The sequence below is a fragment of the Salvelinus namaycush genome, unplaced genomic scaffold (genome assembly GCF_016432855.1).
Source record: "Salvelinus namaycush isolate Seneca unplaced genomic scaffold, SaNama_1.0 Scaffold34, whole genome shotgun sequence".
Lineage (NCBI taxonomy): Eukaryota > Metazoa > Chordata > Actinopteri > Salmoniformes > Salmonidae > Salvelinus > Salvelinus namaycush.
Genome location: NW_024060341.1, coordinates 79,275 through 151,363, shown reverse-complemented (window position 1 = coordinate 151,363; position 72,089 = coordinate 79,275). Strand labels below are relative to the sequence as shown.

The 72,089-nt window shown below is 44.8% G+C and overlaps 1 protein-coding gene and 1 pseudogene across 1 annotated transcript; both read left to right on the top strand.

Annotated features, from left to right (window-relative positions):
* Positions 1-5,055: 5,055 nt before the first annotated feature.
* LOC120040285 (polysialoglycoprotein-like) lies at positions 5,056-6,758 on the top strand. Its single transcript, XM_038985481.1, has 4 exons — positions 5,056-5,116; positions 5,295-5,360; positions 5,524-5,607; positions 5,746-6,758. Exons 1-4 carry the CDS (start codon positions 5,056-5,058, stop codon positions 6,756-6,758), a joined length of 1,224 nt encoding a protein of 407 aa, XP_038841409.1.
* Positions 6,759-15,486: 8,728 nt separating this feature from the next.
* On the top strand, positions 15,487-70,284 carry LOC120040284 (annotated as a pseudogene).
* The last annotated feature ends 1,805 nt before the right edge of the window (positions 70,285-72,089 follow it).

The following is a 72,089-nucleotide window of genomic DNA, read 5'->3' as shown; positions in this document are numbered from 1 at the left end:
TATTGTATTGTTACTAACATAAATCATAATATATGATATTTTCCTCATTTGCTCTGTAGGAGGTTCGTCATATGAAGGACATTCAAGTGGATGTGACCCCTAACCTGCAATAGGGGCTCAGTGGGGTGACAGACATCCTGTAACGGATCTCCAAGCTAGTGTCTGAGGACCTGGAGGAGGCTGTGTCTACAGCTGTGGTTCAGGACAAGCATGGTAACCTACCCTAACCTCACTGTATGAAGGATTTCATTGTTATGGATAGTCATCTCCAATCTGTTCAAATGTCACTGTTGTTATTCACACTTGTCTTCCTATTTCTACATAATCTGTCATGGTTCCCCACCTTAACAGGGCATAAAACCAACCTCTCTTTATTGCTCTCTTTATTGCTAATACAACCAAATACAACAGCGTTCGAGTATCTTAATGCTTTTCTTCTAACCCTGAATGGCAACTTTTTATCCTAGTACACAAGCATGTCATTTTATCCATCCACACCCACTCTACTGCCGCATGTCCACTGCGGCTGAGACTTTCACCCACTCGTTACAGGTATTAGCAGGTAACCAACCCCACCCGGGTCTTACCCCCTAAGACTACGACCGGTCATAATTACAATGGGACTACTGAATAAGCTCAGGCTTTCTAGGTCCGTACCCTATAATTGGTTCAGCGTACGACTCTCATCTCCCCAAGATGTCAGAATTAGTGATAACAGGTGTAGGAACTGTGCCTACCTTGTTTCTGTTTCACTGATTCAGAATCTCTAGTTCGACTGCAAATCGTGGTGAACCCTGCTCGCAGTGCCAACTGTTAGGTTCTAATTCTCAGAGTAAAAACTCGACGGACACTATGAAAGCTTAAACCAAGTTTATTCTTCCCAGAGGGTCAAGACAGCTGCATTAGACAAAAAACATATTCACACAAGCACTGATATTTAATCCTTTCTCCTATGCTGAGTCTACTCCTACACCTCTGAACAGCCAATGCATCTCTGTTGCTAGACAGAACCTTTGTGATATCTGTTCTTCCTCACTTCATCTGACCTGACCGCTACCCCAAAGTGCTCACTCCTCCCCAACTCAAGGCTGTCATGTTGATTGGTACCAGACTGTGTCTGGTAGATTTTTCAACCAGAAATTTGCACAGTGTAGCTCTAACTCCAAAAAGTTTTGGGACACTGTAAAGTCCATGGAGAACAAGAGCACCTCCTCCCAGCTGCCCACTGCATTGAGGCTAGGTAACACGGTCACCAATGATAAATCCATGATAATCGAACATTTCAATAAGCATTTCTCTACGGCTGGCCATGTTTTCTTCCTGGCTACCCCAACTCCGGCCAACAGCTCCGCACACCCTGCAGCTACTTGCCCGAGCCTCCCCAGCTTCTCCTTCACCCAAATCCAGGTAGCAGATGTTCTGAAAGAGCTGCAAAAACTGGACCCGTACAAATCAGCTGGGCTAGACAATCTGGACCCTCTCTTTCTAAAATTATCCGCCGCCATTGTTGCAACCCCTATTACCAGTCTGTTCAACCTCTCTTTCGTATCGTCCGAGATCCCTAAAGATTGGAAAGCTGCCGCGGTCATCCCCCTCTTCAAAGGGGGTGACACTCTAGACCCAAACTGTTATAGACCTATATCCATCCTGCCCTGCCTTTCTAAAGTCTTCGAAAGCCAAGTTAATAAACAGATCACTGACCATTTCGAATCCCACCGTACCTTCTCCGCTGTGCAATCCAGTTTCCGAGCTGGTCATGGGTGCACCTCAGCCACGCTCAAGGTACTAAACGATATCATAACCGCCATCGATAAAAGACAGTACTGTGCAGCCGTCTTCATCGACCTGGCCAAGGCTTTCGACTCTGTCAATCACCGTATTCTTATCGGCAGACTCAACAGCCTTGGTTTCTCAAATGACTGTCTCGCCTGGTTCACCAACTACTTCGCAGACAGAGTTCAGTGTGTCAAATTGGAAGGCCTGTTGTCCGGACCTCTGGCAGTCTCTATGGGGGTACCACAGGGTTCAATTCTCAAGCCGACTCTTTTCTCTGTATACATCAATGATGTCGCTCTTGCTGCTGGTGAGTCTCTGATCCACCTCTACGCAGACGACACTATTCTGTATACTTCTGGCCCTTCTTTTGACACTGTGTTAACAACCCTCCAGGCGAGCTTCAATGCCATACAACTCTACTTCCGTGGTCTCCAACTGCTCTTAAATACAAGTAAAACTAAATGCATGCTCTTCAACCGATCGCTGCCTGCACCTGCCCGCCTGTCCAACATCACTACTCTGGACGGCTCTGACTTAGAATATGTGGACAACTACAAATACCTAGGTGTCTGGTTAGACTGTAAACTCTCCTTCCAGACTCACATCAAACATCTCCAATCCAAAGTTAAATCTAGAATTGGCTTCCTATTCCGCAAGAAAGCATCCTTCACTCATGCTGCCAAACATACCCTTGTAAAACTGACCATCCTACCAATCCTCGACTTCAGTGATGTCATTTACAAAATAGCCTCCAAAACCCTACTCAATAAATTGGATGCAGTCTATCACAGTGCCATCCGTTTTGTCACCAAAGCCCCATATACTACCCACCACTGCGACCTGTACACTCTCGTTGGCTGGCCCTCGCTTCATACTCGTCGCCAAACCCACTGGCTCCAGGTCATCTACAAGACCCTGCTAGGTAAAGTCCCCCCTTATCTCAGCTCGCTGGTCACCATAGCAGCACCCACCTGTAGCACGCGCTCCAGCAGGTATATCTCTCTGGTCACCCCCAAAACCAATTCTTCCTTTGGCCGCCTCTCCTTCCAGTTCTCTGCTGCCAATGACTGGAACGAACTACAAAAATCTCTGAAACTGGAAACACTTATCTCCCTCACTAGCTTTAAGCACCAGCTGTCAGAGCAGCTCATAGATTACTGCACCTGTACATAGCCCATCTATAATTTAGCCCAAACAACTACCTCTTTACCTACTGTATTTATTTATTTATTTTGCTCCTTTGCACCCCATTATTTCTATCTCTACTTTGCACTTTCTTCCACTGCAAACCAACCATTCCAGTGTTTTTTTTACTTGCTATATTGTATTTACTTCGCCACCATGGCCTTTTTTATATTTTTATTTATTTATATATATATTTTGTTTGCCTTCACCTCCCTTATCTCACCTCACTTGCTCACATTGTATATAGACTTATTTTTCACTGTATTATTGACTGTATGTTTGTTTTACTCCATGTGTAACTATGTGTTGTTGTATGTGTCGAACTGCTTTGCTTTATCTTGGCCAGGTCGCAATTGTAAATGAGAACGTGTTCTCAATTTGCCTACCTGGTTAAATAAAGGTGAAATAAAATAAATAAATAAAATATACAATGATACGATGTCTATCTAAGTATATGGTTACGGAGAATAGTCCCATATGAGATGGTTAGGTCACGTCATCCCCTTTCGTGTTGTCGTCGTGGCAACAGGTCGGGAACAGCTCCTGAGTGAAGGCGAGGCATGCAGCCGTGTCTGCCCGTCTCGGTAGTTCGTCAGTTTTCCAGCCTCGTAGTCCAGCAGCATTCTAATGCGGGAGTGTTGACAGTGGCCAGCCACCGCTTCCAGGTGTAACAGTATAACTTTAGTCCGTCCCCTCGCCCCGACCCGGGCGCGAACCAGGGACCCTCTGCACACATCAACAACAGTCACCCACGAAGCATCGTTACCCATCGCTCCACAAAAGCCTCGGCCCTTGCAGAGCAAGGGGAACCACTACTTCAACGTTTCAGAGCAAGTGACGTCACCGACTGAAAGGCTGCTAGCGCGCACCACCGCTACCTAGCTAGCCATTTCACATCGGTTACACAGGCACCCATTGTGCCAGGTGCTCAGCTGGCGCTCATCCAGCGGGAGGCTCTAGGGAAGATCGTTCATTCCCACCATACACCGTTTCCCCTTTTCCTTCCTGGGGATGCCCTCGTACGTTCTCCTGGGAGAGGAGCAGGTGATCGTTGGCCGTGCAAGGGTCAAAGGTCAGGGTGCAGCGGTCTGAGGAGGAGGGCGAAGGGAACATGTGAGAAGACAATTAGGTGTACATAATATCTATGATAGTTTTATGTTAAAGTAAGGAACAACCACATACATTCGCTGAGGTCCTGCTTCCCAGCTAGGTTACATGGAGCAGCTGGACTGGGGATCACAGCCAGGATGGTGCACTTATCCTGGGCTGAACCTACTGAAGTGGGTTGGGGGAGGGGAAGAGAAGAGAAGAGAAGGGAGATTGGTGGAGAGACACAGAGACATATTTTAAAAGATTGGAGGTTACTATCCCTAACAATAAAATCCTTCATACATTGAGGTTAGGATACCATGCTTGTCCTGCCCCACAGCTGTAGACACAGCCTCCTACAGGTCCTCAGACAATAGCTGGAGATCCCTTACAGGATGTCTGTCACCCCACTGAGCCCCTCCTACAGTTTAGGGGTCACACCCACTTGAATGTCCTTCATATGACGAACCTCCTACAGAGCAAATGAGGAAAATATGATATATTATGACTTATGTTAGTAACAATACAATATGGGAATTTTATCCCAAAGCTACCTACAGCTAACATATATATTTATGTATGTGATCTATGTAAATAAAGGAATATAACACAGCTGTAAAACTGTGAGGACTATATGGTGGAGGCCTACCCATTTCCCAGGAGCATTGTAAAAAGTGGATTTGGGTACAGTGTTTATTTCCCCCTAATATCTTTGAAGATTACACCTAAAATAATTAGATCTACTTCTTTTTACTGCTGATCTGAGACCATTAGGGTTAAACATTACAGATATAAATGCAATATATGGAGTAGAAAAGATTGCCTGCCCACCAAAGAATCAACATACGTTCTACATGGTCTATTTCTATCAGAATGTAACACCTCAATCAAGCATGTTAATTGATCGTTAAGTCATGTTTGTCAGGTAAAAGGTCATTAGTGGCCTATATAAGCCTCATACAGGCCATGTGAAGACATTACCTGTTGATAACACAGACTATTTTCATGATCATGGGAGGTGTGAGAGAATTGCTGCTCTTTGTGTTGACTGTGGGGGTTGTCAAAGGTTGGTTCACTAATTTGGGTTGAATGGATTTGTTTGGGAAATATGCCTAACTTTATAAGTTGGAGATTCAAATTTGACTTTCTGTTTCTTCTGCATTGGTCATCTTGTATTCTTCACCACTAATAATATATGTAGCTATTTTGTGTCAACTCAACTTCTGTCAACACTTTCTCCTCAGTTTCTTGTTACCCTGTTGGAAAGTCCCAGAAGCAAGATCAAGTCTCTCTGCAGAGGAGACTTGGAGGTAAGTGTTTCTTTCCACAACCCTTCTAGCTTTGTACTGTGTCTATGGTGCTGCTGTGTTTGACACTCATTCAACACCATAGAGTAACTCAGTTGTCTAAATAATGTTGTCAAACCCTTTGATTTGGTCATTTTGCTTGTGTACCTTAACCTACGTTTTTCAGAGCTGTCATCAAATGACGTCTCCATTGTGCATGCCCTGGCCTTGCTCCGATCCATAGGGTCTGACGCTAAACAAGACAGAGAAGGTACGGCCTGAAACATATACTTTTAAATCTGTTTTAGGTTCATGTTGCTCAACATTCGAATGGCAATTTGGCCTAGACTGTGTAGAACAGCTGTGTTGCTGTAGAATACCCAACTGTTCCTTTTTGTTTCCTCTCTAGAGTATTTTGAGACTAATGAAGTAGAATCCCAAGCTTCTCCAAACCATGGTAGCTCTCCGGCAAATGATGCCCTGTCCTCTGACGACGCTACCTCTGAAGCTGCCACTGGCCCGTCTGACGACGCTACCTCTGAAGCTGCCACTGGCCCGTCTGACGACGCTACCTCTGAAGCTGCCACTGGCCCGTCTGACGACGCTACCTCTGAAGCTGCCACTGGCCCGTCTGACGACGCTACCTCTGAAGCTGCCACTGGCCCGTCTGACGACGCTACCTCTGAAGCTGCCACTGGCCCGTCTGACGACGCTACCTCTGAAGCTGCCACTGGCCCGTCTGACGACGCTACCTCTGAAGCTGCCACTGGCCCGTCTGACGACGCTACCTCTGAAGCTGCCACTGGCCCGTCTGACGACGCTGCCACTGGCCCGTCTGACGACGCTACCTCTGAAGCTGCCACTGGCCCGTCTGACGACGCTACCTCTGAAGCTGCCACTGGCCCGTCTGACGACGCTACCTCTGAAGCTGCCACTGGCCCGTCTGACGACGCTACCTCTGAAGCTGCCACTGGCCCGTCTGACGACGCTACCTCTGAAGCTGCCACTGGCCCGTCTGACGACGCTACCTCTGAAGCTGCCACTGGCCCGTCTGACGACGCTACCTCTGAAGCTGCCACTGGCCCGTCTGACGACGCTACCTCTGAAGCTGCCACTGGCCCGTCTGACGACGCTACCTCTGAAGCTGCCACTGGCCCGTCTGACGACGCTGCCACTGGCCCGTCTGACGACGCTACCTCTGAAGCTGCCACTGGCCCGTCTGACGACGCTGCCACTGGCCCGTCTGACGACGCTGCCACTGGCCCGTCTGACGACGCTGCCACTGGCCCGTCTGACGACGCTGCCACTGGCCCGTCTGACGACGCTACCTCGGCAGCTGCTACCGGCCAGTCTGACCATGCCATTGAGGAACTGTTCACTTCTGCATCTGAGCCCCCTTTGACCACAATCATGGATATCTGATGTGGGACATGGTGCTCGGAGTCCATGCAAGAGTTCATGGGTATTCTAGTCCAGGTTGTGTGTGTAACTGCATTTTCATGTTTTGGCTCAATTAAACGCTAACTGTAATACTTGTGTCCTCAGTATTGTTTTGACGGTTCCTACTTGGAGTTGAGGTCTATGACCTGACATGAGTAACTGTGGTGATGGCAACATTTACATTTCCATTTCCAATCAGCAGACGCAAACACTCCGAATGACCGTTGGTAGCTAGAGGAAGATAAACAAAGAGGATATAGGAACGTGAGATTGACATTCAATAGCTAGAGCAGGTTAAATGGCGAAGATATAAGAATGTGATATGATTGACCGTTGGTAGCTAGAGGAGGATAAACGGAGAGGATATGAGCTGGATGACTATAACCTTCACATGAACAGACATATTTGTAGAACAATGGTGTTGGTAGATGACATCCTCATGATAACACAGCAGATAAATAATTCTGGGCCTGAGGCCATCGACGCCTGTCACCTGCTAGCTGTGTACCTGGCTCTGGATAGAAGTCTCCCCTGTGCCCTGATCTAGGATCAGCTTACCCTCCCTAGATCATCAATCATTAGTGGAGAACATGACAAATGTTCTTAGATCAGTGTCTAGTGGGCATTTTCACTATACCATGTAACATCCCTAGAGTGGATATTGTCGTCCTAGCAACATGACCAAACAAATGGTTATCTTGGTCAGGAAAACGTTTTAATTACAGAATCTATGTGATATCCTATGTGTACCTGCAGCGTGGATGTGGGTCCTCTTCATGGACCCCCTCTTCAGAAGTCTTTAACCAGGATGGAGGCTCCCTGGTTGATGAGGACGTCAACACACTCCACATGGCCTTTAAAGGCAGACAGGTCCAGAGGGTGCGCCCCTGGCTGTCCCTCACGTCTAGATCCAGCAGAGACTGAACCAGGACCTCCATAGCATGGTGGTGGCCGTGGTATGCCTGAATAGAAACACAAACACAGTCTCAAGCAAAGTCCAGTGGTACACCTGAATAGATACACTCTTAATATAATCAATGTTCTATAGGAGACCAGTGGTACGCCTGAACATAATTTTTTTTCACCTTTATTTAACAAGTTCTCATTTGCAACTGCGACCTGGCCAAGATAAAGCATAGCAATTTGACACATACAACAACACAGAGTTACACATGGAATAAACAAAACATACAGTCAATAATACAGTAAAAAAGAAAGAAAAAAAGTCTATATACAGTGAGTGCAAATTAGGTAAGATAAGGGAGTTAAGGAAATAGGCCATGGTGGCGAAGTAATTACAATATAGCAATTAAACACTGGAATGGTAGATGTGCAGAAGATGAATGTGCAAGTAGAGATACTGGGGTGCAAAGGAGCAAGATAAATAAATAAATACAGTATGGGAATGAGGTAGATAGATGGGCTGTTTACAGATGGGCTATGTACAGGTGCAGTGATCTGTGAGCTGCTCTGACAGCTGGTGCTTAAAGCTAGTGAGGGAGATATGAGTCTCCAGCTTCAGTGATTTTTGCAGTTCGTTCCAGTCATTGGCAGCAGAGAACTGGAAGGAAAGGCGACCAAAGTAGGAATTGGCTTTGCGGGTGACCAGTGAGATATACCTGCGCATGCTACGAGTGGGTGCTGCTATGGTGACCAGTGAACTGAGATAAGGCGGGGCTTTACCTAGCAGAGACTTGTAGATAACCTGTAGCCAGTGGGTTTGGCGACGAGTATGAAGCGAGGGCCAACCAACGAGAGCATACAGGTCGCAGTGGTGGGTAGTGTATGGGGCTTTATTGACAAAACGGATGGCACTGTGATAGACTGCATCCAATTTGTTGAGTAGAGTGTTGGAGGCTATTTTATAGATGACATCGCCGAAGTCGAGGATTGGTAGGATAGTCAGTTTTACAAGGGTACGTTTGGCAGCATGAGTAAAGGATGCTTTGTTGCGATATAGGAAGCCGATTCTAGATTTAATTTTGGATTGGAGATGCTTAATGTGAGTCTGGATGGAGAGTTTACAGTCTAACCAGACACCTAGGTATTTGTAGTTGTCCACGTATTCTAAGTCAGAGCCGTCCAGAGTAGTGATGCTGGACAGGCGGGCAGGTGCGGGCAGTGATCGATTGAATAGCATGCATTTAGTTTTACTTTCATTTAAGAGCAGTTGGGGGCCACGGAAGGAGAGTTGTATGGCATTGAAGCTCGTCTTGAGGTTAGTTAACACAATGTCCAAAGAGGAGCCAGAAGTATACAGAATGTTGTCGTCTGCGTAGAGGTGTATCAGAGAATCACCAGCAGCAAGAGCGACATCATTGACGTATACAGAGAAGAGAGTCGGCTCGAGAATTGAACCCTGTGGCACCCCCATAGAGACTGCCAGAGGTCCGGACAACAGGCCCTCCGATTTGACACACTGAACTCTATCAGAGAAGTAGTTGGTAAACCAGGCGAGGCAATCATTTGAGAAACCAAGGCTGTCGAGTCTGCCAATAAGAATGTGGTGATTGACAGAGTTGAAAGCCTTGGCTAGGTCGATGAATACGGCTGCACAGTAATGTCTCTTATCGATGGCGGTTATGATGTCGTGGCAGAGGTGCACTGAGGTGCACCCATGACCAGCTCTGAAACTAGATTGCATAGCGGAGAAGGTACGGTGGGATTCGAAATGGTCGGTAATCTGTTTGTTAACTTGGCTTTCAAAGACCTTAGAAAGACAGGGTAGGATAGATATAGGTCTGTAGCAGTTTGGGTCTAGAGTGTCACCCCCTTTGAAGAGGGGGATGACCGCGGCAGCTTTCCAATCTTTGGGAATCTCAGACGATACGAAAGAGAGGTTGAACAGGCTAGTAATAGGGGTTGCAACAATTTCGGCACATCATTTTAGAAAGAGAGGATCCAGATTGTCTAGCCCGGCTGATTTGTAGGGGTCCAGATTTTGCAGCTCTTTCAGAACATCAGCTATCTGGATTTGGGTGAAGGAGAAATGGTGGGGGCTTTGGTGGGTTGCTGTGGAGGGTGCCGGGCAGTTGACCGGGGTAGGGGTAGCCAGGTGGAAAGCATGGCCAGCCGTAGAGAAATGCTTATTGAAATTCTCAATTATAGTGGATTTATCGGTGGTAACAGTGTTTCCTAGCCTCAGAGCAGTGGGCAGCTGGGAGGAGGTGCTCTTATTCTCCATGGACTTTACAGTGTCCCAGAACTTTTGTCAGGTTTTTTTTGTCAGGGTTTTTGGTGGTTTTCCTAAGCCAGGATTCAGACACGGCTAAGACATCCGGGTTGGCAGAGTGTGCTAAAGTAGTGAGTAAAACAAACTTAGGGAGTAGGCTTCTAATGTTAACATGCATGAAACCAAGGCTTATACGGTTACAGAAGTCAACAAATGAGAGCACCTGGGGAGTGGGAGTGGAACTAGGCACTGCAGGACCTGGATTAACCTCTACATCACCAGAGGAACAGAGGAGACGTAGGATAAGGGTACGGCTAAAGGCTATACGAACTGGTCGTCTAGCACGTTCGGAACAGAGAGTAAAAGGAGCAGGTTTCTGGGCACGATAGCATAGATTCAAGGCATAGTGTACAGACAAAGGTAAGGTAGGATGTGAGTACATTGGAGGTAAACCTAGGCATTGAGTAATGATGAGAGAGATATAGTCTCTAGAGACGTTTAAACCAGGTGATGCCATCGCATATGTGGGAGGTGGAACAACATGGTTGGTTAAGGCATATTGAGCAGGGCTAGAGGCTCTACAGGGAAATAAGACAGTAATCACTAACCAGGACAGTAATGGATGAGGCATATTGATATTAGAAAGAGGCATGCGTAGCCAAGTGAACATATGGGTCCAGTGAGTGGTTGTCCTGGCTGGGGACACGGCGATTCAGACAGTTAGCAGGCCGGTGCTATCAAGCAAGCAGATAGTAGGTCGGGGCCAACAAGCTAGCAGTTAGCAGACCGGGGCTAGCAAGCTAGCAGTTAGCAGACCGGGGCTAGCAAGCTAGCAGTTAGCAGACCGGGGCTAGCAAGCTAGTAGTTAGCAGACCGGGGCTAGCAAGTTAGCAGAAGGGCCTTTGGGGGACGTCTGTTTTTGCCTCTTCGTGCGGTGACGTCGATAGACCAGTCGTGGAGTAGCAGGGTTCCAAGTAGCTCTAGGCAGCTAGCAGGCCGCGGTTAGCAGAATGGGCCTTCAGCGGACGTCACGCCTGAGGGGCCTGAGGGGCCTTTTGACCTAAAGTAGACCAGTGTCTTTCAATCGGGAGCCCATTTTTGCTCCCGCCCAGCATCAACATCGGAGGTCCCTGCCAAGCGTGGGATTGAGAAACAAACACTCTACTTCTCCTCTGAGGTTAATTAACTCAAATGGCAAAATAAGGAAATCATCCTCATCATCACTGTGTAGAATATGCATGTATTTTACACTAATCAGGAATAGATAGGAATTTGGTGTGTGAGTCTGTCTGGACAGTCAACTTCCTGTGGAAAATCAACACCATGCCTGCATCCCAGATAGCACCCTATTCCCTATTTAGTGAACTACTTTTGATCAGGGCCTATAAGGATCTGGTCAAAAGTAGTGTATTAAATAGGGAATAGGGTGGCATTTGTAATATGGAGACCACTACAGGAGCAGGTAGGCTTTACTCACAGCGAGGTGTAGAGGGCTGATGGGAGCTCTGACATCAAAGTCGTTTAGCATGTCTGTCCCTGAGGTTTCAATTAGTTGAGGAAAGACAAGGACGGCCAGTTCAGACTTGTAACATATTTACTTGGAAGGTTAGTCTAGTAGCATGTGAAACATGGTAAATCTCAGTGACCAGCCCCTGCAGACATACTGGGGTGTTGCATCCATACCTTAAACAAGCAAGTGTGAGAAAGTTACCAACTGGCACTTACATCTAAAGGTGTTTCACTTGCAATCTGGAAAAAGAACATCAAGAGTGACAATGCGTCCACGACAAACATGCAGCCACACCTTAAAACCTACTGTTGGGTTCTGAGAATATGAAATATACTAATTCATGTCACTGAGGGAGAGCGCTTAATGTATAACGTTTACATTATGTCAGGATATGTTATTGTTAGCCATCAGGCATCCTATGGGTGGGATCCTCTGGGATGAGAAGAGACACAGTCTGGTACCAATCACCATGACAGCCTTGAGTTGGGGAGGAGTGAGCACTTTGGGGTAGCGGTCAGGTCAGATGAAGTGAGGAAGAACAGATATCACAAAGGTTCTGTCTAGCAACAGAGATGCATTGGCTGTTTAGAGGTGTAGGAGGAGACTCAACATAGGAGAAAGGATTAAATATCAGTGCTTGTGTGAATATGTTTTTTGTCTAATGCAGCTGTCTTGACCCTCTGGGAAGAATAAACTTGGTTTAACTTCTACTTCATCACAATCCCGGATCCGGGAGCACCCCCATCAGTAAAAAAGCTGACTAGCATAGCCTAGCATAGCATCACAAGTAAATACTAGCATCTAAATATCATTAAATCACAAGTCCAAGACACCAGATGAAAGATACACATCTTGTGAATCCAGCCATCATTTCTGATTTTTAAAATGTTTTACAGGGAAGACACAATATGTATTTCTATTAGCTAACCACGATAGCAAAAGACACAACTTTTTTTTCCCACCATTTTTTTCCTGCATAGGTAGCTATCACAATTTCGACCAAATAAAGATATAAATAGTCACTAACCAAGAAACAACTTCATCAGATGACAGTCTGATAACATATTTATTGTATAGCATATGTTTTGTTAGAAAAATGTGCATATTTCAGGTATAAATCATAGTTTTACATTGCAGCCACCATCACAACTCTCACCAAAGCAACTAGAATAACTACAGAGACCAACGTGAATTACCTAAATACTCATCATAAAACATTTATGAAAAATACACAGCGTACAGCAAATGAAAGACAAAGATCTTGTGAATCCAGCCAATATTTCAGATTTTTTAAGTGTTTTACAGCGAAAACACAATATAGCATTATATTAGCTTACTACAATAGCCAACCACACAACAGCATTGATTCAAGCCAACAATAGCGATAACGAATAAACCAGCAAAAGATATTAATTTTTTCACTAACCTTCTCAAACGTCTTAAGATGACAGTCCTATAACATCATATTACACAATACATATAGAGTTTGTTCGAAAATGTGCATATTTAGCGGCACAAATCGTGGTTATACAATATGAATAGTAGCCAAAATGCAAACAAAATGCCGGGAGAAATCTTGGGAGAGGCACCTAATCTAATCAGTAACTAATCATAAACTTGACTAAAAAATACAGGTTGGACAGCAAATGAAAGATACATTAGTTCTTAATGCAACCGCTGTGTTAGATTTTTTAAATTAACGTTACTACGACATACAGCGTGCGTTAAAGCGAGACCGCACCGAAATTAATGGCGGAATAGTAGATTTACATTTTTCAACAGAACAACGAATTAACATCATAAATACTTCTTACTTTTTGATGAGCTCCCATCAGAATCTTGGGCAAGTTGTCCTTTGTCCAGAGGAATCGTTGCTCGGTTGTAGATTGTCGTCTTCAACTTTGGAATTAGCAGCAAACATTAGCCATGTGGCGAAGACGTGCCCAACTCACCATAACGCAGCACAAATAAAATACCGAAAATCGCAATATACTGATATAAACTGATATAACTCGGTTTAAAATAACTACATTATGATGTTTTTAACACCTATATCGAATAAAATCAGAGCCGGATATATCTAAGGCCTATAACGGCAGCTTTCCAGAACGCAATCCTGAGGTCTGTCTTGCGTCATGGCAAATGTTGAAAAGGCTGGACCCCCGGTTCCATGCCCATTTATATAGCCTCAGATCTGCCTAGCAACTCCATTCCAATTCTCATTGCTTGCTGACATCCAGGGGAAGGCGTATGCAGTGCATGTCGACCAATAGAATACATGCAAATTAATAAACCGACCCTGGAACAGATTGCCTGATTTCAGATTTCTCACTTGCTGACAGGAAGATTGCTCCAACTCGAGTTCTATTTTACTCAAAAATATAATTCAAACGGTTTTAGAAACTAGAGAGTGTTTTCTATCCAATAGTAATAATAATATGCATATTGTACGAGCAAGAATTGAGTACGAGGCAGTTTAATTTGGGAACGAATGTTTTACAAAGTGAAAACAGCACCCCCTATTGAGAAGCTTTCATAGTGTCCGTCGAGTTTTTACTCTGAGAATTAGAACCTAACAGTTGGCACTGCAAGCAGGGTTCACCACGATTTGCAGTCGAACTAGAGATTCTGAATCAGTGAAACAGAAACAAGGTAGGCACAGTTCCTACACCTGTTATCACTAATTCTGACATCTTGGGGAGATGAGAGTCGTAGGCTGAACCAATTATAGGGTACGGACCTAGAAAGCCTGAGCTTATTCAGTAGTCTCATTGTATTACGACCAGTCATAGCTTTGCGGTATTTGGTAAGTCCCGGAAGGTAAACCCGAACAGGTTGATACCTGTAGAGGGTAACTCCTAAGGGGTAAATCCCAAGTAGGTTGGTTCCTGCTAGTACTATAAGAATAGGGTGAGTCCCAGAAGGTAAGCCCGAGCAGGCGGGCACCTAGGGGGTAAGACCCGGGTGGGGTTGGTTACCTGCTATACCTGTAACGAGAGGGTGCAAGTCTCAGCCGCAGTGGACATGCGGCAGTAGAGTGGGTGTGGATGGATAAAGTGACATGCTTGTGTACTAGGATAAAAAGTTGCCATTCAGGGTTAGAAGAAAAGCAATAAGATACTCGAAAGCTGTTGGATTTGGGTGTATTAGCAGTAGCAATAAAGAGAGGTTGGTTTTATGCCCTGTTGGGGTGGGGAACCATGACAGATTATGTGGAAATAGGAAGACAAGTGTGAATAATTTTGGTAATGTGTGTTATCAACAACAGTGATATTTGAACAGATTGGAGATGACTATCCATAACAATGAAATCCTTCATACAGTGAGGTTAGGGTAGGTTACCATGCTTGTCCTGAACCACAGCTGTAGACACAGCCTCCTCCAGGTCCTCAGACACTAGCTTGGAGATCCGTTACAGGATGTCTGTCACCCCACTGAGCCCCTATTGCAGGTTAGGGGTCACATCCACTTGAATGTCCTTCATATGACGAACCTCCTACAGAGCAAATGAGGAAAATATGATATATTATGATTTATGTTAGTAACAATACAATACGGGAATTTTATCCCAAAGCTACCTACAGCTAACATATATATTTATGTATGTGATCTATGTAAATAAAGGAATATAACACAGCTGTAAAACTGTGAAGGACTATATGGTGGAGGCCTACCCATTTCCCAGGAGCATTGTAAAAAGTGGATTTGGGTACAGTGTTTATTTCCCCCTAATATCTTTGAATATTACACCTAAAATAATTAGGCCTACTTCTTTCTACTGCTGATCTGAGACCATTAGGGTTAAACATTACAGATATAAATGCAATATATGGAGTAGAAAAGATTTCCTGCCCACCAGAATCAACATATTTTCTACATGGTCTATTTCTATCTGAATGTAACACCTCAATCAAGCATGTTAATTGATCGTTAAGTCATGTTTGTCAGGGAAACGGTCATTAGTGGCCTATATAAGCCTCATACAGGCCATGTGGAGACACTACCTGTTGATAACACAGACTATTTTCATGATCATGGGAGGTGTGAGAGAATTGCTGCTCTTTGTGTTGACTGTGGGGGTTGCGAAAGGTTGGTTCACTAATGTTTTATTTGGATTGAATGGATTTGTTTGGGAAATATGCTCAACTTTATCAGTTGGAGATTAAAATTTGACTGTTTGTTCCGCATTGGTCATCTGCTATTATTAATATATGTAGCTATTTTGTGTCAACTCAACTTCTGTCAACACATTCTCCTCAGTTTCTTGTTACCCTGTTGGAAAGTCCCAGAAGCAAGAGCAAGTCTCTCTGCAGAGGAGACTTGGAGGTAAGTGTTTCTTTCCACAACCCTTCTAGCTTTGTACTGTGTCTATGGTGCTGCTGTGTTTGACACTCATTCAACACCATAGAGTAACTCAGTTGTCTAAATAATGTTGTCAAACCCTTTGATTTGGTCATTTTGCTTGTGTACCTTAACCTACGTTTTTCAGAGCTGTCATCAAATGACGTCTCCATTGTGCATGCCCTGGCCTTGCTCCGATCCATAGGGTCTGACGCTAAACAAGACAGAGAAGGTACGGCCTGAAACATATACTTTTAAATCTGTGTTGGGTTCATGTTGCTCAACATTCGAATGGCAATTTGGCCTAGACCATGTAGAACAGCTGTGTTGCTGTAGAATACTCAACTGTTCCTTTTTGTTTTCTCTCTAGAGTATTTTGAGACTAATGAAGTAGAATCCCAAGCTTCTCCAAACCATGGTAGCTCTCCGGCAAATGATGCCCTGTCCTCTGACGACGCTACCTCTGAAGCTGCCACTGGCCCGTCTGACGACGCTACCTCTGAAGCTGCCACTGGCCCGTCTGACGACGCTACCTCTGAAGCTGCCACTGGCCCGTCTGACGACGCTACCTCTGAAGCTGCCACTGGCCCGTCTGACGACGCTACCTCTGAAGCTGCCACTGGCCCGTCTGACGACGCTACCTCTGAAGCTGCCACTGGCCCGTCTGACGACGCTACCTCTGAAGCTGCCACTGGCCCGTCTGACGACGCTACCTCTGAAGCTGCCACTGGCCCGTCTGACGACGCTACCTCTTAAGCTGCCACTGGCCCGTCTGACGACGCTACCTCTGAAGCTGCCACTGGCCCGTCTGACGACGCTACCTCTGAAGCTGCCACTGGCCCGTCTGACGACGCTACCTCTGAAGCTGCCACTGGCCCGTCTGACGACGCTACCTCTGAAGCTGCCACTGGCCCGTCTGACGACGCTACCTCTGAAGCTGCCACTGGCCCGTCTGACGACGCTACCTCTGAAGCTGCCACTGGCCCGTCTGACGACGCTACCTCTGAAGCTGCCACTGGCCCGTCTGACGACGCTACCTCTGAAGCTGCGACCGGCCAGTCTGACCATGCCATTGAGCAACTGTTGACTTCTGCATCTCAGCCCCCGTTGACCACAAACATGGATATCTGATGTGGGACATGGTGCTCGGGGTCCATGCAAGAGTTCATGGGTATTCTAGTCCAGGTTGTGTGTGTAACTGCATTTTCTTGTTTTGGCTCAATTAAACGTTAACTGTAATACTTGTGTCCTCAGTATTGTTTTGACGGTTCCTACTTGGAGTTGAGGTCTATGACCTGACATGAGTAACTGTGGTTATGGCAACATTTATTTTGCATTATAACCATGCTTTGGCATCAGCAATATGTTTACTTTGACCCCTGTGCTTAAATCACCATTTGCCTTAAGCTACATTTGGTCAAATTATGCTAGTAGCATCACATGATGTGGAATGGGTTCTAGTTCATTTAAACTTGATGGTTTTGGAACTGAGTGTTTAGGGTTGGTACATATGAGGCTGCTAGAATTGGGGTTAATGGTGTCAGTGCTAACTAATATCACGGTTGTCAACTTGCATTTAAATGACTCTGCTGGGTGTCTTCTCTCGTAACTGACTTGGTTTCCTATTAGTGAATGCTTACATGTAAAACCAGCTCTCGTATCATTAGCCCATCGTTTTTGCAGTGTCTTCATATCCCAGTGCCAATCCAAACTTTCAGGTTTAAATAAGCTCACCTGTCTTAGCTGGCAGGTTGCTATCAGGTCCAGGCTCTCCCAGAGTTGCTTGTAGCGCCGCTAACCTAGGGTTTGAGGGCAGGAACAGTTTGACCAGGATTTCCCACCCACTCCGATTTACATGGGATAAACCATTGGAAGGAACCGGTAAATTTCTATGAGAAGCTTGAGGAAGTCTGTTCATACAGGCCTTCTCTAGCCGCATGATGAACGCTCAGGGTGTGCGTCGTAGCAAACCGCACTTAGTCACCATGAATTCAAAAAGCACGTACACGCAACCTTTAAATGCAGTTAATACAGCAACAAAATTGGCTCCAACGTTTGAGCTACCGGTAGGTATCTGCTGTAATTCAAACATTTCTGTGGCACTGCTTTACTCATTTATGCCAACCAAATCCAGATAGCAAATGTTCTGAAAGAGCTGCAAAACCTGGACCCATACAAATCAGCTGGGCTTGACAATCTAGACCCTCTATTTCTGAAACTATCCGCCGCCATTGTCGCAACCCCTATTACCAGCCTGTTTCACATCTCTTTCATATCGTCTGAGATCCCCAAGGATTGGAAAGCTGCCGCGGTCATCCCCCTCTTCAAAGGGGGAGACACCCTGGACCCAAACTGTTACAGACCTATATCCATCCTGCCCTGCCTATCTAAGGTCTTCGAAAGCCAAGTCAATTAACAGATCACTGACCATCTCGAATTCCACCGTACCTTCTCCACTGTGCAATCTGGTTTCCGAGCCGGTCACGGGTGCACCTCAGCCACGCTCAAGGTACTAAACGATATAACCGCCATCGATAAAAGACAGTACTGTGCAGCCGTCTTCATCGACCTGGCCAAGGCTTTCGACTGTCAATCACCATATTCTTATCGGCAGACTCGGTAGCCTCGGTTTTTCTGATGACTGCCTTGCCTGGTTCACCAACTACTTTGCAGACAGAGCTCAGTGTGTCAAATCGGAGGGCATGTTGTCTGGTCCTCTGGCAGTCTCTTTGGGGGTACCACAGGGTTCAATTCTCAGGCTGACTCTTTTCTCTGTATATATCAATGATGTTGCTCTTGCTGCGGGCGATTCCCTGATCCACCTCTACGCAGATGACACCATTCTGTATACTTCTGGCCCTTCCTTGGACACTGTGCTATCTAACCTCCAAACGAGCTTCAATGCCATACACCACACCTTCCGTGGCCTCCAACTGCTCTTAAATGCTAGTAAAACCAAATGCATGCTTTTCAACCGTTCGCTGCCTGCACCCGCCCGCCCGACTAGCATCACCACCCTGGACGGTTCAGACCTAGAATATGTGGACATCTATAAATACCTAGGTGTCTGGCTAGACTGTAAACTCTCCTTCCAGACTCATATTAAACATCTCCAATCCAAAATCAAATCAAGAATCGGCTTTCTATTTCGCAACAAAGCCTCCTTCACTCACGCCGCCAAACTTACCCTAGTAAAACTGACTATCCTACCGATCCTCGACTTCGGCAATGTCATCTACAAAATAGCTTCCAATACTCTACTCAGCAAACTAGATACAGTTTATTATAGTGCCATCCGTTTTGTTACTAAAACACCTTATACCACCCACCACTGCGACCTGTATGCTTTAGTCGGCTGGCCCTCGCTACATATTCGTCGCCAGACCCGCTGGCTCCAGGTCATCTATAAGTCCATGCTAGGTAAAGCTCCGCCTTATCTCAGTTCACTGGTCACGATAACAACACCCACCCGTAGCACGCACTCACTGATCATCCCAAAAGCCAACACCTCATTTGGCCGCCTTTCCTTCCAGTTCTCTGCTGCCTGTGACTGGAACGAATTGCAAAAATCGCTGAAACTGGAGACTTTTATTTCCCTCACCAACTTTAAACATCTGCTATCTGAGCAGCTAACCGATCGCTGCAGCTGTACATAGTCCATCTGTAAACAGCCCACCCAATTTACCTACCTCATCCCCTTACTGTTTTTATTTATTTACTTTTCTGCTCTTTTGCACACCAGTATCTCTACTTGCACATGATCATCTGATGATTTATCACTCCAGTGTTAATCTGCTAAATTGTAATTATTCGCTCCTATGGCCTATTTATTGCCTACCTCCTCATGCCTTTTGCACACAATGTATATAGACTCATTTTTTCCCCCTACTGTGTTATTGACTTGTTTATTGTTTACTCCATGTGTAACTCTGTGTTGTTGTCTGTTCACACTGCTATGCTTTCTCTTGGCCAGGTCGCAGTTGTAAATGAGAACTTGTTCTCAACTAGCCTACCTGGTTAAATAAAGGTGAAATAAATAAATAAATTCAGCGTGTTTTGAAGCAAGTTAAACCGTTATGGCCTATGCAAATTATTTTGTTTGCTACAGGGTAGGCCTTCCAGGTTATTTTATGTAGCCTAAGTTTGTGTATTGAATGTTATTCTACATTTGTTTGTCTGGGTCTCGAGAATCAGTTACCCTTTCTGACCAAGTCTGTAAAATAATGCGAGAACTGGGGGTATTTTGTCTTGAATAGAAGTAATAACGGAGAAGAATGGCAGGGTCTTGACAAGTTTATTTAATTTGATTCTGTAGTCCACGTTTGTGTAGGCTCACGTTTAGTTGATGCTGTGACTAAATGAATATTAACTTGATCATTTACTTTATTGCTGGAGAACAGATGCAATAGGTAGGATTGAGAAGATTTGATGTAAATATAGCCTACCTTAGAATGGCACATGATAAACTGCGGGTTTAGATTCACGTGCAATTGATCAACTGCGGCGCTATCCAGTGGGCTGAATCTCCGCTACAGCGTAACTGTTACATTATAGGAGATTCAGATTTGTTTCCTCTGACAAAATCATCACAATAACCGAAGTTTAAACAGCCACAACCTTCCCAAATTCCCTTGATAGCCAGGTGCAAGGGGAGAGGAAAGGACCGAAATGCATCTTTCAGTGAAGGGTAGGCTACTGTAATAACCTCATTTGACCCGTCGGCCAACAGTGGCTCATAGACCTGTTAAAACTAGGCTACATTAATGAAATAGTGTGGTGGCTTTGAGTTGGTTAATATGCAACAAATACAAGAACCCATTAGTGTATTTCTCCATGTAGAGTGGTATAATCATGTTGGATTTTATTTGCTGCTTAACACCCTGCATCCCACAGCTGGCTTGCTTCTGAAGCTAAGCAGGGTTGGTAATGGTCAGTCCCTAGATTGGAGACCAGTTGCTGCTGGAAGTGGTGTTGGAGGGCCAGTAGGAGTCACTCTTTCCTCTGGTCTAAAATAATATCCCAGGGCAGTGATTGGGGACAGGTGCTGTCTTTCGGGTGGGACGTTAAACATGTGTCCTGACTCTCTGTGGTCACTAAAGATCCCATGGCACTTATTGTTAGAGTAGGGGTGTTAACCCTGGTGTCCTGGCTAAATTCCCGATCTGGCCCTCATACCATCACGGTCATCTAATCATCCCAAGCTTACTATTGGCTCATTCACTCCCCTCTCCCCTGTAACTATTCCCCAGGTCATTGCTGTAAATGAGAATGTGTTCTCAGTCAACTTACCTGGTTAAATAAAACATATGCTTCTAAATAGCACTTTCGGTTTGAATGGGAAGCTCGGAAATTTCTTGCAATTTCCTCAGGAAGGAAAATTGGTAGATTCTCTGGAAAAGAATGACCGTCCTCCCTCAGCCATTGGGATGAACTTTGCGGGACCCCCACCCGAGTACTCCTACCAGGTACGGACGAGACATGGAGACAAGTGTTCCTTTAATGTTTTGTACTCGTCTCAATAAAAATGGTTTCATACTAAAGACTAGGTCAGAATACATTTGGACTCCCTCGCGCTTTGTCTTTCCCTCTCAAATCAACTCTTCACTGTGAAATGCTTGCTTACGAGACCACCCCAACGATGCAGAGTACAAAACTATAGAATATATGTATACATACAGTACCGATCAAAAGTTTGGACACACCTACTCATTCAAAGGTTTTTCTTTATTTTGACTATTTTCTACATTGTAAAATAATAGTGAAGAACTCAAAACTATGAAATAACACATATGGAATCATGTAGTACCCAAAAAAAATGTTAAACATATCAATATATATTTTATTTATATTTAGCCACCCTTTACCTTGTTGACAACTTTGCACACACTCGGCATTCTCTCGACCAGCTTCATCTGGATTGCTTTTCCAAAAGGACAGATTTCCAGCGGTCTAATGTCCATTGCTCGTGTTTCTTGGCCCAAGCAAGTCTCTTCTTCTTATTGGTGTACTTTAGTAGTGGTTTCTTTGCAGAAATTTGACCATGAAGGCCTAATTCACGCTGTCTCCTCTGAACAGTTGATGTTGAGATGTGTCTGTTACTTGAACTTTAGAGCAGAGGTAACTCTGGGTCTAGCGCTTGATGGATTTTGTGACTGCACTTGAAGAAACTTTCAAAGTTTTTGAAATTTTCCTGATTGACTGAACTTCATGTCTTAAAATAATATTAGACTTTCGTTTCTCTTTGCTTATTTGAGCTGTTCTTGCCATAATATGGACTTGGTATTTTACCAAATAGGGCTATCTTCTGTATACCACCCCTACCTTGTCACAAAACAAGTGATTGGCTCAAACGCACTAAGGAAATAAATTCCACAAATTAACTTTGAACAAGGCACACCTGTTAATTGAAATGCATTCCAGGTGAGTACCTCATGAAGCTGATTGAGAGAATGCCAAGAGTGTGCAAAGCTGTCATCAAGGCAAAGGGTGGCTACTTTGAAGAATCTCAAATATAAAATATATTTAGATTTTTTTGGTTACTACAGGATTCCTTATGTGGTATTTCATACTTTTGATGTTCTACAATGTAGAAAATTGTAAAAAATAAAATAAAGAAACCCTGGAATGAGTAGGTGTGTCCAAACTTTTGACTGGTACTGTATATATTGTAACAGTGTAATAAAATACCCAAGAATAAAGCTATATACAAGGAGTTCCAGTTCCAGATCAGTGTGCAGGGGTACGAGGTATTTGAGGTAGATATGTACAAGGCAGGGTAAAGTGACTAGGCATCAGGATAGATAATAATAAGAGCAAAATAAAGAACAGAGCAGCAGCAGCAAATGAGTGTCAAGGTGTGTGTTTGTTTGTGAGAGTGTGTAATGTGTACGCATGTGTGTTTGGGTTGTGTCGGTTTGTGTGTGTGTGGGTTTTGTGTGGGAGTGTGAATGTAGTGTGTGTGTGTGCATATGGTTTGTATACAGTCTAGTGATTGTGGGTAGGGTCAGAGCAAGACCCTTTAACAGCCCTGTTGATATGGATGGGAACGTGCTCTCCCCTCTTGCTCCTATAGTCCACGATCAGCTCCTTGGTCTTACTGACATTGAGGGAGAGGTTGTCCTCGCACCACAATGCCAAGTCTCTGACCTCTCATCGCCTTTGTGTCGTCAGCAAACTTGATGATGGTGTTGGAGTCGTGTGTGGCCACACAGTCATGGGTGAACAGGGAGTACAAGAGGGGACTAAGCACGCATCCCTGAGGGCCTCCCGTGTTGAAGGTCAGTGTGGCAGAGGTGTTCTTGCCTATCCTCACCACCTGGGGCCGGCCCGTCAGAAAGTCCAGCATCCAGTTGCAGAAGGAGGTCTTCAGTCCCAAGGTCCTGAGCTTGGAGCGGACTATGGTGTTGAACGCTGGGCTGTAGTCTATGAACAGCATTCTCACATAGTTATTTCCCCTCTTAATTGAGATTGCTTCATCTGTGGATCTGTTGGGGAGATATGCAAATTGGAGTGGGTACAGGGTGTCTGGGATGATTGTGTTGATGTGGTCATGACCAGACTTTCAAAGCACAGATGTGAGTGCTACAGACAGGTTACCTTGGAGTTCTTGGGAACACGGACAATGGTAGTCAGCTTGAAATATGTCGGGATTACAGACTGTCCTGTGAGGATCCAAATAGGTCAGATCAGGTTTGCAATGAATGACTTCAACAAGATCCCTTCTTTTTTTAACCTTTATTTAACTAGGCAAGTCAGTTAAGAACAAATTCTTCGTTTCATTGACGGCCTAGGAACAGTAGGTTAACTGCCTTGTTCAGGGGCAGAACGACAGATTTGTACCTTGTCAGCTCGGGGATTCGATCTTGCAACCTTTCGGTTACTAGTCCAACGCTCTAACCACTAGGCTACGCTGCCGCCCCCTCTCACCCGCAGAGGGGGGAGGAGGGAACTGGTGGAGGTTAACAACTGACGCCCTTTTGCTTTGTTTCAAGAATACTTTTTCCCGACGAAATTCTAACACGTTCAGAAGCAACTACTGGAATAATATATCTAACATAAAACGTGGGGAATGGTCAGAGGTGATCTAAAGAACACTAATGTTGTGTTGTTAGTTATGTAGTCATTATAAATGTTATAAAGGAAATACTGTAACATGGAAAGTACACCCACTACATATGTGAAGTGTCCCTCCAATGTGTTGTGCATGAAATGGAGAAGAACAACAGTAGAAGACTTGTTGGACGATGACTGTTAAGAATGATGATATGAGAGAGACTTCCGCCAATGGCGAAGATCTAACAAGACGCATCTGCGTAGTGTCCTCGAACTTTCAAACAGTTTTAAGGCATTTTGACATTGTTAAACTGTTCGTTAATAGTGCGTTGGAAGTTAAAACATTTATTGTATCGCCAAAACAAAATATGCCAAATATGTCAAAGCCTCAGACGAGGCATGGAAAAATGCCCCTCTCTGACAGCCCTTCATCGGCCTCGGCGGATGCTAGCTCGGGAAGAAGCACCAGCATGGTTCAGAATGGAGATGGACAAGGGTATAACAAAAATAAATCCAAGAGACACTTTCTGAACCCCTCAGCAAAATTGATGTACTGGTCGATAAACTCCACGAAGACCATAAAGTCACAAATGGACGAGTGACAAAGTTAGAAAAAGACCATGCTGACCACCAGGCTGCCATCCTGGACGTCCGTGAGGAAGTGGACCAAAAATACAAGAAGTTGGAAGACTCCCATCGCTAAACTCGAGGAGAAATTTGATTATTATGAACATTTCCAAAGGCACTCGAATTTGAGACTTCAAGGTTTCCCGGAGGTCGTGGAGGGAAGAGACGCGATCTCCTTTCTACAGGATTCCCAAAATTAAAGTAATGTAAAACTGATTTATAGCTAAAATATGCAAATTCTTCGAACAAAACATAGATTTATTGTGTAACATGTTATAGGACTGTCATCTGAGGGAGTTTTTTCTAGGTTATTTAGGTTGGTTCTAGGTTAGTTTGGTTAGCTTTGTGCATGCTACTTGCATGCTACCGTTGCTGTGAAAAATGTCTGTCTGTCTTTTGTATTTGGTGGTGAGCTAACATAAATATATGTGGTGTTTTCGCTGTAAAACATTTTAAAAATCTGAAATATTGGCTTTATTCACAAGATCTTTGTCTTTCATTAGCTATCCACCATATATTTCTCTGAAATGTTTTCTGATGTGTAATTAGTAGTTGACGTTGGTGTCTGTATTTTCTCTGGCTACTCCCGTGCGATTTCTGACTGTAGCTTTGATGGTAGCAGTAATGTAAAACTGATTTATAGCTAAAATATGCAATTTTTTTGAACAAAACATAGATTTATTGTGTAACATGTTATAGGACTGTCATCTGATGTAGTTTTTTCTAGGTTATTTAGGTTGGTTTTAGGTTAGTTAGGTTGGCTTGTGCATGCTACTTCATCCTACTTGTGCTGTGAAAAATGTCTGTCCTCTTTTTTATTTGGTGGTGAGCTAACATAAATATATGTGGTGTTTTCTCTGTAAAACATTTAAAAAATCGGACATGTTGGCTGGATTGACAAGATGTTTATCTTTCAAATGCTGTATTGGACTTGTTAATGTGTGAAAGTTAAATATTTAAAAAAAATAGATTTTGAATTTCGCGCCCTGCACTTGAGCTGGATGTTGTCAGAGGTGTACCGATATCGGGACAGCCCGCCTAACAGGATAACTCAATCACTGTTCGCAAAATAACGTCTGTTCAATGCAGCGTGTGGTGGACTAAGCCTAGGCTAGGCTATGTCAGATATGTTTCTCTTTACAGGATTTTTTCCCCCCCTTGTTAAAATATTTTTTATCATGCAATTCTACTACACTTTATATGACTATAGAGATTAGCAGAATCTTTTTCAATATGCTTTAAAGCGGCACTGACCCAGGAATAAAGAAAGTGAATATGCACACTCACCAATGGCAAAAATACTGTTCGCTCAATTAAGTTGAGAATTTTGATAACTAAAAGACAGATTAGTCTTTTCATTGTCTTCTCTTTGAAGCAATAGCCAATTGCTTTCCAAACTATGTTAGCCTGAGATAGTGTTCAGTCTTTCGTGAGATGCACTGTCAGGCTCATGTAAGAAGTCATATTTACACTTGACCACGTCTGTGATCAGTGCTAAAAAAATGGACGTCCTTTAGCTCTGTCCGAACCTCCCCCTTCACCTTGAAAAAGAAAGGTTTGGGAAACCCTGCTTTAACAGGCTAAAACTATTTTAAACCGGTCTTATTTTGAGACTAAGCCTGCTCCAGCCTATAAGAACGAGGAGGAATGTCATAAAGTAAGTAGAACCAGATCATGAACTACAGTACTGTAAAGTGACAGATACTGAACAAGGTGCATACGGCTGATGGAAGGAGGCATCTGTTCTTAAATTGCTGGAGCACAGAAAGGATGTGTCCAGAACACATCCTACCTTTCCCAATGATGAGTAAAGGCCGCTTGGCCTACCTTTCCCAATGATGAGTAAAGGCCGTTTGGCCTACCTTTCCCAATGATGAGTAAAGGCCGTTTGGCCTACCTTTCCCAATGATGAGTAAAGGCCGTTTGGCCTACCTTTCCCAATGATGAGTAAAGGCCGTTTGGCCTACCTTTCCCAATGATGAGTAAAGTCCGTTTGGCCTACCTTTCCCAATGATAAGTAAAGGCCGCTTGGCCTACTTTTCCCAATGATGAGTAAAGACCATTTGGCCTACTTTTCCCAATGATGAGTAAAGACCATTTGGCCTACCTTTCCCAATGATGAGTAAAGGTCGTTTGGCCTACCTTTCCAAATGATGAGTAAAGACCGTTTGGCCTACCTTTCCCAATGATAAGTAAAGACCGTTTGGCCTACCTTTCCCAATGATGAGTAAAGACCGTTTGGCCTACCTTTCCCAATGATGAGTAAAGACCGTTTGGCCTACCTTTCCCAATGATGAGTAAAGACCGTTTGGCCTACCTTTCCCAATGATGAGTAAAGGCCGTTTGGCCTACCTTTCCCAATGATGAGTAAAGGCCGTTTGGCCTACCTTTCCCAATGATGAGTAAAGGCCGTTTGGCCTACCTTTCCCAATGATGAGTAAAGACCGTTTGGCCTACCTTTCCCAATGATGAGTAAAGGTCGTTTGGCCTACCTTTCCCAATGATAAGTAAAGGCCGCTTTGTCTACCTTTCCCAATGATAAGTAAAGGCCGTTTGGCCTACCTTTCCCAATGATAAGTAAAGGCCGTTTGGCCTACCTTTCCCAATGATAAGTAAAGGCCGTTTGGCCTACCTTTCCCAATGATAAGTAAAGGCCGTTTGGCCTACCTTTCCCAATGATAAGTAAAGGCCGTTTGGCCTACCTTTCCCAATGATAAGTAAAGGCCGTTTGGCCTACCTTTCCCAAAGATGAGTAAAGACCGTTTGGCCTACCTTTCCCAATGATGAGTAAAGGCCGTTTGGCCTACCTTTCCCAATGATGAGTAAAGGCCGTTTGGCCTACCTTTCCCAATGATAAGTAAAGACCATTTGGCCTACCTTTCCCAATGATGAGTAAAGGCCGTTTGACCTACCTTTCCCAATGATGAGTAAAGACCGTTTGGCCTACCTTTCCCAATGATGAGTAAAGGCCGTTTGGCCTACCTTTCCCAATGATAAGTAAAGACCGTTTGGCCTACCTTTCCCAATGATAAGTAAAGACCGTTTGGCCTAACTTTCCCAATGATGAGTAAAGGCCGTTTGGCCTACCTTTCCCAATGATGAGTAGAGGCCTTTTGGCCTACCTTTCCCAATGATAAGTAAAGGCCTTTTGGCCTACCTTTCCCAATGATAAGTAAAGGCCGCTTGGCCTACCTTTCCCAATGATAAGTAAAGGCCGTTTGGCCTACCTTTCCCAATGATAAGTAAAGGCCGTTTGGCATACCTTTCCCAATGATGATTAAAGGCCGTTTGGCCTACCTTTCCCAATGATGAGTAAAGGTCGTTTGGCCTACCTTTCCCAATGATGAGTAAAGGCCGTTTGGCCTACCTTTCCCAATGATGAGTAAAGGTCGTTTGGCCTACCTTTCCCAATGATGAGTAAAGGCCGTTTGGCCTACCTTTCCCAATGATGAGTAAAGGCCGTTTGGCCTACCTTTCCCAATGATAAGTAAAGACCGTTTGGCCTACCTTTCCCAATGATGAGTAAAGGTCGTTTGGCCTACCTTTCCCAATGATAAGTAAAGGCCGCTTGGCCTACCTTTCCCAATGATAAGTAAAGGCCGTTTGGCCTACCTTTCCCAATGATGAGTAAAGGCCGTTTGGCCTACCTTTCCCAATGATAAGTAAAGGTCGTTTGGCCTACCTTTCCCAAAGATGAGTAAAGACCGTTTGGCCTACCTTTCCCAATGATGAGTAAAGGCCGTTTGGCCTACCTTTCCCAATGATGAGTAGAGGCCTTTTGGCCTACCTTTCCCAATGATAAGTAAAGGCCTTTTGGCCTACCTTTCCCAATGATAAGTAAAGGCCGCTTGGCTTACCTTTCCCAATGATAAGTAAAGGCCTTTTGGCCTACCTTTCCCAATGATGAGTAAAGGCCGTTTGGCCTACCTTTCCCAAAGATGAGTAAAGGCCGTTTGGCCTACCTTTCCCAATGATGAGTAAAGGCCGTTTGGCCTACCTTTCCCAATGATGAGTAAAGGCCGTTTGGCCTACCTTTCCCAATGATGATTAAAGGCCGTTTGGCCTACCTTTCCCAATGATGAGTAAAGGTCGTTTGGCCTACCTTTCCCAATGATGAGTAAAGGCCGTTTGGCCTACCTTTCCCAATGATGAGTAAAGGTCGTTTGGCCTACCTTTCCCAATGATGAGTAAAGGCCGTTTGGCCTACCTTTCCCAATGATAAGTAAAGACCATTTGGCCTACCTTTCCCAATGATGAGTAAAGGCCGTTTGACCTAACTTTCCCAATGATGAGTAAAGACCGTTTGGCCTACCTTTCCCAAAGATGAGTAAAGACCGTTTGGCCTACCTTTCCCAATGATGAGTAAAGGCCGTTTGGCCTACCTTTCCCAATGATGAGTAAAGGCCGTTTGGCCTACCTTTCCCAATGATGAGTAAAGACCGTTTGGCCTACCTTTCCCAATGATGAGTAAAGGCCGTTTGACCTACCTTTCCCAATGATGAGTAAAGACCGTTTGGCCTACCTTTCCCAATGATGAGTAAAGGCCTTTTGGCCTACCTTTCCCAATGATGAGTAAAGGTCGTTTGGCCTACCTTTCCCAATGATGAGTAAAGGCCGTTTGGCCTACCTTTCCCAATGATGAGTAAAGGCCGTTTGGCCTACCTTTCCCAATGATAAGTAAAGGCCGTTTGGCCTACCTTTCCCAATGATGATTAAAGGTCGTTTGGCCTACCTTTCCCAATGATGAGTAAAGGTCGTTTGGCCTACCTTTCCCAATGATGAGTAAAGGCCGTTTGGCCTACCTTTCCCAATGATGAGTAAAGGTCGTTTGGCCTACCTTTCCCAATGATGAGTAAAGGCCGTTTGGCCTACCTTTCCCAATGATAAGTAAAGACCGTTTGGCCTACCTTTCCCAATGATAAGTAAAGGCCGCTTGGCCTACCTTTCCCAATGATAAGTAAAGGCCGTTTGGCCTACCTTTCCCAATGATAAGTAAAGGCCGTTTGGCCTACCTTTCCCAAAGATGAGTAAAGACCGTTTGGCCTACCTTTCCCAATGATGAGTAAAGGCCGTTTGGCCTACCTTTCCCAATGATGAGTAAAGGCCGTTTGGCCTACCTTTCCCAATGATAAGTAAAGACCATTTGGCCTACCTTTCCCAATGATGAGTAAAGGCCGTTTGACCTACCTTTCCCAATGATGAGTAAAGACCGTTTGGCCTACCTTTCCCAATGATGAGTAAAGGCCGTTTGGCCTACCTTTCCCAATGATAAGTAAAGACCGTTTGGCCTACCTTTCCCAATGATAAGTAAAGGCCGCTTGGCCTACTTTTCCCAATGATGAGTAAAGACCATTTGGCCTACTTTTCCCAATGATGAGTAAAGACCATTTGGCCTACCTTTCCCAATGATGAGTAAAGGTCGTTTGGCCTACCTTTCCCAATGATGAGTAAAGGCCGTTTGGCCTACCTTTCCCAATGATAAGTAAAGACCGTTTGGCCTACCTTTCCCAATGATGAGTAAAGACCGTTTGGCCTACCTTTCCCAATGATGAGTAGAGGCCTTTTGGCCTTCCTTTCCCAATGATAAGTAAAGGCCTTTTGGCCTACCTTTCCCAATGATAAGTAAAGGCCGCTTGGCCTACCTTTCCCAATGATAAGTAAAGGCCTTTTGGCCTACCTTTCCCAATGATGAGTAAAGGCCGTTTGGCCTACCTTTCCCAATGATGAGTAAAGGCCGTTTGGCCTACCTTTCCCAATGATGAGTAAAGGTCGTTTGGCCTACCTTTCCCAATGATGAGTAAAGGCCGTTTGGCCTACCTTTCCCAATGATGAGTAAAGGTCGTTTGGCCTACCTTTCCCAATGATGAGTAAAGGTCGTTTGGCCTACCTTTCCCAATGATAAGTAAAGGCCGTTTGGCCTACCTTTCCCAATGATGAGTAAAGGCCGTTTGGCCTACCTTTCCCAATGATGAGTAAAGGCCGTTTGGCCTACCTTTCCCAATGATGAGTAAAGGCCGTTTGGCCTACCTTTCCCAATGATGAGTAAAGGTCGTTTGGCCTACCTTTCCCAATGATGAGTAAAGGCCGTTTGGCCTACCTTTCCCAATGATGAGTAAAGGTCGTTTGGCCTACCTTTCCCAATGATGAGTAAAGGTCGTTTGGCCTACCTTTCCCAATGATAAGTAAAGGCCGTTTGGCCTACCTTTCCCAATGATGAGTAAAGGCCGTTTGGCCTACCTTTCCCAATGATGAGTAAAGGCCGTTTGGCCTACCTTTCCCAATGATAAGTAAAGACCGTTTGGCCTACCTTTCCCAATGATGAGTAAAGTCCGTTTGGCCTACCTTTCCCAATGATAAGTAAAGGCCGCTTGGCCTACTTTTCCCAATGATGAGTAAAGACCATTTGGCCTACTTTTCCCAATGATGAGTAAAGACCATTTGGCCTACCTTTCCCAATGATGAGTAAAGACCGTTTGGCCTACCTTTCCCAATGATGAGTAAAGACCGTTTGGCCTACCTTTCCCAATGATAAGTAAAGACCGTTTGGCCTACCTTTCCCAATGATGAGTAAAGACCGTTTGGCCTACCTTTCCCAATGATGAGTAAAGACCGTTTGGCCTACCTTTCCCAATGATGAGTAAAGACCGTTTGGCCTACCTTTCCCAATGATGAGTAAAGGCCGTTTGGCTTACCTTTCCCAATGATGAGTAAAGACCGTTTGGCCTACCTTTCCCAATGATGAGTAAAGGCCGTTTGGCCTACCTTTCCCAATGATGAGTAAAGGCCGTTTGGCCTACCTTTCCCAATGATAAGTAAAGACCGTTTGGCCTACCTTTCCCAATGATGAGTAAAGGTCGTTTGGCCTACCTTTCCCAATGATAAGTAAAGGCCGCTTGGCCTACCTTTCCCAATGATAAGTAAAGGCCGTTTGGCCTACCTTTCCCAATGATGAGTAAAGGCCGTTTGGCCTACCTTTCCCAATGATGAGTAAAGGCCGTTTGGCCTACCTTTCCCAATGATGAGTAAAGGTCATTTGGCCTACCTTTCCCAATGATGAGTAAAGGCCGTTTGGCCTACCTTTCCCAATGATAAGTAAAGACCGTTTGGCCTACCTTTCCCAATGATGAGTAAAGGTCGTTTGGCCTACCTTTCCCAATGATAAGTAAAGGCCGCTTGGCCTACCTTTCCCAATGATAAGTAAAGGCCGTTTGGCCTACCTTTCCCAATGATGAGTAAAGGTCGTTTGGCCTACCTTTCCCAATGATGAGTAAAGGCCGTTTGGCCTACCTTTCCCAATGATGAGTAAAGGTCGTTTGGCCTACCTTTCCCAATGATGAGTAAAGGCCGTTTGGCCTACCTTTCCCAATGATAAGTAAAGACCGTTTGGCCTACCTTTCCCAATGATGAGTAAAGGTCGTTTGGCCTACCTTTCCCAATGATAAGTAAAGGCCGCTTGGCCTACCTTTCCCAATGATAAGTAAAGACCGTTTGGCCTACCTTTCCCAATGATGAGTAAAGGCCGTTTGGCCTACCTTTCCCAATGATGAGTAAAGGCCGTTTGGCCTACCTTTCCCAATGATGAGTAAAGGTCGTTTGGCCTACCTTTCCCAATGATGAGTAAAGGCCGTTTGGCCTACCTTTCCCAATGATGAGTAAAGGCCGTTTGGCCTACCTTTCCCAATGATGAGTAAAAGTCGTTTGGCCTACCTTTCCCAATGATGAGTAAAGACCGTTTGGCCTACCTTTCCCAATGATGAGTAAAGACCGTTTGGCCTACCTTTCCCAATGATGAGTAAAGGCCGTTTGGATTACCTTTCCCAATGATGAGTAAAGACCGTTTGGCCTACCTTTCCCAATGATGAGTAAAGGCCGTTTGGCCTACCTTTCCCAATGATGAGTAAAGGCCGTTTGGCCTACCTTTCCCAATGATAAGTAAAGACCGTTTGGCCTACCTTTCCCAATGATGAGTAAAGGTCGTTTGGCCTACCTTTCCAATGATGAGTAAAGGCTACCTTTCCCAATGATGAGTAAGGTCGTTTGGCCTACCTTTCCCAATGATGAGTAAAGACCGTTTGGCCTACCTTTCCCAATGATGAGTAAAGACCGTTTGGCCTACCTTTCCCAATGATGAGTAAAGACCGTTTGGCCTACCTTTCCCAATGATGAGTAAAGACCGTTTGGCCTACCTTTCCCAATGATGAGTAAAGACCGTTTGGCCTACCTTTCCCAATGATGAGTAAAGGCCGTTTGGCTTACCTTTCCCAATGATGAGTAAAGACCGTTTGGCCTACCTTTCCCAATGATGAGTAAAGGCCGTTTGGCCTACCTTTCCCAATGATGAGTAAAGGCCGTTTGGCCTACCTTTCCCAATGATAAGTAAAGACCGTTTGGCCTTACCTTTCCCAATGATGAGTAAAGGTCGTTTGGCCTACCTTTCCAAATGATGAGTAAAGACCGTTTGGCCTACCTTTCCCAATGATAAGTAAAGGACCGTTTGGCCTACCTTTCCCAATGATGAGTAAAGACCGTTTGGCCTACCTTTCCCAAATGATGAGTAAAGACCGTTTGGCCTACCTTTCCCAATGATGAGTAAAGGCCGTTTGGCCTACCTTTCCCAATGATGAGTAAAGACCGTTTGGCCTACCTTTCCCAATGATGAGTAAAGGCCAGTTTGGCCTACCTTTCCCAATGATGAGTAAAGGACCGTTTGAGCCTACCTTTCCCAATGATGAGTAAAGGCCGTTTGGCCTACCTTTCCCAATGATGAGTAAAGGCCGTTTGGCCTACCTTTCCCAATGATAAGTAAAGACCGTTTGGCCTACCTTCCCAATGATAGTAAAGACCGTTTGGCCTAACTTTCCCAATGATGAGTAAAGGCTGTTTGGCCTACCTTTCCCAATGATGAGTAGAGGCCTTTTGGCCTACCTTTCCCAATGATAAGTAAAGGCCGTTTGGCCTACCTTTCCCAATGATAAGTAAAGGCCGTTTGGCCTACTTTCCCAATGATAAGTAAAGGCCGTTTGGCCTACCTTTCCCAAAGATGAGTAAAGACCGTTTGGCCTACCTTTCCAATGATGAGTAAAGGTCGTTTGGCCTACCTTTCCCAATGATAAGTAAAGGCCGCTTGGCCTACCTTTCCAATGATAAGTAAAAGGCCGTTTGGCCTACCTTTCCCAATGATGAGTAAAGGCCGTTTGGCCTACCTTTCCCAATGATAAGTAAAGGCCGTTTGGCCTACCTTTCCAATGATGAGTAAAGGCCGTTTGGCCTACCTTTCCCAATGATTAGTAAAGGCCGTTTGGCCTAACTTTCCCAATGATGAGTAAAGGCTGTTTGGCCTACCTTTCCCAGTGATAAGTAAAGACCGTTTGGCCTAACTTTCCCAATGATGAGTAAAGGCTGTTTGGCCTACCTTTCCCAATGATTGAGTAGAGGCCTTTTGGCCTACCTTTCCCAATGATAAGTAAAGGCCTTTGGCCTACCTTTCCCAATGATGAGTAAAGGCCGTTTGGCCTACCTTTCCCAATGATAAGTAAAGGCCGTTTGGCCTACCTTTCCAAAAGATGAGTAAAGACCGTTTGGCTACCTTTCCCAATGATGAGTAAAGGTCGTTTGGCCTACCTTTCCAATGATAAGTTAAAGGCCGCTTGGCCTACCTTTCCCAATGATAAGTAAAGGCCGTTTGGCCTACCTTTCCCAATGATGAGTAAAGGCCGTTTGGCCTACCTTTCCCAATGATGAGTAAAGGCCGTTTGGCCTACCTTTCCCAATGATGAGTAAAGGCCGTTTGGCCTACCTTTCCCAATGATGAGTAGAGGCCTTTTGGCCTACCTTTCCCAATGATAAGTAAAGGCCTTTTGGCCTACCTTTCCCAATGATGAGTAAAGGCCGTTTGGCCTACCTTTCCCAATGATAAGTAAAGGCCGTTTGGCCTACCTTTCCCAAAGATGAGTAAAGACCGTTTGGCCTACCTTTCCCAATGATGAGTAAAGGTCGTTTGGCCTACCTTTCCCAATGATAAGTAAAGGCCGCTTGGCCTACCTTTCCCAATGATAAGTAAAGGCCGTTTGGCCTACCTTTCCCAATGATGAGTAAAGGCCGTTTGGCCTACCTTTCCCAATGATGAGTAAAGGCCGTTTGGCCTACCTTTCCCAATGATGAGTAAAGGCCGTTTGGCCTACCTTTCCCAATGATTAGTAAAGGCCGTTTGGCCTACCTTTCCCAATGATAAGTAAAGGCCGTTTGGCCTACCTTTCCCAATGATAAGTAAAGGCCGTTTGGCCTACCTTTCCCAATGATGAGAAGGCCGTTTGGCCTACCTTTCCCAATGATAAGTAAAGGCCGTTTGGCCTACCTTTCCCAAAGATGAGTAAAGCCGTTTGGCCTACCTTTCCCAATGATGAGTAAAGGCCGTTTGCGCCTACCTTTCCCCAATGATGAGTTAAAGGCCGTTTGGCCTACCTTTCCCAATTCGATAAGGTAAAGACCATTTGGCCTACCTTTCCCAATGATGAGTCAAGGCCTTCTTGACCTACCTTTCCCAATGATGAGTAAAGACCGTTTGGCCTACCTTTCCCACTGATGAGTAAAGGCCGTTTGCGCCTACCTTTCCCAATGATAAGTAAAGACCGGTTTGGCCTACCTTTTCCCATGAATAAGTAAAGACCGGTTTGGCCTAACTTTCCCAATGATGAGTAAAGGCTGTTTGGCCTACCTTTCCCACTGATGAGTAGAGGCCTTTTGGCCTACCTTTCCCAATGATAAGTAAATAAGTAAAGGCCTTTTGGCCTACCTTTCCCAATGATGAGTAAAGGCCGTTTGGCCTACCTTTCCCAATGATGAGTAAAGGCCGTTTGGCCTACCTTTCCCAATGATAAGTAAAGGCCGTTTGGCCTACCTTTCCCAATGATAAGTAAAGGCCGTTTTGGCCTACCTTTCCCAATGATGAGCAAAGACCGTTTGGCCTACCTTTCCCAATGATGATTAAAGGCCGTTTGGCCTACCTTTCCCAATGATGAGTAAAGGTCGTTTGGCCTACCTTTCCCAATGATGAGTAAAGGCCGTTTGGCCCTACCTTTCCCAATGATGAGTAAAGGTCGTTTGGCCTACCTTTCCCAATGATGAGTAAAGGCCGTTTGGCCTACCTTTCCCAATGATAAGTAAAGACCGTTTGGCCTACCTTTCCCAATGATGAGTAAAGGTCGTTTGGCCTACCTTTCCCAATGATAAGTAAAGGCCGCTTGGCCTACCTTTCCCAACGATAAGTAAAGGCCGTTTGGCCCTACCTTTCCCAATGATGAGTAAAGGCCGTTTGGCCTACCTTTCCCAATGATAAGTTAAAGGCCGTTTGGCCTACCTTTCCCAAAGATGAGTAAAGACCGTTTGGCCTACCTTTCCCAATGATGAGTAAAGGTCGTTTGGCCTACCTTTCCCAATGATAAGTAAAGGCCGCTTGGCCTACCTTTCCCAATGATAAGTAAAGGCCGTTTGGCCTACCTTTCCCAATGATGAGTAAAGGCCGTTTGGCCTACCTTTCCCAATGATGAGTAAAGGCCGTTTGGCCTACCTTTCCCAATGATGAGTAAAGGCCGTTTGGCCTACCTTTCCCATGATAAGCCGTTTGGCCTACCTTTCCCAATGATGAGTAAAGGCCGTTTGGCCTACCTTTCCCAATGATGAGTAAAGACCGTTTGGCCTACCTTTCCCAATGATGAGTAAAGTCCGTTTGGCCTACCTTTCCCAATGATAAGTAAAGGCCGCTTGGCCTACTTTTCCCAATGATGAGTAAAGACCATTTGGCCTACTTTTCCCAATGATGAGTAAAGACCATTTGGCCTACCTTTCCCAATGATGAGTAAAGGTCGTTTGGCCTACCTTTCCAAATGATGAGTTAAAGACCGTTTGGCCTACCTTTCCCAATGATAAGTAAAGACCGTTTGGCCTACCTTTCCCAATGATGAGTAAAGATCGTTTGGCCTACCTTTCCCAATGATGAGTAAAGACCGTTTGGCCTACCTTTCCCAATGATGAGTAAAGACCGTTTGGCCTACCTTTCCCAATGATGAGTAAAGGCCGTTTGGCTTACCTTTCCCAATGATGAGTAAAGACCGTTTGGCCTACCTTTCCCAATGATGAGTAAAGGCCGTTTGGCCTACCTTTCCCAATGATGAGTAAAGGCCGTTTGGCCTACCTTTCCCAATGATAAGTAAAGACCGTTTGGCCTACCTTTCCCAATGATGAGTAAAGGTCGTTTGGCCTACCTTTCCCAATGATAAGTAAAGGCCGCTTGGCCTACCTTTCCCAATGATAAGTAAAGGCCGTTTGGCCTACCTTTCCAATGATGAGTAAAGGCCGTTTGGCCTACCTTTCCCAATGATGAGTAAAGGCCGTTTGGCCTACCTTTCCCAAAGATGAGTAAAGACCGTTTGGCCTACCTTTCCCAATGATGAGTAAAGGCCGTTTGGCCTACCTTTCCCAATGATAAGTAAAGACCATTTGGCCTACCTTTCCCAATGATGAGTAAAGGCCGTTTGACCTACCTTTCCCAATGATGAGTAAAGACCGTTTGGCCTACCTTTCCCAATGATGAGTAAAGGCCGTTTGGCCTACCTTTCCCAATGATAAGTAAAGACCGTTTGGCCTACCTTTCCCAATGATAAGTAAAGACCGTTAGGCCTAACTTTCCCAATGATGAGTAAAGGCTGTTTGGCCTACCTTTCCCAATGATGAGTAGAGGCCTTTTGGCCTACCTTTCCCAATGATAAGTAAAGGCCTTTTGGCCTACCTTTCCCAATGATAAGTAAAGGCCGCTTGGCCTACCTTTCCCAATGATAAGTAAAGGCCTTTTGGCCTACCTTTCCCAATGATGAGTAAAGGCCGTTTGGCCTACCTTTCCCAATGATGAGTAAAGGCCGTTTGGCCTACCTTTCCCAATGATAAGTAAAGGCCGTTTGGCCTACCTTTCCCAATGATGAGTAAAGGCCGTTTGGCCTACCTTTCCCAATGATTAGTAAAGGCCGTTTGGCCTACCTTTCCCAATGATAAGTAAAGGCCGTTTGGCCTACCTTTCCCAATGATGAGTAAAGGCCGTTTGGCCTACCTTTCCCAATGATAAGTAAAGGCCGTTTGGCCTACCTTTCCCAAAGATGAGTAAAGACCGTTTGGCCTACCTTTCCCAATGATGAGTAAAGGCCGTTTGGCCTACCTTTCCCAATGATGAGTAAAGGCCGTTTGGCCTACCTTTCCCAATGATAAGTAAAGACCATTTGGCCTACCTTTCCCAATGATGAGTAAAGGCCGTTTGACCTACCTTTCCCAATGATGAGTAAAGACCGTTTGGCCTACCTTTCCCAATGATGAGTAAAGGCCGTTTGGCCTACCTTTCCCAATGATAAGTAAAGACCGTTTGGCCTACCTTTCCCAATGATAAGTAAAGACCGTTTGGCCTAACTTTCCCAATGATGAGTAAAGGCTGTTTGGCCTACCTTTCCCAATGATGAGTAGAGGCCTTTTGGCCTACCTTTCCCAATGATAAGTAAAGGCCTTTTGGCCTACCTTTCCCAATGATAAGTAAAGGCCGCTTGGCCTACCTTTCCCAATGATAAGTAAAGGCCTTTTGGCCTACCTTTCCCAATGATGAGTAAAGGCCGTTTGGCCTACCTTTCCCAATGATGAGTAAAGGCCGTTTGGCCTACCTTTCCCAATGATAAGTAAAGGCCGTTTGGCCTACCTTTCCCAATGATAAGTAAAGGCCGTTTGGCCTACCTTTCCCAATGATGAGTAAAGACCGTTTGGCCTACCTTTCCCAATGATGATTAAAGGCCGTTTGGCCTACCTTTCCCAATGATGAGTAAAGGTCGTTTGGCCTACCTTTCCCAATGATGAGTAAAGGCCGTTTGGCCTACCTTTCCCAATGATGAGTAAAGGTCGTTTGGCCTACCTTTCCCAATGATGAGTAAAGGCCGTTTGGCCTACCTTTCCCAATGATAAGTAAAGACCGTTTGGCCTACCTTTCCCAATGATGAGTAAAGGTCGTTTGGCCTACCTTTCCCAATGATAAGTAAAGGCCGCTTGGCCTACCTTTCCCAACGATAAGTAAAGGCCGTTTGGCCTACCTTTCCCAATGATGAGTAAAGGCCGTTTGGCCTACCTTTCCCAATGATAAGTAAAGGCCGTTTGGCCTACCTTTCCCAAAGATGAGTAAAGACCGTTTGGCCTACCTTTCCCAATGATGAGTAAAGGTCGTTTGGCCTACCTTTCCCAATGATAAGTAAAGGCCGCTTGGCCTACCTTTCCCAATGATAAGTAAAGGCCGTTTGGCCTACCTTTCCCAATGATGAGTAAAGGCCGTTTGGCCTACCTTTCCCAATGATGAGTAAAGGCCGTTTGGCCTACCTTTCCCAATGATGAGTAAAGGCCGTTTGGCCTACCTTTCCCAATGATGAGTAAAGGCCGTTTGGCCTACCTTTCCCAATGATGAGTAAAGGCCGTTTGGCCTACCTTTCCCAATGATGAGTAAAGACCGTTTGGCCTACCTTTCCCAATGATGAGTAAAGTCCGTTTGGCCTACCTTTCCCAATGATAAGTAAAGGCCGCTTGGCCTACTTTTCCCAATGATGAGTAAAGACCATTTGGCCTACTTTTCCCAATGATGAGTAAAGACCATTTGGCCTACCTTTCCCAATGATGAGTAAAGGTCGTTTGGCCTACCTTTCCAAATGATGAGTAAAGACCGTTTGGCCTACCTTTCCCAATGATAAGTAAAGACCGTTTGGCCTACCTTTCCCAATGATGAGTAAAGATCGTTTGGCCTACCTTTCCCAATGATGAGTAAAGACCGTTTGGCCTACCTTTCCCAATGATGAGTAAAGACCGTTTGGCCTACCTTTCCCAATGATGAGTAAAGGCCGTTTGGCCTACCTTTCCCAATGATGAGTAAAGACCGTTTGGCCTACCTTTCCCAATGATGATTAAAGGCCGTTTGGCCTACCTTTCCCAATGATGAGTAAAGGTCGTTTGGCCTACCTTTCCCAATGATGAGTAAAGGCCGTTTGGCCTACCTTTCCCAATGATGAGTAAAGGTCGTTTGGCCTACCTTTCCCAATGATGAGTAAAGGCCGTTTGGCCTACCTTTCCCAATGATAAGTAAAGACCGTTTGGCCTACCTTTCCCAATGATGAGTAAAGGTCGTTTGGCCTACCTTTCCCAATGATAAGTAAAGGCCGCTTGGCCTACCTTTCCCAACGATAAGTAAAGGCCGTTTGGCCTACCTTTCCCAATGATGAGTAAAGGCCGTTTGGCCTACCTTTCCCAATGATAAGTAAAGGCCGTTTGGCCTACCTTTCCCAAAGATGAGTAAAGACCGTTTGGCCTACCTTTCCCAATGATGAGTAAAGGTCGTTTGGCCTACCTTTCCCAATGATAAGTAAAGGCCGCTTGGCCTACCTTTCCCAATGATAAGTAAAGGCCGTTTGGCCTACCTTTCCCAATGATGAGTAAAGGCCGTTTGGCCTACCTTTCCCAATGATGAGTAAAGGCCGTTTGGCCTACCTTTCCCAATGATGAGTAAAGGCCGTTTGGCCTACCTTTCCCAATGATGAGTAAAGGCCGTTTGGCCTACCTTTCCCAATGATGAGTAAAGGCCGTTTGGCCTACCTTTCCCAATGATGAGTAAAGACCGTTTGGCCTACCTTTCCCAATGATGAGTAAAGTCCGTTTGGCCTACCTTTCCCAATGATAAGTAAAGGCCGCTTGGCCTACTTTTCCCAATGATGAGTAAAGACCATTTGGCCTACTTTTCCCAATGATGAGTAAAGACCATTTGGCCTACCTTTCCCAATGATGAGTAAAGGTCGTTTGGCCTACCTTTCCAAATGATGAGTAAAGACCGTTTGGCCTACCTTTCCCAATGATAAGTAAAGACCGTTTGGCCTACCTTTCCCAATGATGAGTAAAGATCGTTTGGCCTACCTTTCCCAATGATGAGTAAAGACCGTTTGGCCTACCTTTCCCAATGATGAGTAAAGACCGTTTGGCCTACCTTTCCCAATGATGAGTAAAGGCCGTTTGGCTTACCTTTCCCAATGATGAGTAAAGACCGTTTGGCCTACCTTTCCCAATGATGAGTAAAGGCCGTTTGGCCTACCTTTCCCAATGATGAGTAAAGGCCGTTTGGCCTACCTTTCCCAATGATAAGTAAAGACCGTTTGGCCTACCTTTCCCAATGATGAGTAAAGGTCGTTTGGCCTACCTTTCCCAATGATAAGTAAAGGCCGCTTGGCCTACCTTTCCCAATGATAAGTAAAGGCCGTTTGGCCTACCTTTCCCAATGATGAGTAAAGGCCGTTTGGCCTACCTTTCCCAATGATGAGTAAAGGCCGTTTGGCCTACCTTTCCCAAAGATGAGTAAAGACCGTTTGGCCTACCTTTCCCAATGATGAGTAAAGGCCGTTTGGCCTACCTTTCCCAATGATAAGTAAAGACCGTTTGGCCTACCTTTCCCAATGATAAGTAAAGACCGTTAGGCCTAACTTTCCCAATGATGAGTAAAGGCTGTTTGGCCTACCTTTCCCAATGATGAGTAGAGGCCTTTTGGCCTACCTTTCCCAATGATAAGTAAAGGCCTTTTGGCCTACCTTTCCCAATGATAAGTAAAGGCCGCTTGGCCTACCTTTCCCAATGATAAGTAAAGGCCTTTTGGCCTACCTTTCCCAATGATGAGTAAAGGCCGTTTGGCCTACCTTTCCCAATGATGAGTAAAGGCCGTTTGGCCTACCTTTCCCAATGATAAGTAAAGGCCGTTTGGCCTACCTTTCCCAATGATGAGTAAAGACCGTTTGGCCTACCTTTCCCAATGATGATTAAAGGCCGTTTGGCCTACCTTTCCCAATGATGAGTAAAGGTCGTTTGGCCTACCTTTCCCAATGATGAGTAAAGGCCGTTTCGCCTACCTTTCCCAATGATGAGTAAAGGTCGTTTGGCCTACCTTTCCCAATGATGAGTAAAGGCCGTTTGGCCTACCTTTCCCAATGATAAGTAAAGACCGTTTGGCCTACCTTTCCCAATGATGAGTAAAGGTCGTTTGGCCTACCTTTCCCAATGATAAGTAAAGGCCGCTTTGCCTACCTTTCCCAATGATAAGTAAAGGTCGTTTGGCCTACCTTTCCCAATGATGAGTAAAGGCCGTTTGGCCTACCTTTCCCAATGATAAGTAAAGACCGTTTGGCCTACCTTTCCCAATGATGAGTAAAGGTCGTTTGGCCTACCTTTCCCAATGATAAGTAAAGGCCGCTTGGCCTACCTTTCCCAATGATAAGTAAAGGCCGTTTGGCCTACCTTTCCCAATGATGAGTAAAGGCCGTTTGGCCTACCTTTCCCAATGATGAGTAAAGGCCGTTTGGCCTACCTTTCCCAAAGATGAGTAAAGACCGTTTGGCCTACCTTTCCCAATGATGAGTAAAGGCCGTTTGGCCTACCTTTCCCAATGATAAGTAAAGACCATTTGGCCTACCTTTCCCAATGATGAGTAAAGGCCGTTTGACCTACCTTTCCCAATGATGAGTAAAGGCCGTTTGGCCTACCTTTCCCAATGATGAGTAAAGGCCGTTTGGCCTACCTTTCCCAATGATAAGTAAAGGCCGTTTGGCCTACCTTTCCCAAAGATGAGTAAAGACCGTTTGGCCTACCTTTCCCAATGATGAGTAAAGGCCGTTTGGCCTACCTTTCCCAATGATGAGTAAAGGCCGTTTGGCCTACCTTTCCCAATGATAAGTAAAGACCATTTGGCCTACCTTTCCCAATGATGAGTAAAGGCCGTTTGACCTACCTTTCCCAATGATGAGTAAAGACCGTTTGGCCTACCTTTCCCAATGATGAGTAAAGGCCGTTTGGCCTACCTTTCCCAATGATAAGTAAAGACCGTTTGGCCTAACTTTCCCAATGATGAGTAAAGGCCGTTTGGCCTACCTTTCCCAATGATGAGTAGAGGCCTTTTGGCCTACCTTTCCCAATGATAAGTAAAGTCCTTTTGGCCTACCTTTCCCGATGATAAGTAAAGGCCGCTTGGCCTACCTTTCCCAATGATAAGTAAAGGCCTTTTGGCCTACCTTTCCCAATGATGAGTAAAGGCCGTTTGGCCTACCTTTCCCAATGATGAGTAAAGGCCGTTTGGCCTACCTTTCCCAATGATAAGTAAAGGCCGTTTGGCCTACCTTTCCCAATGATGAGTAAAGACCGTTTGGCCTACCTTTCCCAATGATGATTAAAGGCCGTTTGGCCTACCTTTCCCAATGATGAGTAAAGATCGTTTGGCCTACCTTTCCCAATGATGAGTAAAGGCCGTTTGGCCTACCTTTCCCAATGATGAGTAAAGGTCGTTTGGCCTACCTTTCCCAATGATGAGTAAAGGTCGTTTGGCCTACCTTTCCCAATGATAAGTAAAGGCCTTTTGGCCTACCTTTCCCAATGATGAGTAAAGGTCGTTTGGCCTAACTTATTAAATAAAGGCTCTGATTAAAATAGTAATAAAATCAGGCATTTGGCTAATTCTTCTTCCCAAAAGCTCCTCTGAATGGTTTGGAGACGGCTCTGGAGATAGCTCGTAACACCCTGACTATGAGAGGGCGTTTACGGGACTGGGACTCCTGGGGAGCAGGGGCCAGTGTGGTTGTCAGGTCCTTCTTGGGTGGGGAAGTGGATGGAACCTCTGGAACCTCAGCATCTGTGATAAGAATATTTCATAATCAGAAAATGAACGTGTGTGTTTGTCTGTCTGTCTGCCTGTCTATCCGTCTGTCTGTCCGCCTGTATCTGTAGTCACTGTTTTAACAAGCTGGCCATAGGGTGATACATCAATATGACATTATCGTTGCTTATCACTTACTCTGTGAAATACGAGTCTCTCTGAGACGTTTGGTAGGCAGCGCATCCTGTTCAGGGTAGCTCTTCGGTTCCCCTTTTGTCTTGAACAGCTGTTGACAAAACACATCAGGACAACTGAGCCTGTGTAAAATATATGGTATGCATCCCTAAATGCACCCTATTGGCTACGTAAGGCACTACTTTTGACAAGGGCCCATAGTGCTCTGGTCAAAAGTAGTGCACTATATAGGGAATAGGGTGCAATTTGGGACACAACCATTGACTCTCTCCCATGTGTATTAGGATTGTATTACAGCGGCCTTACTCAACCTCCTAAAGACAATGACAACAGCATTGTTCTAATGCTGAGAGACATTAGGTTTAGTTTAGTGAATCTGTAGGGTACATTTCAGCCCTGCCTTACAGAGGTCATCTCCAAACACTGAGCCCCCTACCTTCATCCTGATCTTTGGAATCTTGCCAATTTTGGGTAGGAAGCGCCACTTCCTGTTCTTCTTAGTCTCTTCCCCTCTGGCAGAGGGAAGGCGGGCCATGCCGTCAGCCTTTACATCAGCCGGGCTAAGGCCCCTGGCGGGGAATTCCTCAGTAGCATTAAGGTCAGCCACAACGCCATGAGTGATGTCACTTGCGGCATTGCTGGTGTCTAAATAAGAAGAGCAAGCTGGTGTGACTGACCTGGGTACAATAACTGGGAGAAGAGGACGCAACAATGGAAAGCAGTCACTGCGTTCCAAAAGGCATTCTCTTCCCTTTATAGTGCACAACCTTTTGAACAGGGCCCATAGGGTCTGGCTCTGGTCAAAAGTAGTGCACTAAACATGGAAGAAGGTGCCATTTTGGACACAACCAGCAAAGTTCACATCATAAAACGCAATGTATTGAGCATCATGTTACAATGAAGTCCTATGCAGATGAAAAGAGGTACTTTCACTTACCACCCTCCATTGCAGACTTGGACAGATCAGTCAGACTGTCCATCACCATGTCTGTCATCAACTTGATGACCTGATACAAAACCCTGTCAGCAGTGGGTGGCATAGGCCTACCCAAACACTGCCCCAGGAGTCTGCTAACAGAAGTGTGGGCAAAGCTGTAAACGAGCTCTGACGCATCGTCCTTTGACAGCTTCCTCAGTGCTGGATTTGGCAGCGCTGGTTGAGAGAGGCTTCTGTGGCCAGTCATGGATTGAAGCTGGCGTCTTATGGTTATCTCCTGAATGAGACCATGGACCTTTGCGATCAGGTTGCCAGACGCATCTTGAAGGGCTTCAATTGACAGAAGCCTATCCAGATTTTCTTCTGCTGAAGTCATCTCTGGGTCGTCTGTCTTCAATGTGTCCATTATAGTTTTCACTATGATACCGGTGTCAGATATGTTAATTTCTTGTTGGCTCACAAGCGCTGACTGTGAACCTGTCTTGTCCATTGCGTTAGAGGTATGGCATTCTGTCCTTGTGATCTCATCGGCAGCGCTCATGTCAGGCAACAGGTCAAGGCTCTCCAGTAGAGAGTCTAACATGTTAGTGGCTATCAGACACTCCTCACTTGCATTCTTACCAACAGATGAACTCTCAGAGTTGGCCAATCTGCACTTGATCACATTTAGGATCAAGCTGAGTGTCTTCTTTGCAGTTTTGCTAAAGCCTTCTTGGCTGAATGCCACTGTTCCGTCTTGTAGAGCCACAAGAGGTTCACAACTTTCACTCAATCCACAACCATGGAGAGGAGAGGCGCTCTTCAAACTGGTGTCGCTCACAACTGACATACTCCTGGTGGGCAGACTGACATCCTCACTGCATGTGTCAATTACATGGTGGTCTGTGGAGGAGCCACTCGAAGACACAAGGGCTTTAAACCTCTTAGTCAAACTGACTTTTGAAAATGGCTTCTCACTTCTCACAGACGGCGGGCGGCTTCTGTCCTTAAGAAGAGCAGTGTCAGGGGACTTCGAGCATCTGAGTGTCTCCACAGGGGTGAAGTCCAGCACATCTTTGGCTGTGGTGACTGACACGGGTGGAAAAGACAAAAAGACGTTCAGTCTATCCTTTACTCTGTGGTACATGATTTGAGCAGCAAAAAATGAGTTGTTAAAGACAACTCTGGGATTGAGCTGGGACTGCAGCTTTTTCTCTCCTAGTGGGAAGGAGTCTGCGTCCTCCACTGTGTACTGGGATACACTTTCAAGGTCTTGCATGACCATATTCACTATATCTTCAGTTGTAGAAACCACATGGTGTGAGAAGGTGATGCTAGGCATGCTCTGTGGCAAAGAACAGTTGGCTTCGCTAGCAGCTCTGAGAATGGCCTCACGCACAATCTGTTTGGCCTTAGCTCGGAACTCAGCACTGTGAAAGCTCTGGATGGAAATGTTAGAGGTTCTGCTGGCTGCACTACGAGATCGCGTGAGCGTGGCAATCTTGGCTGACGTCACGTCACTCGAAATGGTGAGGTCCTCCAATTTCGAAAGTATCGAGTCCAACTTCTGGTTGAAGTCGAAGGACGCATTTGACGTGTTCTCCCCAACGGAAGTGAAGCGGTCTTCCTTTGAAGTCTCCAACCTCAGCACCGAGATCACCTGTTTGATGACCCCTTTAGTGCAGGTGTCGAGGGTGAGCTGGTGGGCTGAGGCTGAGGACATAGAAGAGGTATTACTGTCTGTCTTCTGTACAGGAGATACCTCCACAGTGGTCTCAGTTACAAGTAGTCCAGTGTCATAGAGCTCAATTTGCACAGGAGTATTTTTTCCCTCAGTGAGAAGGTGAGAGGTGAAAAGCTTCCTCAGTTTGTCCAGGGTTTTGGTATAAATCTTCTGGGAACCTGAACTCACTTCCACCCAGAACATTTTGCGACCTGATTTCGTACGCATGGAGGCCTTATTGACCTCAAATACCTCATGCAGGTCGGAAATAATTCCACCAAATAGATCAGAGGATGCTTCCTCAATATTCTCCGTGGAAACACAGACAGACAGAACTTCCGACAGTTTCCCACAAGTGTCAGTTTTATCCAGCACGCCAGTATATGTCACAGCTGCATCCTGAATGACCTGAGTGATGCATTGCTCAGCTTTGACGATATACTCCTCCACTGGTTGACCATGGAGGATGTCAACTTTATCAGCAGGGAGCACCTTCTGAATACTCACATTCTCCTCTGATGGGCGTGGACTGTTGAAGATAATGCTCTCAGTGACCATGTTAGAGGAGGCGAGAGATGAGTCGAGAAGCAAAGACCTGTATATTATCGAGGTGGACATCTCTGGGTGCTTTATCATAGCAGCCTCCTCCAAAATGGCCGACGGGCCCTGGAGGACGTCAGAGATATCCATGTCCTCAATGGTCTCTACCAGAGACGATAGTAGGTCTCTGGCTGACAGGTTGGTAGGTCTCTGGCTCTCGAGCTCCGTTTTGATTGCTTGACAGACAGTTGCTGCAGCAACAGCAGCGCTACAACACAACTGCTTCAAGGTGGAGTCAGAAATAGATGATGACAGATCTGTCATGGACATGGTGGAGAGTTGACTCTCAGAGACAAAGGGTCTGAGTTTGACAGACACCTGTCTGACCAAGTCCCCAGCAAGAGCTCTCATGTCTATTGCTCCACTAGCTGAGTTGTAGGAGCAGGCACTCTGTGGCCTTGACGGGCTCCTGCTATCCAAAAATCCTGTTATCCCAAAAACTTCAAGTACAAGATCCACAACATCGGATGACACTTCTGTCATTCTGTTGTTGGACAGAAATTGACTTGGATGAATGGTGCCTGCATTCAGAGTCCAGTCGCAAATAGAGTTGTCGGACTGACTCTGGACTAGTGGAACTAGACAGGTTTCACTTGGACCTTGACCAAAGAGTTCTGCCATTTTGAGCAGAACTGATCTTAAGACCTTTGACTTGGAAATGTTCAGCAGTGGGTCGTTGTTGGACAGTCTGGTAGACGGTCTACTAGCCGATCTCTGAACAACTAGGCTTTGTACTTCTGCCGAAATGGCAGTGAGAAAATAGGTCAAGGGGCTGGTCGCTCGCCCCTTGTTTCCTCCGTTGGCTTTAGCCTTGAAGATGCTATCTATGATGATGACTATAACCTGTCCAGCCAGAGGACCCAATATGGCCTCAAGCTCCCTCTCTAACTCAAGGGGAGACTTGTGGCCATGCGCAATATGCTCTATGGCATGGGAATACATCTTAGCAGACACCATGCTTAGCATCTCTTGGGCAAACTGCTGACTTGCTGAGATACTACCAGACAGCGGACCTAGAGTTCCCTGACTGAGACTTTGCATTAGCTCAGCCAATCTGGAGTTGAGAAGGTTCATAACCAACTCTACAATACCCATCATAAACCTGGTGTCCGTTGGTATTTTGACAGGTCTGTATTTCTCCCGTCTACTCCAACTGGACGACAGTACGATGTCACTCTGCGACTGGCCGCTCTGGACCATGTTGAAGACAGAATCCTCAGAGATTCCAAACACAGATCTCAGTGGTGCTGAGTGGGGTCTGTGTCTCATCTCTCTATCACCACCCTCAGGTGAGGAGACATATCGCTCTTCATCCTCACTCAGCAAGGAAGTCATGGACCTGCAGAAGGCACAACAGAAATGAATAGTACATGGTAACAAAATACAAAATATGATCCAAGAATTTGGAAGTATCTAAGTAGTATTTCTCACTAAGTGGATCTGGAATGGATATTTGTACCTATAACAAGGGACATGGGAATAATGTTTTTAGAAAGACTTACAAGAAGAGGAGGGGAAAGGGGTAAGTACCTATGAGAGGAGGGGAAAGGGGTAAGTACCTGTGAGAGGAGGGGATAGGGGTAGGTACCTGTGAAAGGAGGGGCTAGGGGTAGGTACCTGTGAAAAGAGGGGCTAGGGGTAGGTACCTGTGAGAGGAGGGGATAGGGGTAAGTACCTGTGAGAGGAGGGGATAGGGGTAGCTACCTGTGAGAGGAGGGAAAAGGGGTAGGTACCTGTGAGAGGAGGGGATAGGGGTAGGTACCTATGAGAGGAGGGGATAGGGGTAAGTACCTATGAGAGGAGGGGATAGGGGTAAGTACCTATGAGAGGAGGGGATAGGGTTAGGTACCTATGAGAGGAGGGGATAGGGGTTAGGTACCTATGAGAGGAGGGGATAGGGGTAAGTACCTATGAGAGGAGGGGATAGGGTTAGGTACCTATGAGAGGAGGGGATAGGGTTAGGTACCTATGAGAGGAGGGGATAGGGGTTAGGTACCTATGAGAGGAGGGGATAGGGGTAAGTACCTATGAGAGGAGGGGATAGGGGTAAGTACCTATGAGAGGAGGGGATAGGGTTAGGTACCTATGAGAGGAGGGGATAAGGGTTAGGTACCTATGAGAGGAGGGGATAGGGGTAAGTACCTATGAGAGGAGGGGATAGGGGTAAGTACCTATGAGAGGAGGGGATAGGGTTAGGTACCTATGAGAGGAGGGGATAGGGTTAGGTACCTATGAGAGGAGGGGATAGGGTTAGGTACCTATGAGAGGAGGGGATAGGGGTAAGTACCTGTGAGAGGAGGGGAAAGGGGTGGGAGTTCGTGTGCTGCAAGTGGTTCTAGAACTGGTGCGCCTACTGGGTCCTCCACTAAAGCTGAATCTGACGCTGCGGCCAAGAGAGGTCACTTCTCTTGCCTCATTACTTCCTGATCCAGAAGAGCTTGACGAATCAGAGAGCTCTATCTGCATGGTGAGGTCAAGGGCGGGAATGACCACAGTGGATGTAGACTCCATCACCCAATTTGTGATATCCATGCACCTGGCACTAAACTCATGTCTGCTCATCTGAAATGTTAAAAGACCATACAGAGTTAGTTTGTTAACGGAGCTGCACTGCTGCACCATGTATTCACTCAAGCTAGTCAATTAAAGCAGTGGTTCAGGATGTTCCCCAATGCTGGAAAGGGGGGCCTGAGTGAAAAAGTTTGTGAACCTCTGAATTAAAGGTCCTGCACGATTTCCACCAATAAGAGTTTGGAATGTTTGGTCCATCTTACCAACATGAACTACTTTAGAAGTGACTATAACTCACCCCGGCACGCATATTCTCACTCAGCAGATTCCAATGGCTGAAAAGTAAATAAATAAAGGTACACAATTAAACTACATGACATTACCTCTATTCTCTTAGATTACGTTATGGATGGACCTCTACGGAACTAGGCCACATCCAAACATCCCTGATTGGTCATTTGGTCAGTTGAGTCCCTTGTATTTGCCCGAGACTCATCACCTCCTTCTCAAAACCCATTGGACGAGAAGGTCAAAAGGGAGGGCTTTCTCATCCAATGGGTTTTGAGAAGGAGGCGAGAAGAGAGGACGTGAGGAGTATGCAATTGAAATTGTCCCTATGGGTGCGTCCCAAATGGCCCCTATTCCTTAAATACTGAACTATTGTTGACCAAGGCTCTAATAGGGAACATATCTAGGGGATGCATGGGGAAGCCAAAGAGAAACTTACCCATCCTTCATGTCCTGCACAAAGGTGTGTAGGTCTGGGTAGCTTCTCTTTCCCCTGCTGAGGGTGAGGCTGGTCTGGGAGGCTGCAGCCTTGCGGGTCACGCTAGTGAAGGTCACCACTGCAGCCTGATGGGGACGACAGAAAGCAGACTTAGGCTGGAATTCAATCAAATTCGCCATAGCACTGTTAATGCAATGTCTGTTTACGAACTACTGTCTGCATGCACAAACAGAAATGTACACACACACTGTTATCTGGAAGCATTTACCTTTGCCACTCGTTCAGTCTCCTGGGATTGAGATGTCCCGGCTGTTTGTAGATCATCACTCTCCTGCATCACACTCTCTCCTTCGACCTCCAGTGTCAGAGTTGATGTGGCTGTCTTCAGATCAACCTGCTTCAACTCACTCTCACCTTTGGCCTCCTAGATTAGAAGACCTTTACTAGCTCAAGCTTTGAAAATTTATTTGTCATTTTAATCTTCAATGCGTCATTAAAACACAAAACACAATACATCATACCTCCTGTGACTGAGATGGGATGACAACGGCCTCGTCCAACTCACTCTCTCCTTCAACCTCCTGTGACTGAGGTGGGATGGCAACAGCATCGTCCAACTCAATCTCTCCTTCAACCTCCTGTGACTGAGGTGGGATGGCAACAGCATCGTCCAACTCAATCTCTCCTTCAACCTCCTGTGACTGAGGTGGGATGGCAACAGCATCGTCCAACTCACTCTCTCCTTCAACCTCCTGTGACTGAGGTGGGATGGCAACAGCATCGTCCAACTCAATCTCTCCTTCAACCTCCTGTGACTGAGATGGGATGGCAACGGCCTCGTCCAACTCACTCTCTCCTTCAACCTCCTGTGACTGAGGTGGGATGGCAACAGCATCGTCCAACTCAATCTCTCCTTGAACCTCCTGTGACTGAGGTGGGATGGCAACAGCATCGTCCAACTCAATCTCTCCTTCAACCTTCTGTGACTGAGACGTGCCATCTGTCTTCAGATCAGCCTCCTGCATCTCAATCTCTCCTTCAGCCTCTAGTGACAGAGTTTGGATATCTGTCTCTAGAACAGCCTCTTCCAACGTGGTCTGTCTCTCAACCTCTCTGTGATCTTTATCAGATCTAGATACAGAAAAAGTAATCTCTCTAAGGTCACTATAATGTGCTATAATGTGAGTGTGAGGATGTGTTCCAATTATAGAATTAGAATCATAGAAGTAGAATGAATCATTCTAGAATTAGAATAGAATCACTCGAATTATATGGTTCCAATACTCTGAGATGACTCGGCCTATCCAGAGGTATATACAGTATTTAGAGAATTTGGCAAACTTTTAGAAAGGACTCCATGTTAGCGCCTTTGAGCCTTTCATTTACCCAATAAGTCAATTATAAAATAGATGTTCAGTTACATATTATTGTTTAAAATGTCAATATTGCGCATGGGGAGCCAGCTCTCATATGGATATCTTTGATTATACTGTGTCATATAATGTATACATATTGATGTAAATGCAACATAATGCAGATAGATGTCCCATCTCTCTAAATACATGGCTCTGGGCCTACCTCTCCATAGGACCTTTGACCTACTACATAATCTGTATTTGTAGGCCTATGTGATCCTGTAACCAGTCACAAATGTGTCATTAGTGTAAATCACTTACCTGTCTTCCTTCATAACATCACCGTCATTGATGGGGTCATCCAGGTCTATGAGGGTGAGGTCATTCCCACTGACCTCTGACTCCTGAAAGACAGGACAAAGTCATGTTTGGATGTCACCTACTGTGTCGCCTTTAGCCGTGTTGAAAACAACTGGGAACTCTCTGACTTCCGACTTCAGTGCGTTCAAGACAACCGGGGGGAAAAAACTAACTCCGACAGGGAAAAATCGTTTTCAACAGTCATCCAACTTGGATTTCCAAGTCAGAAGCAGCGCGGCTTGGCGTGTCATGTTTCGGAGGACTCCTGACTCGACCTTTACCTCTCCCGAGCCCGTTGGGAAGTTGCAGTGATGAGACTAGATCGTAACTACCAATTGGATATCACAAAAAAATGACAAAAAATTAAATTAAATAAAGTCGGAAACTCTGGCATCTTTTTAGAGCTCCAACTTTCCGACCTAAAGACCATGGAAGTCATGATTTGACCAAGATCACTTGCCTTGAAAGCACCATTAACCCAACACTCATTGTCACATCATAATGCATCATATGCATAGAAATAGAATCACCAGAACATCATGTCAGGTGTACAGTTCAGTTTACCAGTCAAATTGCCATGGTCAGAGGCTCTATCCTTTCTAGTGATTCTATTTCTACGGTCACATCATAATGCATCATATCTATGCTTGTGTCCGAAATAGCACCCTATTTCCAATATAGTGCACTTCTTTTGGCCGGAGCCCTATAGAGTGCCACAGTAATGAGTCAAAATCCCCATAAAACCTAGTAGTCAAACAGGGAAATGGTTCCAATCGTTTTCCCACCATACATTTTTCCATAGTGGATTTTAGAAACACTTAAAATAAGGGGTGTGTTTCAGGTAGGCTTACCATTTTGATAACTGTGTAAATCTCTCTAGGACAAGGTGACTTTTATCAATATATTCGCCTGTATTTACCCCCCCAAAATGAAATGCTAATTAGCTGCTAATGTGGCTATCATAAAGAATTTCAAATGCCACGATGATCATGCTGATCGAGGCAAAGATAAGAATCTCTTGACTAACTATCTAATGTTAGCTAAATGTAGTAATTAATAAATTGGCTACATTTCTTTAAATGGACAATTCTGTGAACTGTTTAGTGCAAGTTTTAAATTGACACAATACCTGTTAGCAAAGGTGTCAGCTAGAAATGACGTTTAGGAGCTTGCAGGGATTTGTAGTTTTGCATGTCTACTTTGATGCTAATTAGACATTTCGAATCTGAGAGTAAATAGAGCCAAATGTATTGCTAAAAGTCACCTTGTCCATGAGAGCTTTACATGGTTATAAAAATGTCACACCACGGTAAACCCACATGAAACACAGCCCTTGTTTTATGTGTTTCTAAAATCGCCTATGGGAAAAATTTATGGTGGAAAAACGATTGGAACCATTTCCCTCCCTGTTTGACCGCTAGGTTTTATGGGTATTATGACACCTCCACTGTGGGGCTATATAGACGGGTTGGTTGTTTAGCAACAACACTGGCAAGTAACTGTGGGTAAAATAGACAGGGTAAATAGACAGGGTTTGCTTAGAATGTTGACAACATGTAAACTATATTTAGTCTCTAAATGTTAATTGCAAACAAATACATTTGCATAATGAGCACTTGCTAGCTGAGGTTTAGAGTCATAACAAGATACACGCATTCCGGCCATTGATGAGCGCGCATGTTTTTCGTGACGTCAGCCAACCAGTGTATGTATCTTGGTCAAAAGTAGTGCACTAGCCTACATAGGGAACAGGGTGCCATTTAGGACGGAAATGTGAAGGTGGTGTCATAATAACCTTTGACCCTAGTCCCCCATTTGACCCACAACAGATTCTACTGTACCTTTAGCCAACTCTCATGACTCCCCGGCCATAGACTTTGTAGTTTGATATTACAGAATGAATAGCACATAATTTTATTTATTTAACAATATTTAATCCACAGTAATTAATATAAATGGGGATTTAAAAATAATTATAAACTGGGTGGATCGAGACCTGAATGCTGATTGGCTGAAAGCCATGGTATATCAGACTGTATACCATGGGTATGACAAAACGTGTATTTTTTACTGCTCTAATTATGTTGGTAACCAGTTATAATAAATAGTAATAAGGCACCTCGGGGATTCGTGATATATGGCCAATATACCACATGGCTACGGGCTGTGTCCGAACACTTCGGGTTGCGTCGTGCGTAAGAACAGCCCCTAGCCGTGGTATATTGACCATATACCACAACCCCTTGGGCCTTATTGCTTAAATAACATGCCTACCTTGAACTCTTTATTCTCCATGTCCTTGCAAAATCAGAACATTTCCTTGCCAAAATGAACGCTCCTCCAGCACTAGCGAGAATCACTGAACTGCTCCCGCGGTTTCTCATCAGTTTCAACGTGTATCAGTGATGACGTAACAATGCTGTACAGATTTGACGCACTTCCAATCTCGTGCTGATGCAACGCTCTGTGCGGTTGTAAATTCACGCATGGAAATCCTGCGAGTTGTAAACAAATGTAGGCTACTATTGCCTTTAAAAATGTAATGTTGTGGACGCAATGCAAAATAAAATAGAATACATAACCCACACCGATAACCCAGAGTTCATCATTAAATAACATTTATTACTCATAAAATATACAGCAAACTTCAGATACTGAAAGAATTCATGGGAGTTTCGAATTCAGTCACTATTTCATATGTACGTGCTAGTTTCATCCGTTTAAAAGAATGAAAATGACACGAAAAAACCTGTGAACCTCTTGTTGCTGATTTGGTGAACATAGCAAATGTATTGCACATATTTCCAGTTAAAATGATTTTCAAAAAGAGACAAAAACTGGGATTTGAACATGCAATCACATACAAGGATTGAGTGGTTTCATTTTTTGAAGAAGTTAAAGCAAGCAAAACCTGTTAAAAAACATTGATTATAAGACCAAAGACAAATAATATAGATATTTATTTTCCAACAGAAGAAAATCTAATTGCTGCTGTCCTACCATTGGTTTACACAGTGTTTCTCCTCTCCAAGGGAGACATGTTTTCCACCTCACATGCCTCGGGATAGTATCAGTGCTTTTCACAAACGTTGTAGTACTTAGTGTGCATCATTGTTTTCGCTCATACAGCTGCCCCTACTCTTCTAACCACCCCTCAGTAACTAACGAAGGCATAAAATTATGACATAAATATCACAAGAAAGAACACATGAATTAATCATTTACTTTCTAAAATACTTTCTAGAGGCCAAAGGACAGGTAGGTTTAATAACACAAATGTAATATGTCCCATCAAAAAGTCCTGTTGCTCACATACCGGTATGCAAAACCAGCATCCCAAATGGCACCCTATTTCCTTTAGAGTGCACTGCTTTTGACCAGAACCCTATGGGCCCTGTTCAACAGTAGTGTACTATTCAGTATAGGGAATAGGGTTCCATTTGGGATCATGAAATCTTTACAATTACTCATGAGAGCAAATACTACAATTTTTTGATTCCCACAGAGCTTAAGACATGAATGATTTTATTAAAATGTTTGTTCATAAAAAATGTATGATTTCCCCTCCTCCCACATGGATTACAGACAAGAGGCTAGGTGCGTTCTGACTGTCTTAGTGTGCGGATAAACAAGACAATCACTCTCATGAAACTTAAATGAAACATCACTCCTAATGTCTTTTCTCAGCCCAAACACTCAGCCCAATATCTACAGTCAAAACAGGTTTTGAAAATGCTTCTTCCACATCTATTGGTCCCTGTCTGTTTTGCTCTCAGTGAGGTGCTAAAATCCCCTTGGACTACAGGTTATTGCCATCATAAGGTGTCTGTCTGTTGGCCGGACACTTTCTACCGTTTAGGACCTTTGTGGGTAAAGGTAAAGATGGGGTATAGAAGCAGCAGTTCCTCTGAAGTCCAGTATCTGCTGGAAGGACACCTGGTGGTACGAGAGGATGAGTGTGGGCCAGCCAGCCTGTTGTTCCTCCCCCTCTCCCTCCCCCCTTTTCTCTCTCTCTCAGTCTGAGGGACTTTTAAGGCTCCTGTGCGGACTGTCTCGGTTCGTGCCCTCCCGAAGCTGGCTGTGGTGATTTAAGACACGCTATATTTATGTGTGTATTTGTTTGTGGCCTCGGGCTCACTTCGCTGTCCCTCTGTCCAGTACGTACCGTTGTAGCAGGCCCAGTGTAGTGGCGTGTAGCCCTGGTTGTCTGTGATGACGGGGAGGGTCCACACTGACTGGGCGGTGTGTAGGAGCCACCCCAGCACCACGATGTGTCCGGACGTCGCCACCAGGTGGACAGGGCTCCGCCCCTTACCTTTCCGAACCAGGAAGCTGGCGCTGTGCTGCACTCCTCGTGACCCGTCACCGCCTAGGAGGAAGGGAGGGGAGACAAGAATGGATTTTAATAATTCATAATCTATTAAATAATAAGGAATAATAATAGGTATATTTGGGCATAATTTATATTCCATGCTAGATCCCACACCAAAGCCATCCCTAGTAGTTCAATGGCCCCATCCCTAGATCAGAACAAGCCTCCCCCTCTCTTTCTGTGTGTGAGCGCGTACAGCCAGCTCTCCTCACTACCCTTCTGTGTAGAGCTGTTCTGTGCCATTTGTCTCTGGCTCCCTTGTTGAGCAATGAGTACACACAGTCTGTGTGTCCGCTCAGCACCGACAGCATCAGAGGGGTTCTGATACACAAGACAACAGGTCATATTACAAACTGGTAATAACCAGGCTGAGTCCCAAATGGCAACCTATTCCCTATATCGTACACTACTGTTGACCTGAGCCCATAGGGCTTTGGTTTAAAGTAGTGCATCAAGTAGGGTATAGGTTGCCATTTGGGATGAAGCCCTAGTGTCAAAATCTCTTTATTTCAGGAATTGTATCCGAAACCCAAATGAGTTACTGTCTATTCCCGTCTTGAACATCCACTGCACTCTGGAGGTCAGCATTTCCAATCAGCAAACGCAAACACTCCGAATAACCGTTGTTAGCTAGAGGAAGATAAACAGAGAGGATATAAGAATGTCAGATGATTGACCGTTGGTAGCTAGAGGAGGATAAACAGAGAGGATATAAGAATGTCAGATTGACCGTTGGTAGCTAGAGGAGGATAAACAGAGAGGATATAAGAATGTCAGATGATTGACCGTTGGTAGCTAGAGGAGGATAAACAGAGAGGATATAAGAATGTCAGATGATTGACCGTTGGTAGCTAGAGGAAGATAAACAGAGAGGATATAAGAATGTCAGATGATTGACCGTTGGTAGCTAGAGGAGGATAAACAGAGAGGATATAAGAATGTCAGATGATTGACCTTCAGTAGCTAGAGGTGGAAAAACGGAGAAGATATAAGAATGTGAGATGATTGACCATTGGTAGCTGGAGGAGGATAAACAGAGAGGATATAAGAATGTCAGATGATTGGCCGTTGGTAGCTAGAGGAAGATAAATAGAGAGGATATAAGAATGTGAGATGATTGACCTTCAGTAGCTAGAGGTGGAAAAACGGAGAGGACATAAGAATTTCAGATGATTGACCATTGATAGCTAAAGGAGCATAAACAGAGAGGATATAAGAATGTGAGATGATTGACCGTTGGTAGCTGGAGGAGGATAAACAGAGAGGATATGAGCAGATTGCTGGATGACTATAACCTTCACATGAACAGACAGATTTGTAGAACAATGGTGTTGGTAGATGACATCCTCAAGATGTTAACACAGCAGATAATAAAGAATTTTGGGGCTGAGGCCATCGAAGCCTGTCACCTGCTAGCTGTGTACCTGGCTCTGGATAGAAGTCTCCCCTGTGCATTGATGTAGGATCAGCTTACCCTCCCTAGATCCTCAATCATTAGTGGAAAACATGACAAAAAATGACCTTAGATCAGTGTCTAGTGGGCATGTTCACACTATACCATGTAACATCCCTAGAGTGGACATTGTCGTCCTAGCAACATTACCAAACAAATGGCCATCTTGGTCAGGAAAACTTTTTAATTACAGAAGCTCTGTGTGATATCCTATGTGTACCTGCAGCGTGGATGGGGGTCCTCTTTAGGGTGAAGTATTTAACCAGGATGGAGGCTCCCTGGTTGATGAGGACGTCAACAAACTCCACATGGCATTTTAAGGCAGACAGCCCCTGGCTGTCCCTCACATCTAGATCCAGCAGAGACTGAACCAGGACCTCCATAGCATGGTGGTGGCCGTGGTACGCCTGAATAGAAACACAAACACAGTCTCAAGCAAAGTCCAGTGGTACGCCTGAATAGATATACACTCTTAATATAATCAATGTCCTATAGTAGACCAGTGGTACGCCCGAACAGAAATACAGTGCTAGACCTCTAAAGTAGACCAGAGTCTTTCAATCGGGAGACCATTTTTGCTCCCGCCCAGCATCAACATCTGAGGTCCCTGCCAAGCGTGGGATTGAGAAACAAACACTCTACTTCTCCTCTGAGGTTGATTAACTCAAATGGCAAAATAAGGAAATCATCCTCATCATCACTGTGTAGAATATGCATGTATTTTACACTAATCAGGAATAGATAGGAATTTGGTGTGTGAGTCTGTCTGGACAGTCAACTTCCTGTGGAAAATCAACACCATGCCTGCATCCCAGATAGCACCCTATTCCCTATGTAGTTAACTACTTTTGATCAGGGCCTATAAGGATCTGGTCAAAAGTAGTGTACTAAAGAGGGAATAGGGTACCATTTGTCATATGGAGACCACTACAGAAGCAGGTAGGCTTTACTCACAGCGAGGTGTAGAGGGCTGATGGGAGCTCTGACATCAAAGTCGTTTAGCATGTCTGTCCCTGAGGTTTCAATTAGTTGAGGAAAGACAAGGACTGCCAGTTCAGACTTGTAACATATTTACTTGGAAGGTTAGTCTAGTAGCATGTGAAACATGGTAAATCTCAGTGACCAGCCCCTGCAGACATACTGGGGTGTTGCATCCATACCTTAAACAAGCAAGTGTGAGAAAGTTACCAACTGGCACTTACATCTAAAGGTGTTTCACTTGCAATCTGGAAAAAGAACATCAAGAGTGACAATGCGTCCACGACAAACATGCAGCCACACCTTAAAACCTACTGTTGGGTTCTGAGAATATGAAATATACTAATTCATGTCACTGAGGGAGAGCTTAATGTATAACGTTTACATTATGTCAGGATATGTTATTGTTAGCCATCTGGGATCCTCTGGGATTTTTTGTTTATTTCACCTTTATTTAACCAGGTAAGCTAGTTGAGAACAAGTTCTCATTTACAACTGCGACCTGGCCAAGATAAAGCAAAGCAGTGCGACACAAACAACAACACAGAGTTACACATGGAATAAACAAGCGTACAGTCAATAACACAATAGAAAAAAAGAAAGTCTATAAAGGTGTGCAAATGGCGTAAGGAGGTAAGGCAATAAATAGGCCATAGTTTCAAAGTAAGAAACATTTTGCAGACTAACACTGGAGTGATAGATGAGCAGATGATGATGTGCAAATAGTGATACTGGTGTGCAAAAGAGCAGAAAAGTAAATAAAAACAATATGGGGATGAGGTGGGTAGATTGGGGTGGGCTATTTACAGATGAACTATGTATAGCTGCAGTGATCGGTTAGCTGCTCAGATAGCTGATATTTAAAGTTAGTGAGTGAAATGTAAGTCTCCAGCTTCTGCGATTTTTTCAATTCGTTCCAGTCACTGGCAGCAGAGAACTGGAAGGAAAGGCGGCCAAAAGAGGTGTTGGCTTTGGGGATAACCAGTGAGATATACCTGCTGGAGCGCGTGCTACGGGTGGGTGTTGTTATCGTGACCAGTGAGCTGAGATAAGGCGGAGCTTTACCTAGCATAGACTTATAGATTACCTGGAGCCAGTGGGTCTGGCGACGAATATGTAGCGAGGGCCAGCCGAAAAGAGCATACAGGTCGTACTGGTGGGTGGTATAAGGGGCTTTGGTAACAACACGGATGGCACTGTGATAGACTGCATCCAGTTTGCTGAGTAGAGTATTGGAAGCTATTTTGTAGATGACATCGCCAAAGTCGAGGATTGGTAGGATAGTCAGTTTTACTAGGGTAAGTTTGGCGGCGTGAGTGAAGGAGGCTTTGTTGCGAAATAGAAAGCCGATTCTAGATTTGATTTTGGATTGGAGATGTTTGATATGGGTCTGGAAGGAGAGTTTACAGTCTAGCCAAACACCTAGGTATTTGTAGTTGTCCACGTATTCTAGGTCAGAACCGTCCAGAGTAGTGATGCTAGTCGGGCGGGCGGGTGCGGGCAGCGAACGGTTGAAAAGCATGCATTTGGTTTTACTAGCGTTTAAGAGCAGTTGGAGGCCACGGAAGGAGCGTTGTATGGCATTGAAGCTCGTTTGGAGGTTAGTTAACACAGTGTCCAAAGAAGGGCCAGATGTATACAGAATGCTGTCGTCTGCGTAGAGGTGGATCAGGGAATCACACGCAGCAAGAGTGACATCGTTGATATATACAGAGAAAAGTGTCGGCCCGAGAATTGAACCCTGTGGTACTCCCATAGAGACTGCCAGAGGTCCAGACAACAGGCCTTCCAATTTGACACACTGAACTCTGTCTGCGAAGTAGTTGGTGAACCAGGCGAGACAGTCATTTGAGAAACCAAGGCTGTTGAGTCTGCCGATAAGAATACGGTGATTGTCAGAGTCGAAAGCATTGGCCAGGTCGATGAAGACGGCTGCACAGTACTGTCTTTTATCGATGGCGGTTATGATATTGTTTAGTACCTTGAGCGTGCACCCGTGACCGGGGTGCACCCGTGACCGGCTCGGAAACCGTATTGCACAGTGGAGAAGGTATGGTGGAATTCGAGATGGTCAGTGATCTGTTTATTAACTTGGCTTTCGAAGACCTTAGATAGGCAGGGCAGGATGGATATAGGTCTGTAACAGTTTGGGTCCAGGGTGTCTCCCCCTTTGAAGAGGGGGATGACCGCGGCAGCTTTCCAATCCTTGGGGATCTCAGACGATATGAAAGAGAGGTTGAACAGGCTGGTAATAGGGGTTGCGACAATGGCGGCGGATAGTTTCAGAAATTAAGGGTCTAGATCAGACATGGGCAAACTACGGCCCGCGGGCCACATACGGCCCGTTAGGCTTTTTAATCCGGCCCGCCGAACTTGTCCAAATTATAGTAAAAACCTCCTTTTTTTCCCCTTTCCCTGCAATGCCCACGTTTCCCCAATAGATGGCGCACTCAAAACACATTGACCGTTGTTGGAGTGGCGCGTATTTCTCTTTATTTCACTTTAATTTTCACTTCGTTTCACGTCACCATTAAGCCCTTCTGTGAAAATGAGCGGACCAAAGAGAAGGAAAGTGGACAGCGAATGCCGAGTGTTTAATAAGGAGTGGACAACAAAATACTTCTTCACTGAAGTCCGATCAACGGCTGTATGTCTGATATGCCAAGAAGCTGTTGCGGTTTTCAAAGAGTACAATATCAGCCGTCACTTTGCCACGAAGCATGCAAACTATGCTAGCAAGCAGTCAACACAAGAACGGGCGGCTACTGCTCAGAGGTTGGCAGCTAATTTACAGAGTCAACAGAACTTTTTTCACCGACAAACTGCAATTCAAGAGTCAAGTACCAAGGCAAGTTATTTGCTGGCATTCAAATTAGCAAAGGCTAGCAAGCCTTTCTCCGAAGGCGAGTTTTTGAAAGAGTGCATGGTAGAGACAGCAGGTCTCTTGTGTCCGGAGAGCAAAGCCAAGTTTGAAAAAATCAGTTTAGCACGCAGGACAGTGACTCGCCGCGTGGAACTGATTGACGAAGATATAGTCAGCGAGTTAAACAAAAAGGCGGAGTCCTTTAAGTTATATTCACTAGCACTGGATGAAAGTAACGACATAAAAGACACTGCTCAGCTCCTAATTTTTATCCGAGGGATTAACGACAGTTTTGAGATAACGGAGGAGCTTTTGAGCATGGAATCACTGAAAGGGAAAACGCGAGGAGAGGACTTATATGAACAGGTGTCTGCTGTCATCGAGAGAATGAAGCTACCTTGGAGTAAACTTGCCAATGTCACCACGGATGGATCGCCAAATTTAACTGGAAAAAACATCGGGCTGCTGAAAAGAATCCAGGATAAAGTGAAAGAAGAAAACCCTGACCAGGATGTTATTTTACTTCACTGCATCATTCATCAGGAGTCTCTGTGTAAGTCTGTATTGCAGCTTAATCACGTCGTGGATCCAGTTGTAAAACTTGTTAACTTCATACGAGCAAGGGGACTTAATCATCGTCAGTTCATTACGTTCCTGGAAGAAACTAATGCGGATCACCAGGACCTACTTTACCACTCTCGCGTCCGCTGGTTAAGTTTGGGGAAAGTGTTTCAACGAGTCTGGGAGCTCAAAGACGAGATTCGCTCATTTTTTAATTTAATGGGGAAATCCGAAGAATTCCCCGAGCTGAGCGACACAAACTGGCTTTGTGACTTTGCGTTTGCTGTGGACATATTTTCACACATGAATGAGCTGAACGTGAAGCTACAGGGGAAAGATCAGTTTGCGCACGACATGTACACAAATGTGAGAGCCTTCAAATCCAAGCTGGTTTTATTCTCCAGGCAAATGTCAAACAAATCTTTCGCACATTTCCCCACACTAGCCGTGCAGAAAGAGGCCGCCCGAAATGCGAAGAAATACTGCAAATCACTGGACGATCTGCACAGAGAATTTTGCCGTCGGTTCTGTGATTTTGAAAAAATTGACAAGTCACTTCAACTGGTGTCCTGTCCCCTGTCACAAGACCCCGAATCAGCACCGCAGGAGCTGCAATTGGAACTGATCGATCTTCAGTCTGACTCCGTCTCAAAGGAGAAGTTCAAGTCTCTTAAACTGAATGACTTTTACGCTTCACTTAACGAGACCGCGTTTCCAAACCTCCGGAGGACGGCGCAGAAGATGCTGGTGTTGTTTGGCTCGACCTACGTGTGTGAGCAGACGTTTAGCGTCATGAAAATCAACAAAGCCCATCACAGATCCAAGTTAACTGACCAACACCTCAGATCTGTCCTGAGAATTGCCACAACAAAACTAACTCCAGACTTTGATGCACTGGCAAAAAAGGGAGACCAACAACACTGTTCCCACTGAAATGGTGAGTTTTTCTGCTGTGTTATGAAAAAATGCATATGGAAAGTTTGGAAGTGCGTCTTTTAATTAAGAGCAATGCGCATTTACGCACAGCAGCGGTACAGTAGCTTTATTAACACGCCGCACATCGCTCTTAATTTAAATTAAAATTTTCAGCTGCAGGTAGGATATTTAATACAGCCTATGTCTGTGTGCTTGGCAACGATACACGTGTACTGTTTGCGCGTGAAGGCGAGGGCGTCCGTGGCGAGTTTGTAGAGCGCGCGGTCAGGACAATCCATCCATGATTTTGCGGAGTTTAACACAAGTAGATATTATTGAGCTTGAGTATTTCGTTGTGTAATAATATGTTTTGAATGTTGAAAGTGATTCCATTTTTCAATAAATGTTGATTTCTTTAACTTTGCACCTTCGATTGAAACTTATTAAAAACAGACGCAATCTTGATAAATCACAGTGCGTATGTTATTTTAATCTATTTACATTTCCTCATCCCGGTATCTGCGAAATAGTATGTAAATGCCATATCTTGCATATTCCTTGAGACAAATTTATTAACTGATAAGGGCTATTTTTCACATTTGAAAGACAGTTAATAAATTGGGTTGTAGTGTTCTTACTGTGCTATGAGGTTTGCACACACTACATTTAATGCTTTAGTATATCCGGCCCAAACACTCCCTCCAAATGCTCCTGGCCCCGCCCCTCTGTCAAATTTTAGAACCCATTGTGGCCCGCGAGTCAAAAAGTTTGCCCACCCCTGGTCTAGATTGTCAAGCCCAGCTGATTTGTATGGGTCCAGGTTTTGCAGCTCTTTCAGAACATTTGCTATCTGGATTTGGTTGGCATAAATGAGTAAAGCGGTGCCACAGAAATGTTTGAATTACAGCAGATACCTGCCGGTAGCTCAAAAGTTGGAGCCAATTTTGTTGCTGTATTAACTGCATTTAAAGGTTGCGTGTACGTGCTTTTTGAATTCATGGCGACTAAGTACGGTTTGCTACGACGCACACCCTGAGCGTTCATCATGCGGCTAGAGAAGGCCTGTATGAACAGACTTCCTCACGCTTCTCATAGAAATTTACCGGTTTCTTCCAATGGTTTATCCCATGTAAATCGGAGTGGGTGGGAAATCCTGGTCAAACTGTTCCTGCCCTCAAACCCTAGGTTAGCGGCGCTACAAGCAACTCTGGGAGAGCCTGGACCTGATAGCAGCCTGCCAGCTAAGACAGGTTAGCATTGACTTATTTAAACCTGAAAGTTTGGATTGGCACTGGGATATGAAGACATACCGCCAAAACGATGGGCTAATGATACGAGAGCTGGTTTTACATGTAAGCATTCACTAATAGGAAACCAAGTCAGTTACGAGAGAAGACACCCAGCAGAGTAATTTAAATGCAAGTTGACAACCGTGATATTAGTTAGCACTGACACCATTAACCCCAATTCCAGCAGCCTCATACAGTGGGGCAAAAAAGTATTTAGTCAGCCACCAATTGTGCAAGTTCTTCCACTTAAAGATGAGGCCTGTAATTTATCATAGGTATACTTCAACTATGACAGACAAGAGAAAAAAAAATACAGAAAATCACATTGTAGGATTTTGTATTAATTTATTTGCAAATTATGGTGGAAAATAAGTATTTGGTCACCTACAAACAAGCAAGATTTCTGGCTCTCACAGACCTGTAACTTCTTCTTTAAGAGGCTCCTCTGTCCTCCACTCGTTACCTGTATTAATGGCACCTGATTGAACTTGTTCAGTATAAAAGACACCTGTCCACAACCTCAAACAGTCACACTCCAAACTCCACTATGGCCAAGACCAAAGAAGTTGGGAAGTTGGGGTAGCCAGGAAGAAAACATGGCCAGCCGTAGAGAATCGCTTATTGAAATTTTCGATTATCATGGATTTATCGGTGGTGACCGTGTTACCTAGCCTCAATGCAGTGGGCAGCTGGGAGGAGGTGCTCTTGTTCTCCATGGACTTTACAGTGTCCCAAAACTTTTTGGAGTTAGTGCTACACTGTGCAAATTTCTGGTTGAAAAATCTACCAGACACCGTCTGGTACCAATCAACATGACAGCCTTGAGTTGGGGAGGAGTGAGCACTTTGGGGTAGCGGTCAGGTCAGATGAAGTGAGGAAGAACAGATATCACAAAGGTTCTGTCTAGCAACAGAGATGCATTGGCTGTTCAGAGGTGTAGGAAGAGACTCAGCATAGGAGAAAGGATTAAATATCAGTGCTTGTGTGAATATGTTTTTTGTCTAATGCAGCTGTCTTGACCCTCTGGGAAGAATAAACTTGGTTTAAGCTTTCATAGTGTCCGTCGAGTTTTTACTCTGAGAATTAGAACCTAACAGTTGGCACTGCGAGCAGGGTTCACCACGATTTGCAGTCGAACTAGAGATTCTGAATCAGTGAAACAGAAACAAGGTAGGCACAGTTCCTACACCTGTTATCACTAATTCTGACATCTTGGGGAGATGAGAGTCGTAGGCTGAACCAATTATAGGGTACGGACCTAGAAAGCCTGAGCTTATTCAGTAATCCAATTGTATTACGACCGGTCGTAGCTTTGTGGTATATGGTAAGTCCCGGAAGGTAAACCCGAACAGGTTGATACCTGTAGAGGGTAACTCCTAGGGTGGGGTTGGTTACCTGCTATACCTGCAACGAGAGGGTGAAAGTCTCAGCCGCAGTGGACATGCGGCAGTAGAGTGGGTGTGGATGGATAAAGTGACATGCTTGTGTACTAGGATAAAAAGTTGCCATTCAGGGTTAGAAGAAAAGCAATAAGATACTCGAATGCTGTTGGATTTGGCATTAGCAATAAAGAGAGGTTGGTTTTATGCCCTGTTGGGGTGGGGAACCATGACAGATTATGTGGAAATAGGAAGACAAGTGTGAATAATTTTGGTAATGTGTGTTATCAACAACAGTGATATTTGAACAGATTGGAGATGACTATCCATAACAATGAAATCCTTCATACAGTGAGGTTAGGGTAGGTTACCATGCTTGTCCTGAACCACAGCTGTAGACACAGCCTCCTCCAGGTCCTCAGACACTAGCTTGGAGATCCGTTACAGGATGTCTGTCACCCCACTGAGCCCCTATTGCAGGTTAGGGGTCACATCCACTTGAATGTCCTTCATATGACGAACCTCCTACAGAGCAAATGAGGAAAATATCATATATTATGATTTATGTTAGTAACAATACAATATGGGAATTTTATCCCAAAGCTACCTACAGCTAACATATATATTTATGTATGTGATCTATGTAAATAAAGGAATATAACACAGCTGTAAAACTGTGAGGACTATATGGTGGAGGCCTACCCATTTCCCAGGAGCATTGTAAAAAGTGGATTTGGGTACAGTGTTTATTTCCCCCTAATATCTTTGAATATTACACCTAAAACAATTAGGCCTACTTCTTTCTACTGCTGATCTGAGACCATTAGGGTTAAACATTACAGATATAAATGCAATATATGGAGTAGAAAAGATTGCCTGCCCACCAGAATCAACATATGTTCTACATGGTCTATTTCTATCTGAATGTAACACCTCAATCAAGCATGTTAATTGATCGTTAAGTCATGTTTGTCAGGTAAACTGTCATTAGTGGCCTATATAAGCCTCATACAGGCCATGTGAAGACATTACCTGTTGATAACACAGACTATTTTCATGATCGTGGGAGGTGTGAGAGAATTGCTGCTCTTTGTGGTGACTGTGGGGGTTGTGAAAGGTTGGTTCACTAATGTTTTATTTGGATTGAAGGGATTTGTTTGGGAAATATGCTCAACTTTATCAGTTGGAGATTAAAATTTGACTGTTTGTTTGTTCCGCATTGGTCATCTGCTATTATTAATATATGTAGCTATTTTGTGTCAACTCAACTTCTGTCAACACATTCTCCTCAGTTTCTTGTTACCCTGTTGGAAAGTCCCAGAAGCAAGAGCAAGTCTCTCTGCAGAGGAGACTTGGAGGTAAGTGTTTCTTTCCACAACCCTTCTAGCTTTGTACTGTGTCTATGGTGCTGCTGTGCCTGACACTCATTCAACACCATAGAGTAACTCAGTTGTCAAACCCTTTGATTTGGTCATTTTGCTTGTGTACCTTAACCTACGTTTTTCAGAGCTGTCATCGAATGACGTCTCCATTGTGCATGCCCTGGCCTTGCTCCGATCCATAGGGTCTGACGCTAAACAAGACAGAAGGTACGGCCTGAAACATATACTTTTAAATCTGTGTTGGGTTCATGTTGCTCAACATTCGAATGGCAATTTGGCCTAGACCGTGTAGAACAGCTGTGTTGCTGTAGAATACCCTACTGTTCCTTTATGTTTTCTCTCTAGAGTATTTCGAGACTAATGAAGTAGAATCCCAAGCTGCTCCAAACCATGGTAGCTCTCCGGCAAATGATGCCCTGTCCTCTGACGACGCTACCTCTGAAGCTGCCACTGGCCCGTCTGACGACGCTACCTCTGAAACTGCCACTGGCCCGTCTGACGAAGCTGCCACTGGCCCGTCTGACGAAGCTGCCACTGTCCCGTCTGACGACGCTACCTCTGAAGCTGCCACTGGCCCGTCTGACAACGCTACCTCTGAAGCTGCCACTGGCCAGTCTGACGACGCTACCTCGTGTTAGGATTTATGTTAATGCACTATAGCCTGTTAGCATATTGTTTGAAGATGAATATTGTTTTGTTACACACACACACACACAATACAGAGGGGGGTGTGTGTGTAGGTGTAAGGACTGACCAACATAGGCCATAAAAGCTGTGGACAGTCTGGAGAGGGGAGGGGTGCATCTCTCTAGGCCAACCAGGAGGTTAGAATACTGGACAATACCATATTAGGAACTGTTTCAGTGTAGAATCGACAGACACAAGACGGATCTAATCTACCCAGCAACCAGATGTGGACAAAAGGAACGCGCCAAGGGGCTTGGACAAATCCGAGGGCCAGCAAAGGCGGGGCAAAGTCTAAACCGCGCCCAGCCTCTACTGTGATAGGCCAACAGACGCGTTGGAACTACGTCATCACGGTATAAGAACAGCTGTTTACGTACTTCCTGCCAGTTCCCTGTGTACCCTGCGTGGTGATACAGCGAACCCGTATATACGAAAATTGCATTTGCCATTCATTGTTTGCGGTAATTAAAGAAAGTTAGCAGACCTTGCTTTTTATTTATCCTGATACCGGATGTGATACACGCAGCGTTCACATGGTGACCCCGACGTCATCCGGGTTAAGGAAATTGCTGGACATAGAACGAGCCAGCTAAGATACCTTTACTGTCGTCGGACGGCGTTACTCACAAAGACCGGTCTTTAAAAAAAAAAAAAAAGTTCTGCACATTGGCATTATCCAAATTTATTTTGTGCGACGCTTGTTCGATGTAAGTTACCAAATTCCTTATATCCAATATACGAATAGTCTAAAATGCCGTGGACCAGGTAATGGCAAATGCAATTTTATTTGATCAAAATCGTTCAAAGATGCAATGTGTAAATGAAATGTACTGAATGTATGACGTAAGTTGGGGCTTACAAGTATAATTGAGGGTAATATCATACAATAACGAAAGTAATGTACTAGGCTGAGCCAAGTTTGTATGACGTAGGTTGGGGCCTACATATGAGGTGAGAACGCAAATAAACGGCAATATAACAATAATAATAGTGGCCAGGGGCCAGTTATATTTGAAATAAGATAAGTTTATAGAATAAATGTAGTACATTGAGTTAAGTCGGTGTACTTATACCAAGTTTGAATGACCTGCGGGTTTTATAGTGTTTGGGGACACAAAGTTTGTATGGAATAATTTTACCGCGTGAATGAAAGTATATTAGATATTGCAGTCGGGGCTGGTATCTTAGGGGACCCACAGTGCATAGTTGAATGTGTTGAGATTCATTTTGTTTATGTAAAAAAAAAAGAAAAGTGTTATACGAGAAATAAGGTAGATTTTATTTCTTTTAATTAATTTACACACATACGTGAGTATACGCACAGACTATATAATGTCTCCAGAAACAGAAAAGGTTTTGAGGAAGTTGAAATCTGTTCTAGAGATGGATAATGGTAAGGAGAGGAGTGAAAGAGATAGAGAGTGGAAGGAGGGGCTCCCAGTCGACGGGGAACCCGGTGGAATGTTTGGGTGAATCTAATGCCCGGGGTGGAGAGGAATGTACGAGTTTGAGAGTATGGATGTAGAAAGATTACAATTAATGATAAAGTTGATATAGCAGACGGTAGAGATGCTAGAGTGTGGTTGTCTGAAGCCAGAAAAAGAGAGGGAGCGTTACAAAGGGGTTAACTTGCAGATGCTATGGAGAAGGCAAGATAGGGAGGCGCAGATAGGGTTGGCTATGACGGAGAAGATTTTTTAACTGCGGCGCGGGAGACTCGGGTTAGTATCTCAGCCTTGGTACCGAGAGACTAAAATACATTCTTGCGATATAAATTTAGCGAGGTACATGGGGTTTTAAAAAAGTTGGGAGTGGAGAAAGTTGATTTTACTTTTACGATAGTTAACGTAAAACTGCGACAGTATTTGGGATACACAATAATGTTATGCAAATTGTTTTGACCGTTCAGGTACACTATTTACTGTACTTCGGGCAGTATAATTTTGATTAAGAGATGTTGATTGATGTTGTAAATTCTATTCAAGATCCAACATTAGTGATACAATGGTGATAAATTGGTTTTGGTTTATCGAAGCAATGATGTTGTGACTGAGAAGGGACAGAGAAAATGGTTTGTGTCATTTAGAGGGAAAATGCGTGCATTATAGCTTTGAGCCACTTTTCAGAAGTTGTTAAAAGTTTCAAATAGAAAATAGGAAGGTCAGAATAGTTTAATCGTAAAAGTTTATGATAGCTAATGTTAAAGGGACAGTTATAACTACTAGATTTTGTTTGTAGTAAACGTTTGGGTTAGAGGGGGATTTCTAAATTTCCCAGCGAAAAAATATCTTAAAGGGATACACACACATAAAAGTGGGGGTATGATTTCCAAAGTTACTTTTCAGGGTTGTCTGATCAACCTCCTTGAAGAGCCACTTAAAATGGAGAATATAAGGGCCTTGGCGTCTGAGTTTAAGGTAATGTGATAGATAGTAGTGATGGTGAAAAGTCACTAGAGGGCGCCATTGGACATTTTAAGCTGATTTTAAGCATATGGGCTTAAAAACACAATGAAGACTTGGTTGGTTTCAGGAACTAAGGGACAGCACTGATAACTTTTAAAGTAGATAAGACACTTGACAGAGAATTGTTAGATTTGTGCCAGTATTGATACAAGGGCGGAGCCATGTATCAAAAGGGGGATGGAATAGGACACGTTGTGGTGTGGCCTATTAGTTAAACATTTCTAGAGATGGTGGACTAGGATAATAATGGATGACATTCTAGCTAATCAGATAGAACAGATAGAATGACAGAGGTTCTAGCAGAACACATTAAAATACTGTTAATTAACCAAACCCGTATGTCCATGATTTTATGCTCTACAGGAGAACTACAGGAGGAGATTACCCACATGAATGGGCCAGGGGACTGGGTCTGGGTCCAATCACTAAAGAAAAAGGACTGGAAGCAGCCACGGTGGGAGGAGTCATACCAAGCACTCCTGGTGACTGCATTCGCAGTGAGGATAACTGAAAGAGCTACCTGGGGGGCATATCACACATTGTATTAGGGTAAGACACACTGACTCTGTCGAACAATCACAGGGGTAGGAGCAGAACCAGAACCAACAGGGTACTGGGGGCCAACTCTCTACTGAAGATTTCCTTATACCCGATCTTTCCCCGCTGTGAGCGTTCATAGAAGTGAAAGTGTGGCTTGGCCTCTGGCTGATGATGTGTTCTCTGGGAGAGGGTGGGGCTTTAGAGGAGTATTGGTTGTTCTGAGCTGTCTGATTTGTGGGAGCCATATTCCTGATACACCATGAGCCCCCGAGAAGGCTAAAGAGGGTAACCTGACCCATAGTTTAGACGATGAGGATTTTGTATTAACCAAGCATGAAGGATCACTTAATCTGGATAAGCAGGGAAGAAATTGAGATATTTGTGGAACCAGGAGAATTGAGCCAAAATGTTTGGTTTTAACACCTGTGTATAGGAGTGTGCCAGTGTAGCTGTGTAATGGGCATGGGTGTGCTTATTGGGAATGGAGGAGGGGTTACCCGTACAGCATAGGGAACCCGACAAAAGTAGACAGGTTTCCCATTATCTGGGGAAGGACTGAGGGGCAGACTGATGTTTGTAAAGGTGATGAAATCCTACTAACCATCAAGTCTATTAAGCTCTCCGATGCAGGTACCTATACCCTGGGATTGGAAAGAATCGGGGCGGATACGATGGGGATGGTTACCGTCACAGTACTGCCAAAACCACCACCAGTTCCAACAGGCCAAGGCCAGGTTCAGCCGAACTCCTCCACCACTTCAAGACCGTGTGCCACATCACCTAAGCTCTCCAATCCGGTACAGGTAATAAATGTAAGGGATATCGCAGACAGTGACCAATTGGGGACTGAAACTGGATATGAGGGTAGGGAGAACATGTGGTTAGCCTATATGAGATACACCGCCAGAACACTTAATAGAAAAGACTGATCTGTGGACATGCTAGACCTGTTCTGGCTACTCACCCATTTGCCCTAAGCAGTGGGGAGGTTGGATGTGCATATTGGAGGGTTTTTACCATAAGCTAAATTCGACCCTGTGTAAAGCTCTGAGTCTTGTGTTCCCAGAAGTCCCCCCCAGAAGGCACCGTGGGGAGTTGAGGCATATGGGGGATATTACAGCTGTATCACTGGTACAGGTAGGGGTATAGACTATGGGAGGCTCCCTACTGCATCACTAATGTCACTATTAATGCCACCTGGCCCGTTGAAGGGCTGAACCAAACTAGAGGTGTTGCTGATGTATGGTGGATGCGTGGACCTGTCAGGCGGTTGACCTCCATTTTGAAAGGAGACTGGCAGGGCACATGTGCTTTGGCCAGTCTGATAACACCATTGACTATTATTAAGGTTACAGCTAACCAACTCCTGGGAGCTACACATGACACAGAGGCGCGGGACCAACCCAGGAGACGGCAGAAACGTGACGCTCCTTGGTCCGAGGGTACAGATAACATCCACACCAACCTGTTGGGGTTCCCTGTAGGGGTCCCCCACGAATTCTGGGCGTTAAACAGAAATGATGGTCTGTGGCATTTGTTGCCCATTATTGGCCCAGCTATTGTTGATGATAAGCAAACTGCCTGGATCAATTATATTTACTATAATCAACAATGAGTTAACCACACCGCACTTATAGGGATGGCTGAACAATTGGATG

What these genes read in the sequence shown, in the direction of transcription:
- LOC120040285 (XM_038985481.1), top strand. Translation starts at nt 5,056, where the DNA reads ATGATCATGGGAGGTGTGAGAGAATTGCTGCTCTTTGTGTTGACTGTG. An exon ending in GACTGTGGGGGTTGTCAAAG is followed by an intron (nt 5,117 to 5,294) that starts GTTGGTTCACTA and finishes CTTTCTCCTCAG; the next exon opens with TTTCTTGTTACCCTGTTGGA. An exon ending in CGCTAAACAAGACAGAGAAG is followed by an intron (nt 5,608 to 5,745) that starts GTACGGCCTGAA and finishes TTTCCTCTCTAG; the next exon opens with AGTATTTTGAGACTAATGAA.